The following is a 72,089-nucleotide window of genomic DNA, read 5'->3' on the forward strand; positions in this document are numbered from 1 at the left end:
ATAAAATGTTGTCTTGGCTCTTCATGATGAAGAGAAGCAGATGTGTCTCTGCCCTGGCAACAGGCTTCCTGCGGTGGTGCTGACAGCTTGTTTTCTTCCAGCTAAGGGAACTGCAGGGTGCAGAGGAGCTGTACAGCACTAGAGAAGTAAACTCAGGGTGAGAAAAAGATCTACACCTGCAGCAAAGGGCATCAGGGAAATAAGGAAGCGGATAAGCATACAGCCATTCAAAACATTCAGATCAAATGTGCTCCCATCCCCTAAAGCAGGGAAGTTACCACATGCCATGGGTATGAGAACAGCATCTTAACACAGCAATGCTCAACGGGGTTCCTTATCCAAAAGCCGGGGAGCTGCAACTCAATGTGTTCCGAGAGGGTTACTTTTATAAACATCTAGACCAGCAGCTGTGCATGGCAAACCATCAAAGGAATGTGTTACTTTCCTTTTACTCCTGCCATCATGATTTATGGAGAAGACCCTCTCCCTCAGGAGATCAAAGCAGTGTTTGCTACCAGACACCTTGCTCACATAGAAGGAGGCAATGGGACAACTTGGAAAATCACCAGTTTTCTTATGTGCTGCTTAGATGCTTTCATCTCTGGGTTTTTTTGTTGTTTCTTGTTGTTGTTGTTGTTGTTCTTCCAGGACTAAGAATTGGTAACTTTAAGACCTGAGAGATGAGTAGTCTGTTGAACACTGGAGACATTTCTACAGGACTTAAAGCTACCAAAATTTGAAAGGCTTACAATAAACTAAAAAGAATGGTTCTCGTGTCACCTGTTTCCTCTCTATGTATACATAGAACCCAAATATTTGTTAGACATAGTTACTTGAGAAGATAGCCAACAATCAAGGAAGAACTCAGAAGTTCTGAAATAAAGACAGAAGATCTGCCTGAAATAAGTATCTATCTTTACTGTACTATTTCTTCAGTGAGAAATACTCCAAATGTAAGTAAAAGTCCCAAATTCTTTTATAGATAAAGACTAGCAGAAAGCACTCTTAATAGCCTCTGAAGCCTGTATATGTAACAAGAAACTGCAGTACTTCATGCTCCATAAACTTTACTGCTTTCCTCCAATTTCAGACCAAATGAAGTCAGAGCTACATTTAAAAGACTCCAAATATGATTAGCAATCAGTGTTGCTCATACATTATTCATGGTGCTGTCATTACATGTGCCAGTTACGGGCATTGATACATGGTTTCGTATGTTCTTCTCAATTGGCAACTGATTTTAAATTATAACCCTTAATTTTGCATTCCAGGAGGTGAAATGGAAAAAAAAGAAATCTCTGTCACTATCTGTAACCTGAGTTTTTCCAACAGAGGTCATCCTAAAATCTACTTTAGCCTACTGAGAACAGCATCAATGGAGTTACCATAGCAAATACAAATTATGCCATATATCCCAGGACTTAATAGATAAATCCACCAACTGTCAGTTGAGATGCTCAATTTAACAGTCTGAAGATGCCTAGGTCATTCAAAATAACACCAGGATTTGATTTATCATGAAGACAGATGCGAGGTATTTTACTTAGCATTTTCATTAGCTGTGATAAAAACCTTTCATTAATAAAAATACATACAAGTCTATATATTTGAATATAGGAATTGCTTTATAATAACATTTAGTCCTACATTAGTACATTTTTGTGTATAATACTGCTGTGTAACTGAGAATTGCTTTTTGTTTGTCCTGATGGCAATGTAAGAGCCAGAGTTGACAGAGGAGAATGGATACTCAAAACTATCATTTGCAACCTCGGTTTTTAAAGATAAAAGTCCTCATGATGCCCCTTAAACTCTCCTCTCCCACAGACTGAGAGGAAATAACTCGGTAGGCTGCCAAAAGTTCCCTTCCCCACATCTTCATGGGCCAGGAAAAAATGAAGGCACTTTAAGCCAGCCTAATTGGAACACAGACCAGACTCAGTGTCAGTGAGAGCTACTGTTTTTTGTAAAACATGCCCCCAGAGTTGTTAATGGGTGTGTTTTACTTGGAAATAACCTCTCTATTTATCTATTTAAGGTGGGATTTGTGTCTGATTAACAACAGATCATCCCTATTGGTGTGACATGGGAGTTTCTTAATTGCTTTCCACTAACTGGCAAATACTGTTTATGTTTTCTGCTAATGTGACAGCTATTATTGTTGTTGTGCTGTTAGACTGGCAAAGCCATTTACAGATGATGTCCAAGAACAGCATTTAAATAACAGAAAGGTAGCTGTTTCCCCAACACACAAAAAGAAGGAAACATTTATAAAGGTGCGTTGATAGGAATTGTCTCATTACGTGCACGGAGAACTGATATATTTGACAGCTCCAAGTGAATATTTATTCCAGTGTCATGTGCTGTTTCTTCCTTAGCTTCTGAAGTGCCTGAGAGCCAGTAGAGAATTTCTGTATCATGCCTTTACTACTGTGTGAACAAGAAAAGTCTCCAGAAACTAAAGGAGAGAATCAGGCCAGCCAGAAGGCACCTTCTGGAGGTGTCTCATCCAACTGCTCTGCTCGAGCAAGAGTCAGGGTTTGCTCAGAGCCACGTCCAGTTGGCTTTTGAATATTTCTAGGGAATCCCACAGTCTCTTGAGACAACCTGTTCCAGTGTTTGACCACCTTCATAATAATAGCCTTTTTCTTTATAGCTATTCAGATTTTTTCTGTGTTCTAATCTGTGCTTCTTGCCTCTTGTTCTGTAACCGTGCACCTTCAAGAAAAGTCTGACTCCGCTTTCTCTATGCCTTCCCATCTGGTGTTATTCAGAGCAGTAAGATCAGCCCACCAACAGCCTTCTCTTCTCCAGGCTGAATAGGCCCAGACCTCGCTTGATCTCCTTGTACAACACGTTATCCAGCCCCAAACCTGCTTGGTGGCCTCTGCTGCACTTGTTCCAGTATGTCAGTGTCTGTCTTCTACTGTGGCACCCAAAACTGGACACAGCACTTCAGATGTGGTCTCACAAGTGCTGAATATAAACTATTCCCTTGACCTGCTGGCTTAACTTGTGCTAACATAGTCCAGGACACTTTGGTCTGCTGCGAAGGTACATTGGTGGCTCACGTTCAAACTCTCCACCAGAATCTCTGGGTCCTTTCCTGCAAAGCTGCTCTCTGGCCAGCTGGGCCCCAGCCTGCCCTGCTAGGTGGGATTATCCCATCCCACGTGCGGGACTCTGCATTCGCCTTTTTGCTGAACTTCAGGAGGTTCCTGTCAGCTCAAGCAATTGAGAAGTGTCATGTTAAATTTTAACAGATTCAGTGTTTTTAAGAAGAGACAATAGAATTAAGAAGGTGGCTCCAACAAATTTTGCTTAAGTCGTTGAAGATTCTTACTGGGTGTAAACAGCAGGCCTTGGGAAATTTCACAATGCTCAGCTTCCAAAAACTTCATTTGAAACCCCTATTCACTTTCGCTCAGAAATTTTAAAATATGTGCATGCAAATGCAACCATGTACTTATGAATGCATATACATGCATACTACCACAGATTTCTCTACTTTCCACTGAGATCCATTAAAGCACACAAGCAAACAAACAAAGACCCTTTCACATTATAAAGAATTATATCCATTCTGTAAAGGGCTGCAGAGAACATAAAAGTAAGCTAGTATAAGGTCTGTTAATCTTGACAATATCCTCTTGATTGCAGTGTCATGAGTGTGATGCTCAAATATTGCAAAATTCAACTGTGTTGTTGGCCCATTAGGTAGTCAGTTACTCTGCTGTGTATTTTAGGGAACAAAGAAAGTTTAACATTGCTTGTAATAGGGACTCGTGAGACTTTTTAAAAACTGGTGAATGATTCAGATGAAGAATTGAAGTATTAGTAGTACTATTTCTGAAACAATAGCTACCACAAGATGGAGATACATACTACATGCTGAAATGATCAGTTGAGCCTTTTTCTGAGAATATGATCAATATAGAGAAAGTTTCATGTCCCTTACTTTCCCTTGCAAAACTAATGGCACTATCTGTAGTCTGAGAGGCTGTACATGCAGAGAACATTGCAGGCTTAGGAATTTACGCACCAAGACCAAGATATCTGGTTGAAATCCTGAACTCATTGAAGTCAATAGCAAAAATGTTACTGATTCACACAAGCCTGGCTTTTATTTCTAGGAGGTTCTATGAGCACTTGTCTTCACATGTTAACGTAAATGCCAGCTAAATAAGAAAGAGAACCGTTATCTCCTCATCAGCACAGGTTCATTTAATTTACATGCTGCACTTAAACCGAATAAAATGTTCTGAGCTGTAATAAGTCATTAAATGATGTTAAAAGCCCAGGAAAACAGATGGAGAACCTTCAGGGCATGCCATCTGATGAATATAAAACTACAATCCTACTGCAAGAAAACAATGTGAGAGTTGTACACATGACATGAAGTTCCACAAAAATTAGACTTTGCCCATTAGTGTGGCTTCTATGGGGATTGCATGTGTGTGTGTATTTGTGTGATCGAAAGATTCATAACCTGAGAGTAAGCACTAAAGCATATTCATTTTTAAATAGTATTAATAGCAAAGCAATATGTGTGCAAAGCGGTGTGTTTTTAAATAGTTCTGGGGAGCAATAAGGCAGGTTCAGAAAACCCACTGGCTTTCAGAAACTTCATCAGCTGCCACTGGTGGGAATGGGATGCCCCCAGCCTGCCACGTGAGAGGATTTGTCGCGCTGTGTACAATGGCAAAGTCCTGTGATAAAATCTGCTTGCAAGTGACCTTTCATTACACAAAACGGCAGATGGCAGCCTACAGCCAGTATTTTTTACTGTGCTGTTTGCTACTGTAATTAATAAACAAAATCTCTCCAAGAGAGATTTTTGTAGGAAAGCTATGATATATTTAGGTGCATAGAAATACAAAGAATGAGTGTGTTCTTCCCTCCTGCCTTGCCTCTGTGGCACAACTGTGCTTATTTGTATTTTTGGTGCAGAAGGAATTCTCTGGTTTTTCCCCATCCAGCTGGTAAAAATTTATTGCTGCAATGTAGTCAGCGTCTCAAAGAAACTGGGCAGAAGCAGCTGATCTGGGAACAGCAGGTAAGAAAGCTTTAAGCTGCTGAATGCTCCTGACTACAGTCTTTGGCGAAGTCAAGAAAGCCTTTATAACATTTTTTTATTTTGCATTGAGTCTGCTTTAAAAGAAATAACTGTGATGTTACAGAAGCAGCATCTCCCCTCCCCTCCCCTAGCTGGCTGCTGCTGTGCTAGTACGTGGTGCTCCAAAAGACTAACAAATTGGGGTGTACTCTTACGATTTCAAGATCTCCATCCTGCCCTTTTGGCGTAAACGCAGCTACATCAGGGCACTTATATTCCAAATGACAGAGGCTCTGAAGGATTTATTTATGTGCCACAGAGCACTTTGCAGGCTGGTGTCTCCTTGGAGTATGTGGCAGGGTGAGCAGAAGGTTTCACGTGTATGCATGGCTTGTGTATCCATACACGTGAAGAAGTGGATTCAATATAAACATGGTTGCCAAATCTAGCAAATATGATCCCGGGTCTTAATTTGCTTTTTTAAGGTTTCAAACTGCTTCTGTTTCAAATGCCTAGTCCCTTCTCCTCCTTTCCTTGTCCCCTTTGCCTTCGCAGGCTCCGAGCAGCAGCGAGGAAGCGGGCTGCCTCAGAGAAATGTCCGTACTGGGCTGCCTCTGCCCGTAGAGACCTGTGCCATTTGTGCCCTGTACCACTTAGCCGTGCCTCCTTGCCTTGCAACCTTCAGTGCTTGGAAATAGTAATTGGGTTCTGCAGACTACAAATGTCTTTTGTGCAAAAAATTTTTACACAAGCAGCTGATACGGTAGCTGTTATTTTAATACTAAAATGACCAGAATTACTTACATGTTATCAGCTAAGGATATCACAGTAGGGTGACAGTCAATTTGCGAAGGATTTTCTCTGGATCAATAGAGAGAAAAGCCGAATGTTTTAAAACATGATCTTTCGGCACAATCTGATTTTATAGACATGAAGAGAAGTTTTATGTATATTCATTAGGTGAACTATGATCCTACTTCTTTCTTTAATTTGCTGAAGAAAAATCTGACCACAGAGAGTATTAAAAAAGCCATTAAGAACATTGCCAAAAGTATATTGCATCAATAATTCAGGATATGCTTTACAAAATATAGAAATATTTCTAGGACTTCTAAAATGGAAAATCACAAAGTTTCTAAATCCTGTTTCATAGGAGAAGACTAGTCTCATCTCAGTTTCTATACAGTCATAGTAAAATGTGGTGGAAGTCACCTTTGATGCTACTCACAGAACAGGGCCTGCTTTTAATGCGAGATGTCACCTGCCTTTTCCAGCCTTGGGATTTGCCTTCTTTCATCAGGAAACACAAAAATGTCATCTTGGAGCCTTGGTTTTGTCTCCCGTTTCTGTATTCTCATGGTGGGTTGATCCTGGCCCCCACCCGGTCACCTGCTCTCTCCCCCCCGCCCCAAACGGCATGGGGGAGAGAATCAGAAGAGCAAAAGCAAGAAGACACTCTGCTTGAGATAAAGACAATTTAATAGGTGAAGCAAAATAAGTCATTCATTCACTACTTCCCATCGGCAGGCAGACGTTTAACCACTGCCTGGAAAGTTGTGCCTCAACACGCATAATGGTTACTTGGAAGACAACTGCCATAACCACAAATGTCCCTGCATCCTTCTCCTTTTCCTGAGCTTTTAGCTCTGAGCATAACATTAAAAAGCATGGAATATCCCTGCAGTCAGCTGTCCTGGCTGTGCCCCCTCCCAGTTTCTTGTGCCCCCCAGCCTCCTCACTGGAGGGCAGAGTGGAAAAAAGAAAACCTCAATGCTCTATAAGCACTGCTCAGCAATAGCTAAAACACTGGTGTCTTATCAACGCTCTTTAGTCACAAATCCAAAATGGGCTGCTATGAAGAAAATTAACACCAACCCAGCTAGACTCAGTACAACTTGTCTTCTCCCTCTCTTTCTCCAGCAGACCAGCATAAGATAGACAAGAGAAGTTCAAGAAATTCAACCTTCTGGTCTCTCTAACCCTGTAGACTTTTCAGACTCATTCAATGTAAACAAAAGGAGGGATGGTAAGGTGTAAGATTTTCTCCATGAAAGTATTCTGCTAAGAGGACTTAACGGGGACTCCTTTGTAAGAGAACTAAAGCAATATCCCTTTGCATTGGTGCTGCATTTAAAGCAGTGCTTTATTTAGATGTTAAATGCCTTACGAGGTTGCAATTAGCCAGTCTGAACAGTAATGCAAAATTAAGAGCTTTTTGTTTCCTGACATGCCTGAGGGAAAGATACCTGCCGTGATGCTCGTTGTTGAAGTCTGGGAACCAGCTCCTGCAGGGGTGGCAAGTGCTGCAGGAACCTCCCCAGCTGCTTCCAGGGGAGAGGCACTGCCAGTACTCGTGCAGCATAACCCAGTTATAGACCAAAACCCAGTTACCAAAGAGACCTGGCAGCTGGTCTGAGGATTCCATCCTCTGTTGGGGATGTTCTGTTGAAGACTTATGGAAGGATTTATACAACCCTGCTGAAAACACCCAACAGTTTTCTCCACTCATCTTTGTGGGAGCAAGGTTAAGTATGATGAACACAAGGTACAAACTAGAAATTCACCTTTTCTTATTACATCACTGTTTCTCCTGCGGAGAGTGCCTCTTGCACCATTCCTTATTTCAGCTGTTTGCTGGTATCCCCTGTTCTGCAAAACTCTCAATGGAGAGAAAGGAATTAGGCTGCATTTTACAGATTTTTTGTTTCCTTTTTGCCTGCAAGGTGAGGACATGACACCAGTTGTCATATTTCAGGGGTAGGATGAAAGATGAGATTATAATTATCAGCTTTACTGGAAAGTAATTCTCCCTTAATTGCTTTTATAACATTGTAATAATAGACTCAGAAACAAGGAATATTAACACATTGCTGTTAACTTCTGTTAGTGGAAGGTGGCTGAAGTATGACTACAATGCAGAAACAAACGTTTGCTAAATTCTACCATAGATACTGGTTCTCTAGTTCTGCAAATGCAACAGCTCAAATCCAGATCCTCTTCTCAAGCGTCCTCATAAAGCTGTCAATCACCTTCAGAGACCAGTCATGTATGTAATAAATGCTCTGTGTCTCATAACCCTATCTTTGGATCTCACCTGTCCTCTAACATGTGTAACATTGGTCTTCGTATAACTGTTGTGCGATAGGTGTCAGATTGCTAAGGCTTAGGTAAATACCAAAGTTATTAGATTGCATTCTTCCTTATTCTTCATTCTCCTTCTCTAGTTACGATATTTATACTTCACATTGCTGTAAGAAACTTTAGCTAGTAGGACACAGTGTTCCCTAATTGGCAACATATGCGGTAATGAAGAACTTAATTCCAAGTAAATATGTTCAGAATTACTGGAGTGGAAATATTTACAAGAAAGTTTTACGTTCACACTGGCACACGTCCTCTGTATCAAAGTAGGGAAGTGTCTGTGTGAGGGATACTGGGAGGAAAAACAGGGAAGAGAAGGAAGAATGAGGGATGAGAAGGGTAAGCTGAGAATGGCAGATGTTATCAGAGAGAGTTGAAAGGGCCAGCTTTCTGCGTTTGCAGTTTGTTGCAGATTCAGACTTTTAAATTTGCTCCTGTGGGTGCTGATGCTAAACTTGCATGTGTGGGAAAGAGAAAACACAAGTGCACACACCCCTGCCTCACTGCACAGACCTTCATATAGGCTACCTATGGTTTTCACCCTTTGGATAGTGGCAGTAGAGGCTGAGCTTTTTCAGTGTGGTCAAGCAGAGACGAGACTTGTTTTCACAGCTGTTTGCAAAGCTGTTTGATGGAGAAGGCAATGGACTCCTTCTTACTTACCTTGGGGAAAAAACAGTAACAACAGGATGGTATTTAACCTTAAAACTCAGAAAATAGAAGTGCTAGAAAAACAGCTATTTCTAGCAGTTACAGATTCTGCCTAAGTGTTGTAGTAGCTGCTGTGGTTCTGCCCTCTTTGTTAAATGTTACCCTTTAGGCAGTACTATTTGCTTGTTTATTTGTTTAACATGGGTGAGCAGCAAATACGTAGCAGCAAGTTCTTAAAACTTCACACTAATTTTTATTTGAATGACATCTAGGCACAGTCTGTCTTTTAGTTTTGCACAACCAGTAAAGTTAGAGTTTACATGCTAGAGACAGTGGTGTGTCAGTGAGATTGGTCCTTTAGTGTAATACATGAGGCTATGTTTCTCATGTCTGTATTCATTTATTTCAGGTTTCATGATTTAGTGACAGTCCTTCATTCGTTACCTGTGTTTCTATGGTAACCAAATATCCCATAATGGCTCTGTTACAATGCCAAAAAATGTTTCAATTTAAGCTAATCTATGCAATTTTAGGTCATTATGCTGCAGTACTAGCAGGGATGACGTTACAGCTTTTTGGCTTTTTTTAGGCTTATTTTGTTGCCAAGAAAAGGAAAACATAGACAGTAAAGAGGCTGTTGTGAATAAGAAGCCCTGGGATGTCCATGCATTCAAAAAAAGCTTTTATGGCTGTCTGCCATCTAAACACAATATATTTTATGATTTTATGGTCCTCACAGCTGTATCCCACAATTGATTTTTACTTTGAAAAAAACAACAAAGTCCTGCTTTGATTCTTCTGTCCTTGTTTTTCCTGTTTGGATTTTGGTTATCTTAAGTTTTCTCTATAAGAAACAACCATTCAAGCTTTTCCTAGTATAAGGGCCCTACTGCTTCAAAAAGAATGCATTTTATACTTATTGATTAATAACAGTAAGATGATTGATTTGAGCACTTTGATCATAATAATCTCATAAATGGACTGACCCCCACTCCTAGTGGCATATTTTAAGAAGCTATTTTGCTTTTTGCACCTGTAGCCTTAACACTGCAACAACACACATCTAAGCTTGAGTCACCAGGGCTCTTGCAAACACCTGTAATTAAGCAGCACAAGAGTTTGAAGAATCAGGCACCGAATGTAATTTTTTGTGCTGTTTTTATCAAATCAGTGAGTGGAGCAATGGAGTCATAAAAGTATTTCTTAGCACAGTTCCCTCCAGCGCAAAAAGAAGTACCTACTATTTCAGCAAGGTGCCTTGGAATCAGTAAGTGATGTGGCTCTTTTTTCTCTGTCTATCTGCTCAGTATTCCTCCTGATTTCCCCTGGGATTGTCTCACACTGAAAAACTTCTGCCCTGATACAAAAAAATTGATGCAGGAGTTATTTCAGTGTTGTGTCGCTACAAATTCCTGTTATGATGGTACTACCAAGCCTCCTGGTTTGATGAAATTAAGCAAAGCAAGAAATCCATTTACAATTCTTGCAACTGCAGCTAGTAAATATGTTCTGTTACTTGGGCTTGACAAGATAAATACTAGCACCAGAAATGAAGCCGAAGAACTGAGAGAAATGGAGTGATTTTGCCTGTATTGAATTAAGACGATAGATATATTTTTGTAGGAACAGAAGATGCAATAAACTGGGTGAATACATGAAGCATACTCAATGCTGTAGCTGTACAATAACGGCATACATATACCTGGCAGATTGATTGTAAGTGGGTGTGCAATGAAGGCAGACTGACAAAGTCATACTTGGGGAGCGTGGCGGATGGACAGGCAGTATCAGTTGCTACCAAAAGGGGGACAGGCAGCATGCCTGGGGTTGCTCAGTCTCACTAATGCTGCAGGATATACAATGCCCAGCTGGAGTCGCTGGCCTGGCAGCTGAGCACAGACAAATGGAGGCAAATGGTGGCTGAGTTTTCCTAAAGAGGAAGGGGACAGAAGGAAGGAAGCTTTCTGCACATGCTCCTTGCAGCAGGAAGGAGGTAAGTAATTTCTATTTTTTCTGGTTTAGATCACCTGCCTAAAAACCCACAGTCTATTGCTCCCAACTTTCCCACTATTCCGTCCAAACTGCCCTTTCTGTCACCCACCCCTTGCTCTCCTGCCCCCAGGGATGACCGAGTTGGTTAAAAAGACACTATGTCCAGTGCCATTGCCCAGCTGTCACTCCGGGAGGTTGCAGAGCTGCCCCTCTCCAGCGACAGTGACACCATTAGCAGTGGTGAGATCTCAGCAGTGGAGGCATCAACTCACAGCAAGCGTGCCCAGAAACCAGGCAAAGCAATTCTGATTCCTGTCCCTAAGTTATTTACACATCAGAAAGAACTGAACTGATAAAACTATTTGCCTCGAATGCCCCCTGTTCATTAGATTATCCTACAAGTGTATTAATTTATAGAGAACTGATAAAAACCTAGAAAAAAATCAGTACTATTGAGCTTTATATCCCATTATTGTTTTTATATGTGCCAGAGACTGGTACCAAGCTTTTTTGTATGTTATAATCAGTAGTGAAATAACAACCTTAAGAGGTAGGGATGTTATATGTCACATGCTGTAGCTAGCTCTTCTTCAAAGTTCAACAGTGAAAGAAACCAAGAACTTAGAAGCAGTTGTGTTATGTTGACCTTGAAGCATGTCCTTTATCACTGTAGTATCTGTAAATCTCTGGAGTCAGGAATGCTCAGCTGCTTATTATTGGATGCCTAAAAATGAGGCTTAGTTTCATGATCAATAATTAAAGAATGTCATCACAGAACAGACTCTGAGTTCCTGTAAACCTTGTTCTGTGCAGCTCTGCTCAGTGCAACAGTCGCAATTTCTATCGGCTGAGAATATAAGCAAGAGCTTTCACATAGCTCATCAATATTGTGCTGTTTCCAACCTGTTATGAGAGTACTTTTCCAAAACCAGAAGATTGTTATGCTTGCTCTCAGCGTTTCTTGTGACTGAGTGGGATGTTTTGTTTTTACTGTAAACATCACCAGTAATGCAACATTACAAAAGAAAATTGCAGAAGATTCACCCATTCGCAATCCCTTGAATTCTGTCCAAATCCAAGTGCAACAATTAGCTAGGATGTGCAGAACAAGATAATAGAAGATTAAATTTATATTCTTCATGATCCTTGAAAATGATGTTCCTGTCTATTTATTGAATTAAGAATGCTGTTAGTAGAGCATAAGCTCATCCTTCAAAGACTGTGCTTCCTTTTGGCCAGCATCCCCTTGTTCATCAAGGCAGAACACTCCCTGTCTCTCCCTTTAGGCTGAACATTCATTTTCTGTTTGTGCCCCCAGCCTGCATTAAGCCATAAAATTTAATATTGTCAAAGTTCACTGCTTTGTTTACAAGACAGCATGATGCAACAAGTAAAAATACTTTCCATTTTAAAATCTGAAGATTTGTACACAGCCAAAGAACGTGTAAGCAACTCAGGCTGTGCCTACATAATGACTTGAACATGTTAAAAGTGGGTGTAAAGAAATATTCACCTCTCCTGTAGTTAGCAGCATGTAATCTGCTTTTTTTTCTAAGTATGGCTTTGCAACAGCTATGCCATTTCCCTCATGACTTTACACTTTCACACTCTTTGGATGTATTGTGGAAATTTGAAGTGCAGTAAATGGGTAATGTCAATTGTTAAACTACTATGCTGATTGCAAGTATAAGAGTGTAGAAATTACCCTTAGGATCACAACAGAGAACACAGTTTCCTTCTTCAACTAGCAGTCTTTTGCTGCTTTAATACAGAAACTAATAGGAGGAACTGAACCTAATAAAAACACACACAAAAATTGCTAAAGGTGCTTCTCACCACTCACTGCAGTATTTGTGCTGTTGTTTCTCTTTTTGCAATCCAGGATAGACAAAGAAAGTGACAAAGAAGCTGGTATGATACCTATTCTGCAAGTGAAGATCTGTGGTAAAAGTGGATATCCAGATAGGTACCAAAAGGCTGTGTATTTAACCATACTGTAGAGGTAAAAAATAGGCATAAGTGTGCTGCTGCCTGATCTGCATATTTTCTGCCTAGCTTGTGAGCTATGGCCACAGCTGCAGCTCAGGCTCAAAGCACCCAAAAAGCTTAGCAAGAGGAAAACTTAAGATGATGGTGGATTTAGCTGTAGCTTGATCAGTCCCACCACGCCTAATCATTTTGCACTGCATGAGCAAGAACTTTGGCTTTTCTCAAAAAAAATATCCCATACCATAACGCAAGTCTTTCGCTGCTCTTGCAACAAACATTCAGGAGGGCAAGTGATCCAAACCAAGAATGGGCTCAGACCACTGTGTAGCTGACATACTGCAAACACATACAAGATCACTCAGAAAGTTCTGGTTTAGAGGGGAAAGAGGCCACCAGAAAGAGCATGAGCTTTAATTTCGCTGCTCCCAGTTGCAGTATGATACAGGGATTGCAATGAGTCATGCAAGTTGACTCACAAAGCGAAGAAGTACCTGCAGCAGTAGCTGTACATTTCGCTCCTGCAACTTAATAAAGTTTCTACCATATACACAGCATTGCCTTATTACTGCAGAGGATAATGAGGAAACTGAATTATGTGTAAAAAAAACACTGAAAAAACATTGATTGCATCATTGCATTACTGGGAAGTGCCTGACCAGGTATCATAGTAGGTGTCAATTTGACTGAGATCAGCTCCATCAAAATATGCACAAAACCAGTCCTTCGCTATTTTTTGTATAAACAGCCTTCCTTAAGTCTTATCTTTGTGCTTCCCAGAGAAAATTGACAATAATTAGCTATTCTGACTCTTTTGAGATTCATCTTCTCTTATTTTAGACATCTGTAAGGTGGATGTCTGGTTCTCAAATCCCCTAATTCCTTTTATAGTCTAGAGAGAAAGGGGCACTTTGGAAGGCATCGCCTACTTCACTCTAAAGGTGATGTGTTTTTTTAGAGTGACTACTTTACTGTCCATCTTTCTCTCTGGCATAATCTATGCGTCACCCTGTATCTCTGTAATCTCTTGTTGAGATCATACACTTTTATGGGCAGAGACCATCTTTTGTCTTGCGTTGGTACAGGCATTAGCTGAATGGGATCAAAATTGAATCTCTGCGTGTTCCAGTCATGGGCATAAGAAAATAAAAGCACAAAGTACTGAATATACTTCCAGATAATTATATATCTCTTATCCGGTGTCATCTAGTAATTTAAGGATGTTTGAGTTTCCAGATGTAAGATGTACACATGGTTTGAAAAGACGCAAAATTCAAACAGCTGGTGCTCCAAGTCCTTCATTCCTGTGACATAGCCACCAGAATAGCAAATTTGTGAGCAGGGAGAGGATCCCCATTTATCACCTGCTCTGCTACAGTTGATGAAAATAGCTGTAAGGTAGAACAACCTGAAACTCAGAAGGCAAATAGTGGCATAAAAGAGTTTTTTTAATTTTTCTGGGTAGACTATAACCACTAATCATATGTCACTCTGGCTAAGTAATGAAAAAAGTTTCTTCTCCTCCAGGAAATTTGAATTTTTAGCCTGTCCAACAAAAGTTTTATGAGCACACTTTAAATACATTAAAATGCATTTCAGCAATCCCTATCCAATATTACATTCAGTCACTCATTTTATTTTTATAGCATTCTCCATGCAAGTGCCACAGAGAGTTCGACTGCAAAGCACACTTAATTAAAAACACAGCTAAGTAAATAGGATTGGGTTTTATAAACCACAAGACACCTATCATTTTAATCACACGTGGAAATGTAGTCCACACACAAGAGGCATAGGCGGCTATCTAGAGAAACTGCAAAAACAATCCTGCTTTTATTTTTACTGAATTTCAACAGAGACACTAAAAAAAAAATACATATTTCATATACAATATAGAGTGCTGAGCATCTGGTGCTTAATGTTCAAATAACTAAATACTGAAAAATAATTTCATGTGTGTTATAAAACAGGCTGTAAAAGCAGAGGGCTAAAGCCAAATGTCTATTCCTCTTTCAGAAAAAAAGAAAAAAAATGCCTTTCAAAAAAATACGTGCTTTTCAGCTTGGAATCTTCATCAGCACAGTAATACTGCCTTCAACTTTTTTTCTAGTCATATGGATTATGTTTGTGTTTTTATCATTCTGCTACATCTCTGGATATTACATTTATGTATTCAGTGTGATGTACAAGAAATGAGCCAGATAATTACGAGTAAGCTGAACCAGCTGCAAATACAGATAATGTACATTCATTATGCTATAAGAAGAAGACTCTGTGTGTATGTAAAGGTTTGTATGCTGTGGTTGTGCCTGGGTTTTTTTAGGTATCGCGCCTGCACTGTGGGATGCTTGCCAAGGTTTTCATGCCTGTAGATTGCCACTGCCACGTCTGTGACTTCGGAGAGCTCCATGCTAGTGGGCTTCATGGCAGGGCTTTGTGTCTTCTGCTGTAAATCTACTTGGAGTAGTAAGTATCTCACAGCAAGATCATGAGTGCTTAGCCACCATAGCCCCGATCCTAAGAAGAGCCAGCATGTGAGGAATAAATAATAAACAAAACTTACGTGATTGTGATACTTACTGAATGAATGTTTCATGATAAGAATTGAATTTCTGACTATAAATGACAAATCTTGTAAACAAGACATAGCCCCCTTGTCTATGAAAGGAAAAATATTAAAATTTCTCATTAAATTGCTATTTGAAAGGTGAATGGAAGGCTCAGTGCGTTTGCACTTGACAGCTATTGTTGTCATGAAATCATTTTGACATTTAAATGTCAAAAATATTTATATGGTTATGCTATTCTTACAAGATTTTCATTGTCTTTGATCATTCTGGTATTTCTGGTTTTGTCTTTCAGTGTTTTAATTTCACTGTGGATTTATGTCCGAGTGGTGCACTAAGTCCATTATTAACCCTATATACTTTGCAGCGTATTGGGAAAATGATGATCCTTGCAACTGCTTTCCTTGCATCCACTTTATAGTTGCTTCCTTCTTCCTCCCGTCTTCCTTTCCAACATACGTCTTGCCTTCTCCTCTATTCTTCTTCCATGAGCTTTGTCTTCTAACTAAAAGTGAAAATTATGGACCATCTCAGATGGTTGGTGTCATCACACCCTTCTGCTCTCATGTTGTATCATTTCCTCCAGCCTTTTTCTGCCTTGTCTATTTAGAGTGGAGTTTTTAGGCAAGGACTGCAGGTTACCCTGCCCTGCTCTGTTTACTCCTTAGACTTTATTCCAGTAACCATGATTATGAATGCTAATTAGTTTTCACAGATAAATGTAACATAACATTGTCTTGAGAGAGACCTTGGGCTTAGGCTTTCTTGTGTGTGGGGAAAAGATCTGACTTCGATTCATGGGCTATTTTGCAAGTTCCTTAGGTGAAGTTGGGCAAAATGTTCCTCCCACATAACTTGGGCATCTAGAGACCCAACAAAGATACGCTTACCTCCATAACTGCAGAAAATGCTGAAGGTGCATTTACCATGAGTGCCTGAAGAAAGGTGAGAGGGATGTGATCCAAGGTCCCCATCCAAAAAGTTTATTTGGGCTGGATTTTTTTCAGAAAGGACTCAAGAGCAACTAGCTCTATCATAAATTAACTATATTTCTTTGCATGTACATTTGTTACACATTCAAAGAAAGTAAATTTGTTTCAGAGGTAGACCCGAGGTCTCTTAGATGTTCAGGAGGATGCTCATTTTCTGTGTGTTTTTTCTTCCTGGACCTTTAAAAGCAAGACCCTTGATTCAAGTGCCTAAAGGGGAAATATGTCTCCTCCAATGCATTCTCTCATTAGTCCTATGTATGTAGCTTTTACCAGCATTTCATTCCACTTCATTTAAATAAAATATGGCCTTTGTAACCGAGAAGATAATTAGTAGCTGGTGGAAGCTCATTTGTAATTATGTTGAGTTGAAACTAGTAATTATTACATTACTTTATATGTACAATGTTTTTCCTCCCAAATCCCCTCTGATTCCCTCATAGATGCCCATGAATTTTGCAGCAATTTTGCTGTCACTGTTGTGGGAGATGAAGGAGATCCTTGTTACCTTTCTTTCACTATACAAAAAGGAGATAATTCCGCAGCTTGTGAGGAAAACCATCCTTCTCTAGATGATACTGTTTAATCAGAAGGAACTTATTGCCAGCTTTCATTCAAGAATATCTTGCTTTTACACTGCCAGAGCTGTCTTAAATGTTACAGGTTTGGTTTTAATTTTGTAGTCATGGAACGTTTCCTGAGGTTCCCTCTAGAAAATCTTCAATCTTATTAACAATTTCTTGTGATAAACACTGGGATATGCTACTAGTCGTACTTCGTATATGGCTATAGGGGGGGTTGGATATTCTGTGAAAGATGAAAGGAAAAGCACTGCCACTGAGATGCACCTCAGCGTATCTCTGTGCTAATTGGCACAGTCTGCCCTCTTCTAAAAGGCAGCCTTTGCCTCTTCTCTCCCCTCCCTCTTAGTGCGTTCCCCAAGGTCTGTGAGGTCTCATGCAGAGCCCAGGGACATTTCTGGGGGTTACACTTTGACGTGTTAGCACCACGAAGTAGTGTCGTAAGTATCACAGCTACAGGGGGCCTGTTTGTTCTTCTGCTCTGACCTCTTGCAGAACACTGCTTGTTCAGCACCAGAATGAATCATCCTAGGGCATCGCTGTGAAAAAGATCGGCAAACCTGAGTTAAAAATTCCCCATCTCTGTGTGCTAGCTTCTCTTTATTTAGGGAAAAAAGCCTTCAAATTTATCAGTCCTTAGTTTTCAAACATGGCGTCTCTCTGGATATTTTGCTGCTAGTTTGCAGAATTTTACTGACAGAAATTTCTTTCCACGTAAACAGGTGTGAATATTGACAATAATGCATGATAACACCTCCCATGCCTTTCATTAAGTGTGTTTTCTAGACCATGACCAGGTTTTGTAGCTCTCTCAAATCCTTCCCCAGCTTTCACCATCTTCTTCCTTAAAATGTTGACAACAGAGCTACAAAAGCTACTGCAGATGGCATGCAGGGAGGCAACACCACGCTCCTCCTCCTCCTGTTTGATACCATTTGCCCTACAAGCTATCACATTGCACTCATTCATTACCATGATGCCTAATGTTTTTTCAGTGCCTTTACGTTGAAGAAGAAAACTGGCATCGTGTAACTGTGGCATCTTTTTTTCCTTGAATGGTTCTGACAGATGGGATTCATTTCAAGATTAAGACAGATCTGTTTAGGCTGATAAATTTAGTGCCCAGTGGTGTCTGCAAAGGAGACTTCATAGTCGGTGGAGATGCAGGGAGCAATTCAGCTGGCCATCAGGAGGGATATGGTTTGTTCACACCACAGAGACATTGATGCCAATTCCCATGTCCTCAGTAATCTCATCTGGCTTCCAGCTGCTCCTCTAGACGGGCAAGAGTCTCCCAGAGGTCCATTTGACATCATGCATACCTTAAGATGTACCAAATGCCACGGGAAACCAGTGTGTAGGCAGCTGAGTCATCCTCTAGATGTCTGTTTTATCATGAGCCGAAATGCTTCCTGGGCTCTACTGCCTGTAACAGGATTTTAGACATCTATAGACACCTACGTGGAGACATTTAAGTTTCTTAGTCTGAAGTTGATTTGGGCCCAAAGGCTCAGTTTAGTTGCCTGAAAACAGGTATTTACCATTTCTTTAATCTCAGGTCAGCTTGCCCTACTTTTCCTCAAATTGCTGTCAGGACTGCATGATGGTAGACTGTGCAGGGAGAGAGACTCTATCGGCTTTGATACCCCTAGGTGAAAGATCTGCAGTTCTCCCAGTTTGAGAACATTTAGCTTTAATAGTTACAAAGTTTAAATGTTTCAGACTTGCCAAGGAGATAGAAAATTTAAGTACATCTTTCAGATTTCTCCCGAGATAAAGACCGCATATATCTGTTGAATGCATCTACCTTCAGATCTTCATTGGCAATTGTGTCAGTGCTGTCTAGCGTCAGGGCCAATGCTAAGATTTCACTTGCACACAGTATGCTGTATAAATAATGTGTCTTGGGTATTTTAACATTCCAGGCACGTGACTCTGAGCTTCAGTAATACCAGTATTATCATTTTCTTTCTTTAGAAATGAACAATGCCAGTTCCTTGCCTTTATACCCGAGTCCACTAGCATTGGTATATATATAATAGAAATCAAATCCTTGTCTCTCTACCAAATGTTGTCTTTGGCCTTCGTGGTCTTATTAAATAGTGCAAAATGACATTCTACTCCTCTCTTTCAAAATAATAGGAGTGAGATTGTTATGATTAATACTAGAAAACATGACAACCTTTACCTTTTTGCTTGGACTATGAAATATTTGTATTTGGGTTTAAATTTAGATTTAGAACTAGAATTAGGTCTAGATTTAGATTTATATTTAAATTTAGATTTAGATGCAGCAGAAGCACTCTGCATTTGAGAACTGGGGGTTTAGATTACAAGTCTGTTTTCTAGGTTTGGATATAATGTTCTGTAATGTTTTACAGACAATTTAGTATACTACTCACTTTCCTTTTTTCTTTTCTTTAGTGTATTCTTTGAGATTTATTTATGAATGTCTAAAATCAAGGTGCTTGAGTGCAGGGGAGATAAAAGCCATTGTCATCAACTGTGCCACACAATCTTTTCCACATTGTATCAAAGGCTCTTTATGCCTTAATAGCATGCTAAAAAGTACCGTAAAGATGTTGTATCTGATGCTTATGACATTTCACATAAAAGATTATGGGCTGTACAGCTCAGCTGGTGGTGCCAGGTGCATGTGCACTTCATTTCAGCAGATATCACTAAGAAATATTTATGATGGGTATTGAAATGATTGCAGGAGAAAAACACTGCTGTAATGGGAACCGCAGTATCATTTAACTTTTTTCAAATTCTTTTCATCCAAGTTGCTGTCTTAATAGTGCCTGTCATAGATGCCTTACATTAGCATACTCATGGTGGGATCCATCTGCCAAAATGTAAGAGTCTAAAAATTAGACATACAATTCTAAGTTAGTCATCCTAGTCTATACTGTCATTTGAGAGATATAGAACCTCCAGAGGAATATTCACATTAAACTCTTATTTTATGATGAGCTGAATTGCCTTTGAAATGTAGCTATCCCTCATTGACTACAAAGTGCATCTAGAGTTGCAAGCTTAGGTTCAGGTATGTAATTTTAAGTTACCTAGATTATTAAATTTAGACAACTGAAGTTCTGGTTATTTGGTTTCCTTAAGATGTTTCCCAAAATAAGCTATTTTTATTTATATAACATAATCATAATTAAACTTCTATTGTTTACTCAAGAAGAAGTGACAAACTGTGATAACACAGATCCAAAATAAGGGAGTTTTACAGTATGGCTGCACACTGGCAAATTACCTGATCCCAAGCACTTTTGTCTTGAGCAATGACAGAAGGAAACAGAAAGGAGCTAGACATCCCCTTTTCAAGGGCATGGAAATGGCTGTGGTCCTCCCTAGGGTGATGGTTTCATCAAGAAGCCCAACCCAAAGCTGCTCACTTGGCTTCATACTTCTGCTGCGGTGCATGGTGAATTTGCAAGAATAAATGCCATTTGCTGTCCCTGGAGCTGTTTTCACGTTTCTATTACATTTTTGATGAGACACACAGACTGTTTTCAAGAACACGAAGCCCAGGAGCATATGCTGCTGTGCCCAGGTGTACGGCATAACAAACAAAGGGAGTCATTTCCTTAGCCAAAGGTGGGAGAAGTGAAATTCTGGCACAATAAGTGATGAAAAACAGATTGTCTTAATCTATCTCCTCTGTGGTTTTACATATTTATTGAAACAACAGATCTTGGTTTAGACCTTTGCATTAGAGTCAGCAATCCTAGTTGATATTATATTAAGTTGTTTTCATGAAAAAAGACAAAAACATGTTCCTTCCTAATAAGCAGAAGTGATTATACTTTAGATGAACCATGAATGCTGTAAATTTTATTTGCCTGTGGTTTTTAGTTACAGATCACAAATAGGCTAGGGATGTTTGGCATTGGGTTTGAGACCAGCAGGTAGGAACAAAGAGTAAATACAGACACCCATGGGGTGTCTTAAGGCAGGGAGAGTTATTCCAAATTCTGTGAGCCAGCCTGGGCCCTGCTGAGTTGCAATGTCTACTACGAAAAGCCTAAATTCTGCCCTTGTTTGCTTTGAAGTATTTTGTAGGAATATTGGTTTATTTTCAGATGTTTTATGTGTGGTGTCATAGTTATGCAGTGAATCATGCTACCTAAAAATACATCCCCTGTATTAATGAAAGGTAGCTTCAATCTTATATAAGGTTATATAAGGCAGTTGTACCAACACATCTTTGTAGTCTTTAGCTCTTCAACTAGTTATAGGTGTTTGAAAAACGATCTTTCTTTTTAGTTTTTGGATTTTTTAAATTTTTTTCTTAACAAAAATATTAGGATGGGGTGCTGTTTTACTGATGCCTGAAGAGGCTTGTGCTCTGCTCTGCCTTTGGCAACACCATATCTTTTTGGTGGCAAAACTTAAATCAAATGCTCACTTGGCTCAGTAAACAGGAATCAGTTCCAAATGCCCGTTAGGTTGTGTGGCATTACATTTATGCGAAGTGTTTATGATGGCATGCAAGGTATTGCAACCTCTATTTTTGTCATCGTCATGCCCCCCTGGAAGACAGAATGGCTTTAATTACCACTTCAGTAGTAAAGATTCTTGATAGCGTACATTTGAAAGATTTGCTCCATGTTACCCAGGAACTGTGAGCGGAACATATAAATTAAGCCACATCTCCCATAGCCCAAGCTAGTACCTTCGAACTGAGCTAGCTTGCTATCCTTAAAGACAGTGATTTTTTGGTCCCCTCTGTAAAAGCCTTAGACACAATTGCAATCAAATACTGTAGTTATGTCTTTAAATAAATCTTATGCTGGTTTACAGCTATAAGAAGAATGAAGTAGAAGTTATGTTAGTGTGAGATGGTATATATTCCTTGAGAGAAAAAAATATTTTCATCAGAGTGAAAATGCACTAAAAATCAGGAGCTATCAGTTCTGGTACCCTACATTAGGGACATACCTCATAGCCAGTGACAAAAAAGTAGCTGTTTAAATGGATATCCCTCACTTCAGTGGTTTGCCAGTTGTTTGTTGGGAGAACTGTTATTTATTTGCCACCTTACCGACATCTTTTTTTTTCTTATTATTATTGAAATATGGGGATGGCCCTATCCATGCCAGCATATCCTTTTTGAAAGGACTACTTGTAAGTCCCAAATGCTTTGATCTCCCTGAAATGACCTCCCCTAGGCTTCAGGCCAGCTCTACAAGGAAGACAGTGATGCTTCCTAGATGCTATAATACTTCTGATTTATTCTTTCTGTTTTTTTCTGAAGGAGGGAGTAATTTGCTTTATGATAGAAATGGCTCATTGGGGTCAAAGTTTGGATGAAAAATCACTAGTTGCAGGAAAGAGTTAAAGGCATTTGTGTAACAGGCCACTATCTGTCCTTGCAAATTGACTTTCATAGATTTCCACTAAGCACTGGAAAATTGGATGCTAAAACACTTTAAAGTAGAATCAGGAATTTTTATAAAGTGGGAAGTAAAAGTGCTTGTAAAGTCATTTTCAGGACCAGCTATTCTAAACAAATTTGGCTCTCGTCTCCTTTTGTTCAGGTTCACAAAGCAGTTGTTCATTTTTTAGAACTCTACCCCATTTGTAAAATATTGACAACAATGTTGTTGGACACCATGTTCTCTCAAGAGCCCAATGTCTTGAGGTGAGGCCAGGCTCATTTGTCTAGAAAGCTCAGATCTGGTGCTAATAGCAATACTACTTCTCTGATGGGTTCTGCTTTTCCATTGCTCCCTGCTATTTTATGTTCCTTTAATCAAAATCTTTTGTAGTTCCCCTTTTTTCCAGTGGATTCTGACAAAGACCCTGTTTCTATTTAGAATGGGACTACTCATGTTTCGCTGTTGGCTGTCCTTTAGTTTCATTTTTCACTGAGATGTGACTTTTACTTCCCAGCACAAACTTCCCGCCCCTTGGAAGGAGGATGTCTGCCATCAGGGTCTTCCCTTTTGGCATTATGATTGCAGTCAGGTTGCCAGTAAGGACACCCACTGCCTCATATATGATGATGCAGAGAACTGCCAAACATGCGTAAACCGGAGGTACATACGTGTCATTCACAACAGGTGAAAGAAAATGTGCCTGGCTGTATGCAGGAATTGTAGGCGAGCAGGATTTGGTGCAGAGGGAAAGCTCTGCAATGCCAAATGAGAAACCTGCTCTAAGTTTTGGAGTCTGACTTAAGCGATAGCTACAAGCCCAGGCTGAAATCTTGTTACGACTTGGCATCTCTTATTCCCTGCCTGAATGTAATCATCACAGAAGCTAAGTTCTTAGCTAGCAGAAACCAATGATGTCATTTGTCCCAAAAGTTTCATTATATCTTGAGGCAGGCAGAGGCTATATGAATACAGGGTTGTCTTCTTCTTCAGAAGAAGTGATTTTAACATCTCACCCAGCGTGTCTCCTTGTAGTAGACCATGTGCTGGATACACATGTGCAGTGATCTGCCGCTTCCCCCAACCATTTGCAGGGATTCATTTGTTCAGTGAATATCTGGGCAAACTTATTACAGGTCCTACAAATTCCTCCTTGCTGCCAGCTGCGAGACACATTAAGGCGATCAGAGCAGCTTGCTAGAAATTTTTACTGCATAATAACGTTTTTTGCATCTTTTTTTTTTTTTTTTTTTAAAGGAAGACTTTGCCTTATTTAGCCAGACAAGAGCTAGTTTTGCTTCCCTTCGAGAAAAAGCCCAAATCATCCTTGTAGCTGCTACTAAAAGTACCATTTTCCTAGACAGCCAGGCAGGATGGATGTTAGATTTTTTCTAATCTGAATAGGACCACTGTGCCTTTTTAAACTGCAATGGCTTTGACTCAGTGGAAACAAGAAGAAAATAAAATACTAAAAGAAAGGAAAAAAGGCATCTTAATGACTTTTTTTTTTTTGGAATTGCCAACTCCTCTGCTTTTGGGTTCAAACAGAGATACTGTTGTTGCTTGCTAGTAGATCTCACTAAACACTTCCCAGATTTATAGTTCCTGATAATGTAAAACAAGCAAACCCAGCAACTTACAGTTACATGTAGCCCAGGAAGGATACTAGCAATTACTTTTCTTTTTGGCAATCAACATGAGATTAAAATGTAAGGAAATGCCAAAGGAATTAAATTATCCTATGTTTTATTTCAAAAAAGAGAGTCTGAAAACATGTTGCTAGTGGTATCGAGAAGACAATAAATATGTGTTGCAGCTACTTATTATGGTTACTTTGATAAATATCTTTGCTTAAGGACATAGGAAATCAAGAACGCAAACTACTCCTACTCATGCACTGAGCTCTGGTTATCTGTGTTTACTTGCCATACACTGGTATTTCTTCCTATACTGGCTCTTGTATTTGGGTCTACATTATATTAGATATATTCAGATATGTATAGATACATTTATAGATACAGACTTCTTGGGTTTCACAGCACCACACAGAGCTAAATCACCCCAAGAATTGTCATGGGATGCGCTGGGGACATCTTTCCTTTTCTTATGATGGCCAGGGCAGTTAGACTGCTGAAGTGATTTAAACTTTTACTGCTTATGTAAAAGAAAAAGCAACAAATGTCTTTTGAGGAACACCACGTGACTGCAACCTAATACTTCATGTTAGGAATTGCTGACATGAATAAGGTACAAAATTTGCAAAACTGTTGGATGGCCCTGAACAAGAGGGCATGAAGGAATATTCAGACAGCTCTGAGTAACCCTTTCCATCTTATACATCCTGCTGAGACTCCAAATGCACTTCACCTTTTCTGGACAAAAAAAAAGAAAAGATGAGATGAGGTCAGATTTTTTTATGGATACAGGCTGGCTAATAGCTGGCTCCAGAACTTGCAGAAGCTGTTTTGTTGATTTGCAAAAGAACCTTGCCATCAGAGGGAGACACACATTTTGTGTCAGGACACCCAATTGCTAAGATCAGTGCATGTACATGAGATATTGCTGTGGCTTCTGCAATCTAGTAGGGTTTTTTTGTTTGAGTTGTACAACTCTGCCACAGGCATTTGAAAGCTTGTTGTGCTTGTGTTTTAATATTTGGCAGGAATGTGAGGGAAGCTCTTAATCTACGTGGATTATTCTGCCCTTGCTGAATGTTTGGGATTGCAGTTGGTAAGGTTTGAATATTTTGTTATTACAGAATTAAGTATTAATTTAAATGAAGTATCAATTTAAGTGTAAATCTCTGCTTGCTAGTTGTGGGTCATATGGTGAAATTTTATTGGCTTGAATAGGTTGTATTTCAATAAATCTTTTTGACATTGCTATCACCTCCTGCCTCCTTACAAACAACTAAGAAGCTACAGATGATTAAACAAAATCCGAACAGTCTCAGATATACATAGAATTGGAGACTTCAGAGCAGACATCAGACCTGCTGGTGGCAAGGAAAGCCACTAATAACCAAACCAAAACTTGGGACCAAAGTACAAAAATTTAAACTACAATGCCAGGGGATCCTATCTGTCAATGATATCTGCTACTTGCCTTCCCCCTCTTGTTTTCCTTTTCCTTTTTGCCTGTGCCCAAATCATTGAGTTGCAACTGCAAAGCTTTGCTATAGATTCTGTCCAGACGGTCACAGCAATGCAATGCAACATAGCCACAGGGGTAAAAAGGGGTTATCCGTGCTTGGCAGTCGATCTGACAGGGGAAAGACAGGAGCAGGAGCAAGAGCTGAACTCCCTCTGATCCCCTCAACCCCTTCTTTATGGGCCAGCCCACCTGTCAGTAGAAAGCTATTAGATTAGGTCAGCCATCTCATGAGGTATCACACAGAAACCCTGAGATTTTAAAAGCCTGAGGACAAACACAAGTGAATAATATGTACAGAGTCAACCTGCAAAATTTGTTATACCAACAAACTTGACTAACTTAAATTCTGGTTCTCTGATAAAGGAGCAAGCATCAGCTCCCAATAGTGTGGAAAGATCAGGGCAATCCTTTGTAAGTTCCTGATGTGATCCTAATTCAATTGGTAACCACAAATTTGCTTAGCTTCCCTGTCCAAAGTTGCAGTTTTGGTTTTGTAAGATTATTTTTTTTTCCACAGCAAGAGTATATAGAATTTTTATGCATTTTACAACAATGTCACAGGGAAAAAAATGTTAAGTTTCTGAATATGTGAGTATCTAATTGTAGCAAGAACTGAAAGGTAAGGTGAAGAAACATTTACTTTCTGACTTACCTTCTTTTGAACATTTTTTCTCTATTTGATAGCCTCTTAATACTATTGTCTCCTAAAACTGCCCCTCCTACTGTATGAGGGGCAGTAAAGAGATCAAAATACCTTTTGTTCCTTTGTAAATCTCTTATATGGCTACCAGCATATGAAGAAGTCAAAATTCTCTGTCACTTTGCATTCTCTAGACTATCTACCAGGAAATTCCTCTACTTCAACCCATAATAATTTCTCTGAAACCTGTGAAAAAGAAAATAAGAAGCATTTGCTGTTACTCTACCAGGTCATGTTTCTGTTTGCAAAACTGAAGAGATCCTCAGATAATTTTCTTGAGCTGCCTAGTGGAACAATTTTCTGAGCAGTGTGCTTGAAGTCACTGTCAATTTTAATGACATAACCACAGTTGCGGGCTGAGACCTCTTCCTGAGATGTCTCACCCTGTTCGTCCTTGTGGCGTAGGTCCTATTGAGATATACAAGATGTGGTTCCCATCACACTTCAGTGAACTACTAATAGCAAGAAAGTGGAACTGGATCATTGCTAATGTGTATCCTTTGCTCTCGGTATCGCTATCTGGGGTATTTGCCATGGCCCTGCCATTGCAACTGATCCACAGCATGTCTGACTGAGCAAGCTGCCTTACAATTCACTTAAACTATTGCTTTCTCTCCAGAGAGATTATTTTCACATTATAAATAATTAAACTGCGTAATTCATTGTCACAGGATATTGTGGAGGCCAAAATGGGTTCACATCCTTCAGCATCTATTAAACAGGACTATCTGAATGCAATCTCTGGTGTAGGAAGTGCACTCTTAAAGCTGAATGGGAGGTATGCCAGAGTCCGTTTGAATCTTTCAAATTTACAGGACAATGTACTTTGTGATTTAAACCTTATTCCATGTGTTCATTAAGAAATACAATTAAAAAACCAAGACAAACAGGGGCTCAATTCCCTATTGCCCAGTGTAGTCTATCATGTTAATTCACTTATTCAAGTCATAAAATTTCATAACTTATAACACGTACCTCTTCATATCGTGCACATATGAGCAAAATAAAAGAATTCATTACCTACCCGATGGTGAGAACGCTCATCCTTCCTCTTCTGTCATGGTGCGGGTGTCCCCTGTATCACACCGGGAAGCACAAAAACCTCACACTGGGAAGCCCCAAAGCATCAGCAGTCCAGTTGCTGTTGGATCCGCTTCAAAAGCTTTTATACCCTCCAGTTTGGAGTTTTGCTCTATATCATTTCCATAAGTTAGTGCATTCTGAGGAAACTGCCAGACAAAAGATAATGGCTGCCAGAGGCAGCAATGTACGGGTGATCATGGCTGCATAATGGACCTTTAGCTCTTCCTGGCCACCTGTCCTGCCTACGTGGTGGTACTCTTGCTTTGGCCTAACGGTGCTGCCCCCAACATACACCAGGCCTTAGCATGAGCTGGCTTAGCCAAAATCCAAGCAGGAGTTGAGTGAACAGTCACAGAGGTATCAGGGGTATCTTTACCCTACGCGTGCCCATTTTCCCAAGCATCGGTTACAAGCCACTTTTCAAGACAGGCTGTTGAGTTGGATGGATCTCTGGTATTACTCGGTTTGGCTGATTTTAAGTTATTACAGAATCAAGCTTAACTGCATTTGACAGTCCTTATCCACCTAAATAGTCTTACTGGTATCAGGCAGAGTTTACATTTCCTAACAGTTACATTTTATGAGTTGCAAGGCCTACCTACAGTGAAATGGCTTAAGGCTTGGATGAGCTTCAGCAGAATTTCTTGGCATAAATCAATATATTTCAAACACAGCATTTCAGTACTTTTTTGTTTCTGACTTCCTAGTTTCCTCTGTTCTTTGACAACATCATGAAAGAAAATATTTTGGAGGTGATGTCCAGCCCCCATCAGAGGAATGAGGCTCTGTCATGATGCAAAGCAGCAGTCGGTCAGTCAGGTTTGAGCTGAAATCCTGCCTGTTTGCTCGGTTGCTGAAGGCAAAGGGAAAATTATTGATTTCTGTGAATTCATAATTTCATTATTAATTTCCAGTCCCGGCTATCCCACTACTTCACCATCTTTGATCTCGGCAATAAAGATAAGTGTTTCAATGATTAGGAATTGCTTAACTTCATCGTGTTCCAGCTTCCCATTTTGCTAAGGAGGAGAGATACAAGGACTGCCTTAGTAACACGTTTTTGGATCCTCAGATGAAAGTTGATGTAGGAAGTACAATATAATCCCATAGAGGGGTGCTTGGTCAGGTATTGTATATGCTTACCTGAGGCCTTGTGAGAAATTTGTCTATATTAGGTGGCCTGGGAGAACTTCCCAGTTCCCAAGTGTGGGTTTCTGCCCTGATCACAGCTCCTCACCCGTTTTCTCCCCCTCTTCTTCTCCTCCCTGTGCTCCATTTTCCACAGAAAGGAAACCTGGTCATGTGGGCCATGTGGGAGCTTCCGCTTCAGATGAAAATATTATTTTATGCTTACCCTAGCCACTAGTCCTAGACTGCCTACAATCATGATCTATCAGACCCTGGTACCCTGTTGTGAGCAGAAAGGGTCATGGTATATAATTTGGCCACACACAGTAGAAGACTATCACCATGAACTGATAAATCAGAGGATGAAATATAATGTGTTAATCACCTAAATTTAATAGCAATGCATGACAGCACATCTCATAGTATTCAGGTCTAAACTCAAACCCATTTTACTATGAATCAAGTCCTAAAGCACACAACTGTGAAAGTATAGATTAAAATATAAAGATGACCTTAAAATAGGCATTTATCTAATTCTGCAGACAAGAATAGAAGGGAAAATGCTAGTCAGTGTTTATTAATCTAAAGAACAAAGTTGCTGTTTATTATTTCACCTTGGCAAAATGTGCCTTAGAGGAAGCTGGAACAAACCTGGCTGTGTAAAGAAGAAAGAGGAAAAGTCAAGGAAAGAAATAATTTTGGAGGTCTGGTTTTCTACTTTGCTTTATGTGTGTATTTTTCTAAATCTTAAGATGTTACTACGTTTAACAGAACATTTAAAATTCCTGCTGCCTATTCGTTGAGTTTAGGACATATAATCTTCTCATCGATGAGCATGAAATGCTCTACAGGAGTCTCCTCCTATCTGATGTATAGGACAAAAGGACAAAGGTAACACTGGAATACAAGGAACTCTTCTATTAGGCAATGAACCAACAAATCTGAATAAAGTGAAGGGGTTTTTTCCTTTATTATTTTCATGGTGGGAACATAACTAAGTTAGCACTACTGCCTTTCCTTTTGTGATTCCTGCTCATGTTCTTCACAGCTAGCCTCTAATCCTCCTTTGATCTTCCTGCTATTTATTGCAAGTCATCCGCAGAGCTCTGTGATTTAGAGCCAAAGTTTCTGGGGATTATTTTCACTGAAGGGCCCTCTCCAAGACTATGGGTAGAAGACCTTTTTTGGAGAGGAGACAAAATGTAATCTTGATGCAGACAAATTTCTGAAAACTGAGAAAGAGAGCAGAAATATGTTTCCCCACATTTTAATAAAGTGAAGAAGATCTTCATTTTTTCCAGCCTATAATTTTTTTCTTAAACAAAAAGGTGGCAGATGAAGGACCTGAAGTGTCTGTATTGATGACATATACTATATGTATTTTCCGAGGAAGTAGGGAGTCAAAAGAGACCTTTTGGGCAACTTCCACCAAAAAGTCATCTTATTAATGAAAACATGCAGATAAACAAGCTTTTAAACTAACTTTGTTGCCCTTGACCATTCTGTGATGGGCACATCTGTCACGTTTTTATTTTTGCATCATTGCCTTCTAGGAAACCTTTGCTGCATTTGCAGACACCTGCTCCCAAAATCTTTAATCAGAGCAGGTGACATGTGACAGATTGACAGGTCCTGTTGCAGTGGAAGCTCATGCAGTTTCAATTCTGTATCTGTGCAGTACTGGCTGTGTGACTGTGCTTTCAGGCTGACAGCATTGGTCTTACCCGACAATCTCTCTGTTAGCTTCACTGCCAAATAACATTCCAAGTAATAACTTGAAGATAATATATTCTCAGAGCAAAATGGTCACCTCTGAAGGGGCCTAAGGAACCAGCGATTTGGCCAAGAATAGCACTTAGACGCTGGGCATTTTCATTGTAAGAGTAGGGGCTGAGAGTGGAGAATCTGACAATTGTACTTATTTAGAAGTGTGCTGCAATTTTATTGTTATAGTTCAGGTAGATACACTGCTGAGGTATCTGAAAAGGCACAATTTGCATGTTGAAAAGATCCAATTTGCATGTTTATGAGAAGGTTTTTTATTGTAATGACATGGATAATGGCTTAACTCTTTATATTATCAAAAAATAAAAAGGGAATGTGTCACGAGAGTATCTTGAGAAAGAAGAAAATAGCATAATGAATCACTCACCACCACATACACAATCCACTGATCAGTTTCTAATGCTCTAGTTCACCTGAATATAAAAAAAAAAAAAACCAAACACAAAATTGAGAGGAAAAATATGCCTGCCCCAACTAAAATAGAGGGGTTAGAAGGCTACTAGCATGTACAGCAACATTTATTTGAGCATGTAATTAACATAAGATATTGGTAGAATATGTAATCTAGTGCCTTGCTAAGTTCCACACTTTCCATCTTAGTAGCTTCTCTGGGCTAACTAATTAACACAAAGGTCATTGTTCTCATTTTTCCAGTATCAACAGAACATTAAAGCAGCACATCTCTGATTATGTTGGTAGATGAGGGATGCTGCAGTTGAGATGAAATTTCAGTTTCACAAAGGCTAAGACACAAGCCCATAAATTTAGCAAGGGGATAATCTACTGTGCGCTAGGCTTCTTTTCTGAAAGGAGAAAAAAGGAACTATCATGAAAGCGCACAACCAAGGAGAAATGAAAATGAGGATGGCCTTTATACTTTGATCAAAGGTGCATCTGCAAAGTTCTGTGTGAGATATAAGTTAACAGCGTGAGTAAAATGCCAAATGTAGAAACAATAAAATGTCTGTAGATGCAAATTGGCAGTACAGGTAAGTTGGTGTCTTGTAGTGGGGTCTATATGACCACAGTGCTGTAGCCACCTAGCTTAACTAGGAATGTGTCATGTTGGATAATGCTAGTAGGAGAACTACATTCCTTTATCTTTTGCTCCCTTTAAATCTATAACTGAGTTAGGGCAAGCACTTAACAATGCAGAGGATTGCGTGAGAACACCTGAGAGTCTTTTTCTCAGGTTTCTGGCTGTCTTCATTTGTACCAGAAATATGCGAGGCAAACTCAGTATTTTTCATAAACAATGGCTAGCTTTTCTTTAAATTTTGGCAAGAATAAAGCAGTGCTGATGTTAAAGAAAAGAAAGAATGTGTTTTGATTTCACTTGAATTTGGGCTTGAATACTGCTGGAAGGCCAAAAGGATTCTTATTTTAACTAAGTAATTTCTCTGTGTCCTCCAAGTAATTGACTTCTAAGGCTGCAAGGTATCAGTCTACTCACCTCATTTGATTACTCATTAACACCATGTAATGCAGACTTTCACTTCCAGGAATTACTGCATCAAATGTAAGTTTTGATTGAGCTGAGCCATACCTCCCAAACTGACATTACACATAAATATGCAAGTTAAAGAGTTCAGTGAGGAAATCTGATACTCTGTGTTAGATTCTTTTACATAAAAATGGCTAAAGGCAACTTCAGATGGTTTTGAATTAGAAAACACAGGTGAATGAAGTTTTGCAACCCTATTCCTCTGAGTTATCTATTGTTGGGAGGAGGGATGAGTGCTAGAAACAAGTTGCATTGGGTCTGGCTGAGATGGAGTTAATTTTTCCCACATCAGCCCTCATAGTGCTGAGCTTTGTATCGGTAGCTAGAAACATGTTGGTAACTCACTAGTGTTTGGCTACTGCTGAGCAGTATCAGTGCACAGCATCAAGGCTGTCTCTCCAATATTCCCCCCTCACCAGTAGGTTGGGGCTGGGCAAGATCTTGGGAGGGGACATAGCCAGGACAGCTGACCCAAACTGACCAAAGGGATATTCCATACCATACAACGTCAGCTCAGCAATAAAAGCTAAGAGGAAGGAGGAGGAGCTGGGGCGGGGGGCATTCATTATTACGACGTTTGTCTTCCGAAGCAACTGCTATGCATGCTGAAGCCCTACTTCCTGGGAAGTGGCTGGACATCATCTGCTGCTGGGAAGTAGAGAATAAATCTTTTGTTTTCCTCTCCTTCTGTGCACGGCCTTTGCTTTTGTTTTATTAAACTGCCTTTATCTTGACCCACAAGGTTTTTTCCATCTTATCTTCTCTCCCCCCGGCCCTGTCCTGCTGAGGAGGGGAGTGATAGAGCGGCTTGGTGGGCACCTGGCATCCAGCCAAGGTCAACCCACCACACAAGTCAAGAGAGCTCTACAGATCATTTTGTGACAGGGGTGCTGGATGAGCTGATAGAGAGGTGCTCTGCTGGGTCTGCTTGAGGGGATGCAACAGCCAGTGGTAGCCTTTGCTGCAGTGATTAAGAGATGATAGAGCTGAAGAACCTGAGGAAAGGAAGCAAAGCAGCTCTCGGATTAATGACCATGAACTTTGAGAATGCACTTCAAGAAAGCTTGTTCAGGGAACTGATAGTCATGGGAGGCTGCCATGAGACTTAAAGGGGCCAAAGATTGCTGGTTGACCTTCAGGAACAACCTCCTCAAACTGAAAGAGCAGTCCATCCTGATGTGCAGACAGTTGAGCAGAAAACCAGCTTGACTGAAAAGGTACCTCCTGACTAAACTGACCAGGCAGGCAAGGAAGACATGAGGAAAGTTAAATCTCTGCTGCAGCTGAAACTAGTGAGGAATGTGAAGCACAAATAGAAAGATCCTATTGGTACTTTGGCAGCAAAAGAAAACCATGGAAATTGAGGTCTGCTAATGAATGGGGTGTGCAGCTTGATGATGAATGACATGGAAAAGGTGGAGGTACTCAATATCTTCTTTGCCTTGTCCTGTTCTGGCAAGTAAGTCTTAGTCTTTATTGTCAATCTGATCTCTGTGCCTAGTAGCACAGTAAGGCAGAGAGAAGTGCTACGTGCAGCGGAGGAGGAATGAGCTAAAGTAAACTGAAAATAGACAAGCCAGTGGAACTGAACAGGATGAATCTCAGGTGTTGTCAGTATTACTGTGAAGCCAATCAGTAATGTTTTTTCAAATGGTTTGGCAATCAGGGGAACTTTCTGAAGACTGTCTACCTTCAGGAAGACAACAAGAAGGAGGATCTAGGTAGCTACAGGAGGGTCAGCCTCACCTCAGTTCCTGTGACAGCTATGGGGACTGTCTTCATGGAAGCTATTTCCCAGTAAATGAAGAACAAGAAGGTGTTTGGGAGCAACCAACATGGATTTTCCTAGTACAAATAATGTCTGATCAGCATGGCTGCTTTCTGTGATGAAATGACTGGCTATGTGGCCAGGGGGAGAATAGAGCACATCATTTACTTTGCTTTCTAAGACCTTTGAAATGGTGTCCCATAGCATCCTTGTAGCCAACTTAGACTGTGGGGTGAATGGGCTGGACTTCAAGCTGTTGAAAAACTAACTAGACCATTGGGCTCAAAGAGTTACTGGTCAATGGTTCAAAGTGTAACTGGTAGCCAGTGAAATACGGTATTTGCTGGGGTTGATATGGGGCCTAATACTCTTTAATGTCTTCATTACTAACCTGGACTGTGGGAGGGAATGTACCCTCAACAAATTAATGGATGACACAAAACTGGGGTGAATGGCTGGTGAGAACATCTGCAACTTGTAGGAACCTTGACAAGCTGGAGGAATGCTCTGACAAGAAACTTGAGAAGTTCATTAAAGACGGATGCAACGTCCTGGATCTGGAGAACAACCTCACTGAGCAGTGCAGGCTGGGAACTGGCTGGTTAAGTCACAGCTTTGCTGAGAAGGACCTGAGATCCTTGGGGACAGCAAAATGAACATGAGCCAGCACCATGCCTTTATGGCAATGAAGGCTAGCCATGCTGGACCATGCTAGCGAGAGCATAAACAGTAGGTCTAAGAAAGTGATTATGCTCTTCTGCTTGGCACTTGTCAGACCCCCTCTGGAGCTGTGTCCAATTTTGGACTAGATGGTCTTCAGGGGTTTCTTCTGACATAATTTCTTCTGTGACTGTACAAAAAAGGAAGTTGCAAAGTAATGGCTGTATGTATTATTTGGCACAACACCGTGAGGTATGGGTTTTTTTGAGAAAAATATCTCTGTACTTCATAAAGGGATTGATTTCTGCTTCATTATATTTAATAAGATCTTTAGCTGAGGACATGAGATGATTTTTTGGGGGTGGATAAGCAATCTGATAGCCTTAATGCAGTAACTTTTATATGAAGCTTTATGAAATTTTCTGAGATAATGAAGAGAAAGAAGAATCTGAAGAATTTATTGTTCTGTTTTGGAGTGTTCCAAGAAGAGCTACATGGCTTGAACCAAAGGATCATATTATTAACTATTTTGGAGTGAAAATGAGCCTAGTCTTAATGCCCAGAAATGTGCAAACTTTAGGAATTGGTGTCAGTGTGATTATGTTGTCAGATAGTGTAGCAAAGTAAAGCCTCTATGTTCAGCTACACGCTGGCTTGTTTTGTCTTATTTTTGGTTGATTCAGCATGTTCACTTTCTATCTGCATCTTTGCATCAGGAAAATCTTGATTTCTTTGGTTTTGCTACTAGTATGGAATAAATCATGGCTTTGCTACTAGTATGGAATAAATTATAGAAATCAGTGAAAGTGTCATTTTTATCTAGTTTCTGCTGAAACATGCAGTTGGTTTTGAAGGGATCTGATTATAACAATGTTGTGGGTTCATTATGATACTTGCATAGCAAGTATTACAGGGATAGGGAAGCATAGATTCTTTAACAACCATATAGAGAGTTTGAAGAAAATGTGCTCCACCACTTTAAAACCAAATTAGCTTTTTAAAAATCAAACAGTCACTAAAAAAAAAAAGAGGGAAAAAAAAAAGCACACAAGAAAAAGCACCCGTATCCAGTACTTCTCCAGCACTGCTCATGTCACAGAGTTTTTTCATTGCCATGATTTATTTTAGACCTGACTTGCACAAGTCATCCAAGATACATTGCTGTCTCATTCCGCAGGTGGTAAGTAGGATATTAATGCATCTCTTACTACTTGGAAACTATTCTTCCTGTTGAACTTCTATTGCTAAGACTCTGCAAGACTTTCTGAGTGGGTATCTAACGTAACTTTTTAAGACAAATGTTTAGACTGTATTGTCAGCCAGCTGTTTGAACAAAATGATTTTTTAAAATTGACTTTGAACATAGGGTATAAGATCAACGAGGCTTGACATACGCTGAGGTTCTTAGACATAGATCTGGTAACTCTGTTTTATACAAAGCACATTTAACTCTGTTAAATACAAATAGAGATGGAATGTGCTTAAAATCTGTTTTTGTAACTCCCTGCCTAACTGATTATGCCCCAAACATAGTGTATGTATGTCTGTCTTTTGAGTCATTCAAAATTCCAAATATCTGGATAAAGGGAGCAATGACTGACCCTCAGCAATCTAATTGCGCATCTCTGGGGGAATTCTTATGTATCAGAAAAAGAAATCAGCTTCTTCCAAATCATTCTGAAGTGCAACAGAAACATCATGGCAATGGTTCCTATGTGAAATGTATAGACAGACACAAGCAAGAAGCTCCATTTTCTAATGTTTCACAGAAGGGAAGAAAGTAAACAGAAATTATCTTTGATGACATAATCAATGGGTGAAGGAAAATATAATAATTGTGGCTCTTTCCCTCTTTCTACTCGATATTTATGCACCCCTTAATTACATTCTCATTTTTTAATTTCAGTTGCTTTTTATGAGAAATTCCTCAAAGTGCTACTTTCATTGGCAAATTTCAAATGCTAAAAAAAGCAAGTGGAGAAAATAGAGAATCATTGTCAAGCACTGTCCAAAAGGCTTGCTCATTGTTTGCTTGGAAGGACATCTTATTTCAAAATTTCATTTGATCTGATTTTTTTAAAATTTCAAAAGTAGTAAAAATAAAAGACTTGCTACTAACAGTCTGGTAACTCTCTAGAACTCTCTCTGCCTAATTCTTTCTTTTCTATTTAAGTTAGTATTCTGTTTAAACCCTTCATTTTCATGTAGCCTACACATGTTAAAATTGCATAATCCACTCAAAGATCCAAGTATATACTTGGTACCCTGTAGGTGTTTCTGTATGCATATGTATAGAGAGTATGCAGACATGTAGGAAGCTCAAAAATTCCATGCAAAAAAACCTAGATGGAGTTTAGCAGAACATATTCCACCTTTGAAACTGCAAAGGAAATAAGCCATGACATTAACCATAGGAATGGTTCACAGCTGCATCAGGGGAGGTTCAGACTTGACATTGGGAAGTATTTCTTTACCGAGAGCGTGGTCAAACATTGGAACAGGCTTCCTGGAGTGGTTGATGCCCCAAGCCTGTCAGTGTTTAAGAGTCATTTGGACAATGCCCTTAATAACATGCTTTAACTTTTGGTCAGCCCTGAAGTGGCCAAGCAGTTGGACTAGGTGATTGTTGTAGGTCCCTTCCAACTGAAATGATTCTATTCTATTCTATTCTATTCTATTCTATTCTATTCTATTCTTCAGGGCTGCATCAACAGACCACTGAGTTATTCCTATTCCCAGCCTCCATTATGCCACCATGTAACTTCCCACATGAATGTACCATCTTAATTCAGAGACAACTTAATGTTGTTCAATGTTCAGCTAACACTTTCTGCAATTCTCAGTCCAGGCTGAAAAGGGAAATGAGTAGCTGCTCAGCTTGCATATGTTCACTTATCATGTGAGAAGCAATACATGCCTAGGGAGAGCTGCAGAGCCACTGGTCCCCCTTCATAAATCAAGACCTTTTCCAAGGAATGCAGATCAGTGCAGCATATCATAAGCTGGACAGATCTTGAGGTGAAGCTGTGCATTTGGATGGGATTTTTGTATACGCTATTGTACTGTGTGTACTTACACAGAAGAAATGTGAAGTAGTTCACTGTGGACTGAGTAGTTGTTAGCATGATGTTTAGATCCTAAAAGGGGCTTAGCTGTTGACTTCCATAATTTTAATCCATTCCTCTGAATTGCACAAAATCAACCTTAGTTTGGCATTTACAATCCAGTTTATTGGTTGGGGAGGTCATCTAGTATTTACACTTGAAGCTGAGAGTAGGGCTGAGCAAAAATATCAGGCTTGATTGTTACCAATTTGAAAACTGTTAACAGTCTTTGTCTGAGGATGGAAGACAGAATTAGTCAATGAAAAAGTATATCAACAAAATTATCCTTAACTTGCATTTATAATTTGCCCAAAGTGCCCATTTCAATTTTTAAAGATTAAGTCCTACTGTTTTAATATAATGTAGTTCCCTCATTATTACTTCTCAGCACCTCACATACATTACATCCATATAACTGGGAAGTTGCCATAACACAACATAGCTTTTCCATCTGGGTGTATCCCTCATTGGCACTTCAGACATGTGCTGTTAATTCTGCTGAGACCCATCTTATAGTTGTTCCACAATAAGCAGGTGTCTTGCCACTTGGTTTTGAAGTCACATTTCATGAACACTACAACCAGACTGCCAAATAAAATAGAAAATATACTAAGTAATCTTCAGTAGGACTAAAAGACAAACTTAAAAAATAAAGAGGTATAGAAGGAATAGAGCTTGTCTATTCTTAATTTCCACTACTGTTCCTTCCCACACTTTGCTCTGTGATCCACTTACCTGTCTCCATGTTCTTTGGTTTTTAAAAGAAAAATATGAGAGGAGCAGGTTCTGCAATGGATCTAGTACAGGGAGTTCCAAATCGGACTGGTTGGAAGGCAGAGTTGACATTTTTTAAGAAAATTATGCAATGTGATTGCTTACAATAGCAGGGAGTTCAGAAAGTCCCTTCTTGCCACATAGTCAATATTCCTAAGCCTCTCCTTAAAATATAGCAGCATTCGCTACAAAAATGCCAGGCAAGAATCTGGTGTTCCTGTGCTAGGTGTCTCACATTGGGATGTTCCCTGATAGGCAAGGGAATCCTCCAGATGCCCCTGACCGTCTAGCTTAGGGGCTAAAATTTAGGGTTACAGGATCTCCCTTTGGAGTCCTTTCAGGTTATCTCCATGTCTTCGTTAACTTTATAGGAAACTTAGGCTCTTATTACGGAAGACTGTTTTACTAGAAACGGTATATGGGCATGCTATATTTGTAAGTCAGGCTGAATGGATTTCAGTCTAGATGTATCTGTATTTATGAGATGGTTTGGTATTGCTGTATTCGTTCCTGAATTTCATACTTTTCTCGTTCACCTTTTCAGCCTTATCACATTCAAATCTTATTTTCTCAGGAGATGAAATGCATTCTGAAATTCCCTGGATAGGATCTCTTTGTTCCCTTAGTGGCTCAGATGCTTTAACGTTTCAATGAAAGACCAACCTTACAGCTGCTGGTAGCAAACTCAAAGGTTTCAAGCAGATCAAGGCCTGAGTAGTCTTGTGATGAGTGCTATGGGATTCAGCTGTTACATAAAAGATTTAGTTAATCTCTAGCTGCAGAAACAAATACTGCTGCACCAGTGTTTCAGGGGCTGGATTCCTCCCCAGATTTGTGACTAAGCTTCCTATATTGGGTGAAGGGATGTGTAACATGGAGCAGGATCTGAGCAGGTGCCCCTTGAACCAACTAATATAAAAAAGTAAGCACAAGGGCATCTCGTTGCCATCTCAAGGGCCATAAGCTTGGCCTCTGCCTATCTGGAGTCCATGACTGGAGATTTTCTCCTTAGGGTAGGTGCCCATATTGAGTCACGCAAACACTTCAGCAGCAGACACGGCTTGCTTTCAAAGAATAACCTTTATATGCAAGGACCTAGTGTCTGGAATTCCATTCTGCAGTAATTTAAAGTGATTTATTGCTGTTGTTACACGCAGAGCGCTGTGATAGGCTGCAGGCTACCCTGAGTTTGCCTATCCTCTTGTGAAAGTTGTGTTACTGAGGAGGACCCAGGATCCCAGAAGCCAGGTTGCTCAAGCTGGACCTTGGCCATTTTGCTTCCAGTACTTAATGCGGACAGGGACAGTCCTGGCTTGTGCTTACTGCGGCAAGTTTGTGTCTATGCTTTATACTAAGGATGTAGAGATGAATTAGGCAAAAAGGTGCTCAGACTACGGCAAACAGAGAAGGAAATAACCAAGGCCAGGACTAGAAGTGTCTAGGGAAATTCAAAGCAAAAAATCACTTTGTCTTTTGAAGAAAGTGAAAACTGAGCATTGGATTTTGGCTCTAAGGTTTGCATTATTTTGATACCTAAATGAGACATATTTATATGTTTTCAGTTTAGTAAATACATTTCTTTGACCTAAAAGAATTAAGTACCTTACTTCTGCTTCACTTTAGCTGCGTGTGCTTAATTCCTTTTAGGTTCTTTGAAAATTTTACTGAAAGTCTCAAAAGTCTTTGTCCGATAACAAACTTCTATCACAACTGTAACCCTCAAATCCAGACTGCGATACAGTTGTGGACCAGGAAAAGTCTAATTTAAATGAAAGCAGTTCAAAGAAGAGCTTCTCCTCTTTTCTTCTCTCTTCCTACCCCATCTTTTCCATGCTTGTTGAGTCCAGTGCAGAAATGATAGCAATTACCAATTTAGCAGTGCATGCAGCATGAATTTTTTTTTCCCCTGACAGTCAGATATTCCTTGGTGGTTTGCTAGCAGCTGAAACAGAGAATGTTTTGGTAGACTTATCTCCTTGGTCATTTGGAAATACTGTGTAACCAGTGGCTGCTTTGTAACTGATAGGAATGTGCTGCTGACACAACAGCAGCTGCTGCTTTCATCAGTCAAAATTGGCAGTGTCATTCAAACTAAGGCCACTTAGCATCAATTCCTGTCTAAATATTGTACTTTTATATGTTAAGCTCACCACTAGGTTCTGAAACGTGGAGAAAATGTGGAGAACTGGAAAATTGTAATGAGGATGAATGTGTAAAATTTCAGAGAACTTTTAATTGCTAGAACTGAAATAGCAGTGAAATATCTTTTTATTGTTAAAGACTTAAAAATTTATCAAGAAATAAAATGTGTCACATCTATCTCCTTAATTCTCTTAGTCTTGATATAATTATTCACTAACAGAACTGAGTTCTGAATTTTTAATATGACACTCAATGTATAATATAAAATTTCTACCCTTGTCAAATCAGCAGAGAAAAGAACAAGGTCTATCCCAGTTACTGAAAATTAAAAATGTATACCAGATGAGAGCCCCAGTCATCTGGGAAAATTCACTCAGAACAGAGAGTCGGCATAGTGCCTTTGTACACATTATGCTACACTTAAGTCTCGAAAACTTCCAGTGACATCAATAAGACCCGGTCAGGTGCAAAATTTGGAATTAAAATTACCTCTTTTATCTCTTCCTGAAAGACCCCAAATTCTTAAAGTCTGTTGTGGTTTCTAACACAAGCTACCAAGTTTAAGATCCAGACTTTAAAAGAATAAGCAATAGAAGAGGTTCTTATTCAGTCTCCTTGCTTTGATACTTTCATGAGAGCTGCAGGAAGTTTGCTGCTAATAAAAAGACATTTTGAGTTACCATTAAGAACTCAGTTTCATCTGATGTCTGAATTCAGATGGGACACTGAAACACTAAATGCAAATGCTGTCCACTAGCTAAAAGATTGCAGACTACTCTCACTCTGATTTTGGCTCCAACTTCTACTACCTTAAATTTGCAGTTGGGCTTAGTTTGGTAGTAACAGGCATTCAGGTCGGAGGGCTTACAGCATGTGCAGAGGCTAGCAACTCAGAATTGCTGAATCCAGTTCTAAATGCATGCAGATACCTCTCTGCTGTATAAAATGACTTTCAGCAAAAGCCTTTCACTAAATTTATTCACTAAATCTGGGATTAACAACATCTTTAGAAGCTACATTTTCATGAGGCAGTATCGGTTCACATGTACAGCATAGCTTACACCTCTGCCTACACAACCATTTTTTTTTAAAAGGAGTTATGCCCTGAGCTATCAAGCGACGTATTATTTCTACAAAGCTACATGTGTGGTTCTTAGAGAAACACTGGGCTCTGAGGTTGGTTTTAGTTCTGGAGTGAAAAGATACTTCTCAAAAATCAACTTCAGTGTTAAATATCCCTTTCAACAATCTTTTAATTTGGAGACAAAACCAATTGGCCAGAAAATTATCAGTTTCCTATTATAAATGCGCTACTTCAATGTTCTTTGTGCTCTGGGGCTCTGGTTTTAATTTCATGTGACATGTGAGAACACTACATTTTCAAATTTACATAGAAATAACATAGGGTATTTTGTTGCTATGGCGATACAGATCCCTATTTCTTCATTTATGAATAATAATAAAAATCTAATTGATTTAAGTTATATTTTTGTTCCACAATTTCCTGAAGCTAGCCTTTCATGAAGACTTTGTATACACTTAATTTAAACTACTTTATTGTCCTCTCTAACATGATTTTATGTTTTACTTGGGTTTCTCTGTTAAAGCTCTAAGCATTGATTTTAGCTTATGCTATGCCACTGGCAAAAATTAATGCATAAATACAAAATGTGTCTTTTTAGGACAGTCAAGCAGCAGAACATGTTGCCCAGACAGGTTGTGTGGTCTCCACCCTTGGAGTTTATCCCAGCAGATGCTGCTTGGGGCAGGAGGCTGGACTAGAAACCGGTATTATTCTGTGATTCTTTTATTGGGGTCCATCTTATTTGCGGATTCCAAGAGCCCAGTTTATGTCAGTTGCTGCAGCTTGAAAATGTAAAATGAGAGTACGTGAAGAATTTTTCCAAAGTCTCCTGTATCTAGTTTAGGAATGTACCAGGTGCTGCTGAGCAAGTCTGTTCTCAAAGGCTTCATCTCAGTGCCTCATTTTACCTAATGTTGTTATTAGATTTAATTTTATCTTCTGTATCATTTGAGGTCACACCTTGCACTGAATGACATTTTCCTTGCATTATTAGAGAAAATTCTTGGACCTGAAAGACATCACATTTTGGTTGTTATTGGCCTGTCTTTATTTCAAACTCTAATTAGCAATCAGGTGTTGTAGTCTGATAATGCCATATGAAGTTAGCCCTTCCTTATTAAAGGAGTCAAGCTCCAGGGTTTAGACTGTCTGAAAGACTATCTAGGAACACACCCTCAGACAGAAAGACACAGTGATATCGGTCCTTTGGCTTCTCAGAGTACAAGCTGTAAATATTATCTGTGGAGGAGTGGGCACTTCTAAATGGATTATTTAGCAACTGAGGTTTTCTATTTTTACATATATATGATGTTTATATATGTGATATTCATATATATAAAATCATATTTAAAAATACATAAAACAGAAAAACCTCTGTTGTTTTTTATATAGATACGCTGGAGATTAAAGGCCTCACAAGATTTTTTTATAAAGGCAATGTAGTGTGAATTATTATTATATGGTGAAACTCCCATTGCACCTTAAAATAAGTTATAACACATATCATTCACATTCCTAAATGTGCACCTCAGGTCAGTTAACAATAAAAAGAAATTTTCCTAAACTGTGCTCTATTTTCCGGGATGGATATTCCAGATTAAAAAATAATATTCTTAGTGATCTTTCTTGCCGTCCTTCTGCGATACATACATACATAAATATATATATATCATATGCAAAAATGATAAAAAGAAAAATAGTATACTTTTGTAGACATGTATGTATAAGTGTGTAAATATATATATGTATGTGTATGCACACGACCATACAGAGAGAAAACTTAAGGGGCTTTTTTGTACTATTTTCTGTATTTCCAGGATTCCAGGCAATTATTTGAGACTTTCAAATTAGAATGATCTGTTAAAGGGGAGTTTGCCTTTATTATTCTGATCTGTCATTTCTTTTATGTAACAAGCCAGCTGTTAGTTGAACAGCGTCATTCATTTCCTCAATGGAATGATGACACTACAATCAGCCTTCATTATCTTCCCATGCTCTTATATGAGAACTAAGTGCAGAGGAAATACTTTGTAATTACTCTAGGCAGATTTCCCACATGTTAGAGATGCCATAGATGGGATTAATGAATATCACTTGAAAAGGTTGAAGTAGACAAAAACAAAATTAGGCTTCAGTAATCACAACATGCAGATGGGTTGAAATGCTAGTGGGAAAAAATCCCATCAGCAATTAAACTTGCTTCTTGGAACAGCAGATGTGCATAGTCTCTTATTGAATACTGAGTACACTTGAAAGGAATTTGTAGAGGAAGAATGCTGAAATATATATACAGCTCTGCTTAGGCAGGGTTGGGACGAGTGGCAGGGTTGTGTTTATTTTACTTAGCAGGCGTCAGGACCCCTCCCTCTCTGCTCAAAAGAATCCCAAACTTCTGCTGGCCGATGAGTGCTCCTCTTACCACTTCTGCTGCTTTCTGCCATGAAAAGCTCTTCTGCCATCAGAGACCTGTTAAAGGCCTGATCTAGGACAGCAACCATACGGTACAGGTTGACACTTTAATCTCTGAAGGGCACCGTTAGTTCTCCAAAGGAGACATATCTCAAGCCCTGGTTTGCAGCTGGCAATAGCACAAGAGCATCTCTGCTAGCTTCCTCTCCTGATAATCTTCAAACATCTCACTGACAAGAAAAACTGTACAACTAAAAACCACCAACAAAACCAATTTAGCCACCTAGAGGACTTGCTATGAGTCACTGAGCAGGGAGGTGCAATCTAGTGAGGCAAATGCATCAGTGAACAACACAAGCACTAAATCAGTTGTTTCAGTTTGTAGTGCTGGGCTTTTCAAACAAGCCCTAGGCCAAATCTGACTTGCAAGGTCCAAACAAAAGGTCCACAGTCACCATGGCAGGATACCTCTCGGTATGACACCTGGGGAAAGTGGGAAGGGTAAATGAGCAAGGAGGCAGGTTCACAGGGTTTCTTCTTGTGCTGATTTTTCATTGATGGCTTTTGTTCTTATAAATTCTGTTGGTCAGCATGTAGAGCAACATCAGAGCGTTTTGGAGTAAGTATTCTAACTCTTTCATTACTGAAAAGTGGACTCCAGTCCCTTTTGGTTGTAGCAGGCGGAATGGATTTGGCCATTAGAGAGAAATTGTCATCTTCCACCTTGCACAAAAGAAGTGCCATGATCTGAACCAGTGGTTAAAAATACAACTTTTACTGTCCAAAGCAGCTTCTTTCTTCTCTAAGGGCAAACTTGAGTTGCCTTCTCCCTCTCCTGTGCTGGGAAGAGATTGGATTCCTCTCCCTCTCCACTTTCCTGCCAGGCTGTACGACAGATGAGGAACCCTTCAACCTTTTCTCACCCGTTTCTGCTGTTCCCCAGCCACAGCGAGACTTCAGGCTGGATCCAGAATCTGGCACTGTGGACATGATAGGCAGAGACGTATACAGGCATAGATGTATATGCATATAGAGAGGTGCAGCATTAAAGAAACAGACAGACTAAATCTTACCTGTGATTTGATCCCAGTCTCTACAATAACTTCAGCTCACACCTTATACCTAACACAGTTACCAATGAAGAGAAATCTTTTGGGATAGCTTAGGTACAGGCCAGAAGCATTGATCTGTATCCATACAAAGCCAACTGTGTTCTTGATCACGGTTATAATATATAAAATACTATGCTTGCCACTAAAAGGTCTGTATCTATCTATCACTATTATTTCCTCTATGAAGAATGTGGAAAAGCATGTTCTATCCCAACTACTGTTATGCTTGAAATCTTGCTAGGGACAATAGGGAACACTACATATATATATATATGGAGCAAAGAATTTATTGTTAGACTAATCAAAATCATAACAATCTAACCAAAATACAGCAAACAGTTACTCTTAGTCAATTGCAATACTATTAACACTCATAGTCCAAGGTAATATAGAAAAACCTCATCAATAATACTCTTAAAATCATTTTAAAAATAGTTAGTAACATCTACCTCTTTTTCCTGGAGCTATGCACACTCTTCCAGTGTCCCTATGGACCCTAGAGCCAATAGCTCCAGTCTTCTTCACGCAGAGGGGTGTGCATGAAGAGGGAAAGGTCCATGATGAGTCCTGGGCATCCTGCAGTCTTCAGGAGGAGAATGACATGCTGGTAGGGGTCCCTTCATCCTTGATCTTGCGGTCCACCTGGGGCTATTTGTACACGTTTTCTTAACAAGACCTGCTTTTACTCACTGAGCATCTCCCAAAAGCCCCTCCAGCTCCTGTGAACATAAAGGGCTGTTGTACTGCACGCAGTGACAACCTAGGTCTGTTGGACCTTTACCACACAGTATCCCCAGAAGCTATAACAGGTCAGGCAGTAGTCCCTTGACTATTGCTAAAATTAGCTCAGGCCCAGAGAAGTCCTGAGTCCCTCCACTGTCAGGTCCATGCCAAGCCTGTGGTCTTGTGTGACTAATGGCAAAAATTGTATTTACTGACGCACACTACCACTATGTGATTATTGGTGGTGAACAGAAGCTGCTAACCAGTGATTATTCAACATGTGAATATCTATGTGGGATCAGTGTAAAGGTTACCTCTGCCACTCTTATAAAATCATCTTCAGTTTTTGTTTCCCTTTGATTTGTGCAACACCCTTCTGTCCGTTCTGCCTGTAAGGTCAAGTCTCTTTGCATGCGAACGCAAATGGACCATTCCTAAATATACTGTATACTATAACTTTGTGAAAAAATATTTAGGAATCACAACTGCTGTGAGCATGCAGCAGCCTGATTTGCATTGAGGCAGTGCATACAATAAGAAACCTGCCAGCTGACATCAGGGATTTATGGCATTTTCCACAGGAGGAAAAACATAATCCAGTATATCCTCTATCAATTTTCTGTTTATTCATCAATTTATATTTAGGTCAGTATATCTTAAATTATTATGGCAATGTCCTTTTCGAACCCTTAGTCATTTCAGAATCTCACTTTTAGTTTTGGCTAATGGTTGATAAATTAAACGGCAAGATTTAGAAATGCGTTGTTAGCTCTGATGACAGTATCTCGACAAGAAGGTGATCTCCAGTCTCTGGAGAGGTCTTAGCAACGTGGCAGTTGGATTCCTGTGAGTGGAGCCCTCCGAACATCTGCCACACGCACCTTATTTTGTCTACAACCTCACACACAGCTTCCCATCTCTGCACAAGTCTTTTAAGCATAGATAAAGAATTCATTGCAGAGATCAGCAGATGGTTTTCATTGTTATTATTCCTATTGGCACCAAAAATGCTTAAATCAATGAGCAGGCTTTGGAACAGTATTTCCTCCTCTATTTCTCATTTTGTTTTGACAGTCATTTGAGCATCTCCAGATTCTCAGATTAGACTCAGTATATGGTTTATCTATTTATTTCATCAATACTCTTACAAAGAAAAGCTTATCTTCTGCTTCAGCCAGTCCCCCCCAGTCATTTCTGAAAGCCTAGCAGTTATGATATTAAGTGTGCCTCTCACACCCTCTTGTTATCATCTCAGATTGTTGTCTGCATTTAGTATCAGATAATAATTAAAAAAAAATCAGAAAAGTAGTAGATTCGGGGTTGTTAGCATCAGTTAGCAATCAGTATGCCTTATGCTTCCTATTAGAAGACTTTTTTCAGCTGCTTACAAGCCTTCCTTGAGTTAGCTGTTTTCAACTCAAATTTTCCATGCTGAATGCCTGTTTCTGCCCAATAGATTTATTTATTTTTAAATCAACTCGTAAATGGTTTGGTAACAGTAATGGAATGGAAAAATACATTTGTTTTGCTCATGTTCAAAGATTCAGCCTTTTTTTTTAGAAGACCCATCACGTACATGTGCATTTGTGTTTTGGCAGGCATGTGTCTTTTCTCTCTCTGGAAAAAACTGCTCAGCTTTGGCATTTGAAAAGCCACAGTTAGCTTATGTCCTACAGATATCCTCTTACTACAGCTTTCCAGGATAAAGTATCCCAAAATCCCAGCTGTGGCAGGTCTAGCATGCAGCTGAACGAAACTATGCTTAAAATTGTAGTTGCGATCTATTCTAATTGTGCCAAGTCCAGGTTTCAGATCTGAAGGGTCTTTTCTTTCCTGTGTGCTTGGTAGCGACTTTCTGGCCGGGCCCAAGAAACCTGGAGGAAGACACTAATTTATGCATATGCCAATGGGCTAAAATAGCACGAGATAGTAGGGGTGACCACAGAAGAGCACATGGGAACACGGCCTGGGGCATGGGGTGGGATGTGGCGTTGTAGATGGTGGAAGCTTGTATGGCAGGCTGTGGGGAAAGTGGGACTGCAACTGGGGAGAGCAATAGTGTGTTTGCCAGGGCAAGAGATTGAGGGTGAAGTGGAGGAGGAAATATGGAAGAAGGAAACTAAAGTCTACTGTGTAAATGTGAAAAAAAAAAAAAAAAAAGAAGGAACTGTAAGCATATTGGGCATCTGGATGAGAAGAGTCAAGTTGGGAATGAGTGAGTCAAAGGACAAAATGTAACGGGGTGGGCAGATATGACGTGACACAGAGGCAGAGTTGAGGGGCAGGGAAAAGGGATGTGGGTGTAGAAGATCCATGGATGAGGAGCTAGATGAAGACAAAATCTGGCAAAAAATCTGGGCACTTAAGATTCAATATTGCTAAGAGGGAAGCTGTCAAAAAGTTACAGCATGGCTGGGGGCTCAGGAGGTGGTCCTGGCTGTTTAAATGGAGAGAAAAGAGTTGTTCAGACAAGGAGGCTTTTACTTTTATTAAAAATTGGAGAAATGGGACTGACTGCATGGGACTACAATGAGGCTGCATTGACAGAGTAGGGAAAGGCCTCCAAATGGCGACACTCTCCTGCAACGGGCCAGATGAAGTTAAGTTTGAAGGGAATGGGCAGAACAGCCTGTATGCAAGCAGAGAACTCCTACCAGAACTTGAATCTGATACAAGGGTCAACCTCAACTGCACAATTCATGGCCACGTATATGTTCTGTACCTGAAATAATATAACTGTGCAAGCACAAAGCACTCTCTGGGCAAATTTACCCTGTTTCATTTGCACTTGTCATCAGGAGGAATTAGGCCAGGAAAAGTACCACATTAACAGAATCATGATTCAGTTTCCAAGTGCCTTTGCTAGCTCAGATATTTCTATTTAGCATTGCACAGTGCTTGGTACAATCCGTGTTTCCTGAGTTCCGCTTATTTTCTTTTCTGTTGTCAAACCTACGTGAATCGTTGCTATTGTGAAGTGCTTGTTACCTCAAATGAAAGAGCTGGTAAAGTTCTGATTGTTACAGTTTACTTTCTTAAAAACCTAGAGACTTCTACACAAAAAACATACCCTGCAACCAAATACATTAAAAGAACATTTTTCAAGATTGAAAAATCACTGTGCAGGAACACGTTGTTAAGTACCAGAGAAAAGCCTGCTCATGCTGAAGTGCGCAAACAATCTGCTTTTATCTTATATGTCTTTTCTGAAGTGGCTGAGACATTTTGCTGAAACATGCCAATATAAATTTTATCTGTGGAAGAATAGGGTCTCAGCCTAACTAGAAACACAAGCATAGAACAAGAAACAATAATGTACGTTAAGAAGTTTCCCATAGCAAAAAATGTTTTGCAGATTAATTATGATCTCTTTGCACCTCTGTAGTTCAGGGGTTGATCAGATCTGGCCTTTAAATAGTGCTATCATTTTTAAATCGAAAGACTGGGGAGGAATAAACTAGTGAAGCATTTACTTTTCTATCTCCTTGTTCTCCTTCTACCATGCCTCCACAAGCACAAGGTTTTGTAAAAGCTCAGTAAACCAGTTGCGGTCCAAACTGTGATAATTTGATTTTGAATAAAGTGTGTGGTTGTTGGGGTTTTTTTTGAAGAGTAATGAAAAGTAGTTGGCAAGATGACAGCAGATGTAAAACCCAGACTGAAGCTGTCAGCATGGATGCAGCAGCGCAGCTGTTTCCTGCCTTTGAGAAAGGTCAGGAGAATATGCAGACAGCTCACACAGCATGTAGATGTGGCTGAGGATTACGGGCTGCGTAGGCAGGAGTGCAAGTACAACACGAAAGCAAACAGAACATGCAAGCACAAAATTCATAGAAAAACACATTTTACCCATGACAAGTGATGTCAGCCGTAACAGACAACATCTGTGGGTCAGACAGGCAGCTACACCTCACTTCTTCCGACAAGCGAAAGCTGCTGGCTCACCTCTGCGGACGCCTCGCAGGGAAGCAGAGGCTAAAGCCACCAGAATCAATCAAAGCTCATTTACTTCAACGGGCTTTGAATTAGGTCTTAAGACAACATGCCCCTCTGGGTCTTCCTGTTGTGCGAGCCAGCATTGCCCAGAAGGCTGGGCTATAAAATCCCTGAGGGGCATTGCTTATTTGACGCGTCTTTGCCCAGCACCATGTTTATTTCAGGTCCTCCTTCATTCCTAATTTATCCTAATTTTAAGCACTTAGGAACAATAATTGGGAATAGAGCTCCCCTGTTGTTTCTCACAGAGACATCCTAAGAGACATTTAGCCTATTTAAGATCTGGGTCCCCTTTGTTACTTGTCTGTATTTCTCCCAGGCTATAATGGAAAGCGAGGACAGCCTGGTTCCTCGTTCAGGTGCCTTGGTTGGGTGTCTGGAGTCTGGTAGAACAGGGGGCTCGAGAAAGTTTAACGAATCCATGCACATCTCATACTGAAGCTTGAGAGATTAAGGCAGCAATGAAATTCTCTAGTTATGATCTGGATTAAATAGCTCAAGAAAGGAGAGTGGTGATTTGAAAGCTCATTGACTGCTAAGGGAAGAGATGGGTGAAATTAGAGTCCCTGAGTGCTTTCTGTCCTTTGACAGCCACAGACAAAGTACGAAATGATGCCCTAGGGACATATCATCTTTTTTTCATATTAATGAAGGCTCGCCCTCTATAAAGATCTTTTTATTTTACATTTTCAGCAAGCATTGCATTATTTTATTGTTCTCTGCTGCTGATGTGGCAATCTTACCCTGTTAGCCCTCCGGGTATATTAGTAATCCTAAAATGCCATTTTTCTCCTGTGAGAAAATTGCCAAGAAGAAAGATGTCCTTTTAACTCTTGCTGAACCAACCAAAATATATATTTCTTCTTGTCACTCATGTTAACTTCCTGTATGTTTTGGGTGACTTCGCTTTACAGCCTGGATCAAAGTCATCAGCTCACTTCATGGAGGTAACCAAAAGTCATCCAGCGATACAACAGTACATCCAGTAGTACCATGAAAAGGGTACTAGAGCTTTTATAAGGTCAGTATCCCACTCTGATCTAATACAGTTTTAATTTGATTCCTCTTGATTTTAATTTTTATTTTTTAACCATTTTTTCTGGGTGTAACTTTCATCCCTGGACAGGGAAGATGATTGATTTGTCTGATTATGAGTATATGCAAACTGAGAGTTTCTCCTCTGCTTTTATTTATTTTCTTTCCTTTTCATTATTAGTCTCCTTATTTTTTAATTCCAAATGGCTACATTTTTATATTGCCAGCCTGAGCTCTCTCAAATAATTACTACATTCTTACACATTTTTCCTCAGGTACTTACCCAATTACAATATATTTAAATTCATTGTTACATTCCATTATTTACCTCCCATTTACTCATTCAGAAGAAATTGAAAGTGCTAAACTACTAGCACCATTTACAGCTTTGAAGTCAAAGCAAAGCTATCCACACAGCAATTATTTCCATAAACATGAGCATCTTATTCAAAACAGGAGCCAGCACGCTAGCCCGTCACCCTGCTCTGCCCCTGCTCCTCAGAAAAGGAGTGCTGATGAGCAGTCTGCAGGGCTCAGCGCATGGGAAGAGACCAGCAAGGAGTCGGGGAGCGGGTTGCAGGAAAGCCAGAGCAGAGAGACTCATCAAAAAGCAGGGAAGGCAAGAGAAGGGGAGAGAAATAACCAAGAGATAAGTAGTGAAGAACAAAGCCAGAAAGGAGAAAATCAAGGAGAATGATAAACAGAGACGGAAGGGAGAAGAGAGAAAGAAGGGAAGATAAGGTGGCTGATGTAAGCACCAAGGAGAATCAGCATGTTCATCACAATATCCCTTACTTACTGAATCCTAAGGAGCATTCTGTCATATGTACCTAGAGCCTACATGAATTGTAAAGGGAGTAAAATAGCATATCAGTCAAAACCGCAACACCAGAGTTTCTGAGGCCATGATTTTATGATACAGGAAAGTCTGTCTTCAGGTTCCCAGTACCAGATCAAACTGTTGTAGCTGCAAGGAACAAAGTGCTGATCCCGCATAAGCTTGCTCTACTGGTTCAAATTAGTGCAGAACTTCTGGTGTGTTAACTTTGTACTATTAACAGGCTTTTTCACGTGTCATCTGTCCTCCCACAGCTGACATAAAGCCAGCATAAGAGCATAAATCTAACATAAAGTTTGTGTTGTGTGCTCTGGCTAATTCAGCACAAATGTGTTCATAATCAGATTTATAGTGCTGGTCCAGGAGGGCATAGATTTGGTAGTAAATGGTGTTGATACACTGCAAATGTTGTTATGAGTGGAAGGGAACATACCATATACCTGAAACTAAGTATTTACTCTTAGTCAAATTAATATTTTAACGGTCAAAATTATTAACCCTGTTACAAAAATATGCATGCATTGCTCAAATTGATACAGACATGTCTTATCAGTAATAGTCTTAAAATTGTTTGGGTCTGCTTGGTGCTATTTCACGCGTTTTGCCAGCAAGATCTGCCTGCTTCTCCTTGGTTCCCAGGTGAAGTGTGAAAGCTGCACAGCAGCCTCCACCTGCCCCCCCTGCCCCGAAGGGCTGTTGCTTGTCCCATGATGACTACCGAGGTTTGTCAGGCCTTTGCCACGTGCAATATTCCCAGAGGTGAAGTTGCAACAGGACAGGCATTCATTAGTCAGTTGACCACTACACAATTATTAAAGCGAGCTAAGGTCAGCTCAGGCCAAGGCAAGGCCAAAAAAAATCCTTAGACCCTAAGCTGTCAGGTCAGCAGAAAGCCTGCAGACTTTTACTAAGAATGGCAAAAATCACGTTTACTGGGGTACAGCCTCAGTGTTGTGTGTTCTTTTGAAACCCTTTGTAAAACTGTCTGATGCTCTGTAAATCTGCTTTATATTACTGGTAATTGGAAAGATGATCAATAGGAGCTTGCTTTCGCTTTTCAGCTGACAAATCAGCTGTACTACGTACCTGTGAACTGAGCTATCAGGGTTCCAGTGACTAATCCTTAAAATGATGGAGATCTGAGCTTATATGGTTCTATATGAGGAAATATCCCTGATGCACCTTCTCTTCTCCGTAAAGCATTTAGTTTAGCCTACCTTGCAGAAATCACAAAAGGCATTAGTTCCATCTCAATTATTGCAGTTGGGTTCTGTTAGGATCTAAATTTATTTCACAGCAGCCTGTATTTATGTGTTGTTAACACCTGATTGCTGAAAGTACCAGGCTTAGGAAAGCATCACTGGCAATTTTGGTGGGTCCCTTGAATGATGGCTTCTAGTCTCTACAGAAAAATAGCGGATGGGCAAACAAAACCCCATGAGGGAAGTGCTGACAACATCTGCTGTGCTTACCTTTATCTAGCTGAAAATTTTGGCTACAAACTCCCCACACCCCTTCCTTCCCCCTTCTTTTTTTGCAGGTCTGCCAAGCACGAATAAAGAGCTCATTTCAGAGCTCAGCAGATGGCGTTCCTCATTGTTATTCCTATTGGTACCCAGGGATGTCTGAGTCCATGGGCACGAGAATGTTATTGCCCACTGCTGTTGTAGTTCCACTTTGACTTTAATTTCTAAGTGTCCATACTGCCAACATAATCTGTGATGCCTCTTAATTAATAATACTTGGCATCCAGTATTGCTCTTAACAGTTTTGAAGTTGTAATATGTATCTATATATTAACAGATTGCTCATGCTGCATTCCGAGTCTGTCAGTAGAAAGCAGAGCATCCCGATGATCCTTATAACCTGGTGAAGAAGGCTGAATCACAAGAGACAACATACTCACCTCTACATATAAGGGGAAAATTGTTATTGGAGCCCTGCCTCCTTCGGTGCCCACGCTGGAATGTGATCATGTTACTGCTAGAAGAAGTATTTTGCAAAAGATGCTGTTTTCTCTGTTTTAAAGATAGACAAACCGGTGGGTTTTTTTCCTATGTGACTTGCCCAAGAAAATTTAAGCAAATCTGAAAGCAAAGTACCTCTTTTTTCTATGACCTAATCTGTGTCTTTTACTAGCCTTGAAAAAGCAGGTTTAATTTTGGAATTTCCTAATTTATTAGTGGCTTGATTTTGCAGTCTTCATCACTGCGGTTGTAATATTTCTACCCAAGATATCCTTATAGAAAGATGTCTTTCTATTCCTGGATAGAAATAAGTGTGGGTATGCCAGGATGCTGCAAAGGTTTTATAGACGCTCAGAACAAGTATTAAAAGCAATTGCTACTTCTAGAAAGTGGTGCAGTTATTTCAAATGAATCTTCAGAAAGGGTCTTCAAAACCAGAGAGAGACCACAAAACCTCTCCCTTTTTGCCAGAAGGCTTTGCTGTCTTTCTGCCCAGGCTTCAGATGATATTAGAGTGCCAAGTCTGTCTAGTTACCCTTGGATAAATAAGAGATTTGGTCACTGGCTCGAGGCAGCAGTACATATCTTCAACAGGTTTCAGATTATTTATGTGACGGTGTCTGTAAGTACATGTCTGTATGTGTGCTGAATGTCTAAATTCCCACTATAGTCACTGGAGATCTAAAAGAGGATTCGGTTGCATAGAAAAGTATCTCAGTACCATATGCAATACTCCTAAAAGCATCCATAATTTCAACTGTATTTCTCTGCTTCAGTTCTCTGTAAAACAGAGACAATAATAGGTGTGAAAATCAATCTGCTGATATTTTGAAGACCTCCAGTAAGTGGCATACCAGGGAGAAAAATAATTCTGTCTTTTCAGCAGCGTATGATGCATGGGAAATGACAGGGACACATGTTAATCAAGAAGAAGAGAAATTACTGAATAGATGTGCTGACCACTTCATCCACTGCATGAGGGAGAGTGTGTTTCTTAAAAATAGTAAGAAATTCAGTGCTGCATCATAATGCATATGTTGCAGTGATGGCACAAAAAGTGATGTTGCACTATATGGCACAAAATCTTCATCCTGCATTTTGTCTCTATTGTAATCTTAATATTTCTTCAGTTAAATTCATGGGGTTTACGCTGAGAAGTTGGCTTTACAACTGTGCACTTAATGCTTTGTAAATAATGCAACAGGCCTAAACTTTAAATGTTTGGCCACAGGCACATTTTGCCTCTGGGTAAGATGCAACAGCAAATGAGATATATTTTGGACCTGGTTTCCTTATTATATTTTTTCTCTTAATGAAACTTTAAACACACTTTATTCTCTGAGGAATAGCTGTTGTGGTGAGGAAACAGCAATTAGAAAAAATTGGTGATGATATCTTGGATATCTTGTGAAAGAAAATTTTGTCACTGAGTTTAGTTGGGTTAGGATTTCACACATGGAATGTTAACCATAATAAAAGTAACAGGCAGAGTTTGGGTACTCTGCTGTACTTCATTAAAACGGCAAAATTGAATTTTCCCTATCTCTTAAAATTTTCAATTTTTTTAGAAATAATTTTTCAGCAGGTATTGATTGTTGAACTCCCTAATAATTTTTCTGTCAGCAGATTTCTATTTACTTTTTTGTATTCAATGAAAAAAGGGAGTCCTAAGAGTCAAGAATGAAAGTACCAGGTTGCCTACACTAATTATATATCAAGAAAGTACCAAAGGAAGAGGAGATGATAATTCCTGGGATTCTTTCCTTTAGGAAATGAGATATCAGAAGAGATTTTGGAATTCTAATCATCCTAACTCATGCAAATGAACTTCAATACTCCTCTATTGTAATTTTTTATTGAGAACATGATATCTTCTTGTTTCTAAAGGTGGGATTTTAATAACTTAAGAACCATGGCATTATTAAATATATATATTTGGTAATCAGTTTCCTTCACTGCCTTCATTCAGATGTTATACAGTGTTGTATCTAGCCATATGCAGTTGTGAAAGGGAATTTGATTATCACATACAGTCTATATAATGTGTCATTGCTGACTGAATCAAATGCAATAGCAATGGCGGTCTTCAGGACCTGACCCTGCAATCCATTATTCTAAATCCAAATGACTGTCCATGGGGCTAAAACATCTAATTCCTAGAGTTCATTTCTACTCTCTAATACTACATTTTTAGGAATAAACTAAAAAGCTAAGAGCTCAGACCTTTATCGCAGGTCTTCGCTTATTGAAGAAGCAACAATTATTCCCTACTTTCATGCAAATCATCCTGGCAGGTAAGTGAAGAATTATTTTCAAACCTTTGCATTTGGAAATGACACCTACATTTCAACACCATTATCTGCATTCAAGCTATGTTTCTCTGCCTACCCAAACCTCTGTTCCAGGTTCTCTCACATTTTCACTAATTCAGAGTGCTCATTTTAAAAAATGCCAGACTGGGCACAGGCAGTAATAATTCATGATACTGGATAGGGTGAAGGCAAGACAATTTTGTGTTAATGCTTTTTTCAATTCAAAATTGGAACAGACAAATAGAAGCCAAGTCTTAGCAAACCAAGACCAGATGAAATATCTCACTGTAACATATGTATTTACGCATACATATGTATGTATGCATGTGTGTTTTGTACGCATTTCATTGCAGAACGTGATTGCTCGTCTTAAGACTATGTTACTTTTTAAAACTCCTGAAGGTGTTTAATTTACATACTTGGGAATGTTTTGGTATTTATACCCAGTATTTGCATTGTGTGCAACAGAGCTCCCTACAGGCTCTGAATTACTGGGTGTTAAACGGAACAATCCTTTATTTCCTCCTGCATGCAGAGAGTCATTTGTGAGCAAGGAATTAAAAGCCTGGATTCTAATATAACAGCTGGCAAATCAACATTGTGTTTCATTCATTCAATTAAACTACACAGTACGATTTTGGATCTGGTCCAAGTCCTATCCTGGAAGATCATGAGTCTTTCACGGAGAGTTTGATGTAGTCCTCAGCAACTTGCAGCTATCAAATAAACTGCAGCTACCACAGCCCTGGAAGATTTATGACCTTCACTCTAAACCTGACTACAGCTCTCAAGTCCAGAGTTTGAGAGGACCGAGTCTCTGACACTCATTGAGTAGATGGACTGTATCTGTCAAGCTGACTAATCTCATATAGGATTGATGCGAAGCATTCTTCAAAGTACTGTTAGAAAGATGCTGGATGTCAGACATGAAAGAGGTCTGTCATCACTGGGGATAACTGCTCCAGTGACAGGCACACAGAAGCAAAATGCTCTGCAATACAATAAGAACTTAAAATATCGGCAGGTACATGAACAACAAAATTTGTTTTTTCTTTCCCCACGCAAACTGAAATGATACGTATCAGCATAGTATGGCAAGTCTCTCTCCTTCACTTATGGGTCAATAAATGAATTTATGCTAAATGATCATGTCGCTTTCTCTTCCAGTTGGTCTTTCTGACTTTGTCCAAGGTCATCGCCCTGTATAGACTCCATATTAATTGCTTCAAGGAATCACTTTCCACCTGTTCGCCTAAACAAACCCCACTCCCAAACCCCGAGCTTCATTGTTGCACAACATTTTTTCTAGATGCTACTTTTACTTTTTGTTTTACTTGCCTCATTTCTCTTTGGGTTGAATTCAGACAATTCAAAAGCAGGAGTCTAAACTGACTGCGTGCATATGTGCTTTTCTTTTTTCCAACACGTTTCTGAAGGCATATCAAGGTAAGATCTAGAAACCATATTGCAAAATAATCTTACTTTTTTTTTTTTCAAATCCCTGACAGGTTTCAAATATAAACTCTTCTCTAAAAAAATCTTGCTTTCTGTCCCCTAACTTTAAATAGCTTTGTAGATCCCTTCCATGCTTCATTATCTATTCCCTGTCATTACCTGCTTTATTTAAATCTGTTGTTTTTCAATTACAGGTGAACTTTTTCTTTACATACTGGAGAGTTAGAAAAGACAGATTCTTTCAATGTTAATATTACTGCTAACATTTTTGTTTACTAAGATATAAAATCGAACCTACAATCAAACATAAGTTACTAAAAGCACAGCCAGAAAACTTAGAATACATTAGTCTGTGCTATACAGAAGTCCATCTTTGGGCCATGACCACATTTAAATGATGCTATAAGAAATTCCATTAATGTATGCATTTTGACTCTATTATATATTGTCAGACTACCCACAGACATTGTGGTTTCCACAAGAATACAGAAGGACAAATAAGGATATTACCATTCCTATCAGCCAAACTTAGTGCACCTTCAGCTTACATCATCTCCTCTTTCAGTTTCATAAACTTGTTTTTCACACGTTATTCCTCGTGGAGAATGAAGATACAGCCAGGATGTGGATGGAATATGATGAGAGCTTTCCTTCTGACAATAAGCAAAAAAGTTACATTCTTTCACGATTTTACATGGTAGTGTACCGGCTCTCTGGAAAAAGTATGACTTTGGTACCTTCTGTTTTATCTCCTGTTTTATCTGCACGTCTTCATTGACAGTAAGAACCTGGAAGCAGAGACAGCTTTAACAAGAAAAGATTTTAAAAATATACTGGGAAACATGTTAGTTGAAAAGTAATGATTAAGACATTTATTTTAAAGAAAAGAGAAGTTGTCAGACCTGCCTAATTTAGCTTTGGTTTATCTGTTTTTGTGGTATTGTGTAACACAAGTTTAGTGCAGATTTGCACAATAGTCTCCAAACGCCTTCAATTTTCAGAACGATAAGGAATTGGACTTTAAACTAATCAAATTTGATTGTGTAGTAAACTCCAAAGTTAAAGTAGATTCGCTTTGTTATTATCCCTTCAATACTTGGAAGTTCTTACAGTGGCTGTTTGATACATAAAAGAAGCCTGGCTTCCTTTCACAATAATTTGTATTGGTGTGAGTCATTGGAAACATTAAGGCAAAAATTTGGGAATGGAGAGAAAGACACCTTTTATTGCTGACTTAGTGAAAAGTGAACCAACACTTCCCACAGACAGGAGAGACATTGCCTTCACAGCAGATACAGCACAAGGCATAGGACAGCAAACACCTCTCCTGGTGAATCACCTCTCTGAGAAAAACGACTAAGAGAAGTGCCTCTGATTATAACTTCCTTTATTCACTGTGGTTTTTAACAGGAATTAAGGGCTTTTCCAACATCCAAACACATATGAAAGGAAGCACATGGAGGAAGGCTGGTGACGCTAGCAAAATGGGAACATGTTCCCTTTTGGTGGTCAGAAAGCAGTGAAGAAAAGAGAAAAGACTGTGCTTGTTCACTCTCTGTTCCTAGTGCTTGGTACCATCATCTTTTCTACTCTTCTCCCCTTAGGCTGACCTATATGAACTATATAGCCTCGAACTGTACAGTGTGTATAGCCTCAAGCTGTATAGCCTTGGCAGGAGGGACAGTTATTTGACACCTGACTGAAAGGCATCAAATGGAGTTGCATGGAAATTAGGAAGCCAGGTTAGTGAGGTCCAGGACTTGAGAAGCTGGGACTGTGGTCCTCTACCATAGGAAAGTGCATCCTTTACTACTTAGTTAATCCCTGCAGGAATCCTTCTCATTTTGTACTGGGAATAATTTTGAGTTAACAAGAAAGAAACCACATGATGCCTTCCCCCATACCCTACACATGTTTGATATTGTAATCCTAACACTTCACCCCAGAGTGAAGTGTGCTCCTGAGAGACAGCAGCTGAGATTAAAGCTGATGACTGGGACCTAACAAGTCACTTTTAATGGAGAAATTTAGGAATATTTGTCTTCCTCTGTGTCTCTTCAAAAAAAAAAGATATTATCTCAGCTGTGAGCAAGGGAGTTCAAACCTGCTAGCTAGATTCAACCTAAAATGTCATTGTGTGAGAGTCTGCTTAGCTTTGGCCTTTCTAGCTGCCTACACAGTGTTTTCTCTGCAGATGGCTCAGTCACTGAAAAAACGCACTGAATGTCACAGCACCTATCGTATTGGCTATGAGAAGTGGATATGGCAGCTCAAATTCGTTGATAGTGTAACTCCACGGAAGGGAAAGTAAGCTGTAACATCTGTAAACTTTAGCAGATTTGAGGCACCAAATCTCTTTAATTCAGCTCCAATGTTATGTGGCTAAGCAAATTCTAGTTTTCTAGTTTCCAGACAATTTTGACTCTATCAGCTTTCTGAGTTAGGTATTTGTCATATATGTCTTCTATATTAAAATGTGTGTTACGGCTCTGAGTGGACTGTGCTAATGCATGAGAGCTCAAGTGTGAGAATTTGTATGGCTTTTTATTTTGGCTGTACAAAATACTGAGCTCAGGGACGTTTTCTGAGTTCATAATAGTTGTGATCTTACCATTTCATTTTTTGTGCACACAGCTCATGGTATTCCTTACACTCCAACAACAAACTTATTTATAGATTAATTCCAAAAATATTGTCATCAAAATAATTTTCAAAGTCATGTTCATGTTTTGTTCATACTAAAAAAAGAAGGAATGATTACTCACACACAAAACAATGATGTACCAGTAACAATTTTTTGTAGGACTAACCATCGCTGGAGAGGTAAAAAGAAACTGCTCTGAAAACCATAAATATAAAGCCATATACATGAAAAACTGTTATTTGTCAGGGATGATCTTCTAATTAAATTAGAAGTGGTTGAATTTCCAAATTATATGTGAGTAGCAGGAAAGAATAGAAATATTTTTGATTGTCCAGCACTTGCCATGAGAAGTCTGCATGAGACCTGAGCACAGAATCACAGAATCATAGAACAGTTTGGGTTGGAAGGGACCTTTAAAGGCCATCTAGTCCAACCCTCCTGCAACGAGCAGGGTCATCTTCAACTAGATCAGGTTGCTCAGAGCCCCGTCCAACCTGACCTTGAATGTTTCCAGGGATGGGGCATCTCCCACCTCTCTGGGCAACCTGTGCCAGTGGCTCACCACCCTCATTGTAAAAAAATTCTGCCTTATATCTAGTCTGAATCTACCCTCTTTTACTTTAAAACCATGACCTGTTGTCCTGTTGCTACAGATGCTGCTAAAAAGTTTGTCCCCATCTTTCTCATAAACTCAAAATCTACCGTCTAACTGAATTTGTGAAAAATAAGACTCAGTTTTGGTTTGATTTATGAGTCTTGAGCTTTCAGCAATGCAAAATTCGTATTTACAGATGCTTGTTAACTTTACACAGCACCTACAGATTGTGGAAACATCACAATGCATTTCATTTACATGCTTCCTGGCTAATCATATGTGGAACACTATTTGTGTGAATTTAACTTTATTTTCAAAAGGACTATAGGGCTGAGGAGGCAATCCCCTAAAACAACATTGCGAGGAGCAATTTTGTGTTCTCTGTTGCTTCATTACACCCATAGGCTTAGCAATAACATCAGCCTGATTAGTTCGATTCAGCATGATGCCAGGATTTTAGTCCACTCCATACAGACACAGTCCCACTGTTAGTACTTGTTACAGCCACATAGGGAAACTTGATTTAATAGTTTGTGGCCATATTCAGAGAAGATGTAAACAAACAGAATTTCATTAGTTTCACTGGGCCCAAGACAACTTACTCAGGACCTGAGCAATGCACTCTAAGCTCACAATCTCCAAATTTTCACTCTAAGGTAACAGCAGACTGAAGGGAACCCAAATGATAGGATAAGACTGCGTTTTTGAGCTCAGGTATGGGTTACCTGTAGCTTTCATACCATGTATGATCATTAGCAGGGATTGTAGCCCTACTCTTTTGGGGCTAGTGGGCAGAGGAATAAACTGGATCTCTGTTGTGGGAGGAAAAAAACCATCAGGAGCTACTTAGACTGATACTGCCAGATTATCCTGCAACGCGTGGCAATGCTGAGAGAGAACAGTGGGACTCCTTGGGAGCCTGATATCTCCCATATGTGCAATGCCTCCTGTAACCTTCCTCTTGGATCTCTGTGAGGTGTGCTATGTGTCCTGCTGATTTTGCCCACATGGACATGAAGACATGTGGGCTGGAGAATTATGAGGACTATCTGCTCTTCTTCTAGCTCAGATGGGCAAATGTAATACTCGCTTGTGTCACTGGAAATGTTCTCACTGACTTCAGTGTTTGCTTTGCTGGGGCTGTGAGTCAGAATGACACACAGGTGGCGGGGACATGCTTATCCCTTGAATGTTTCCTATCTATTTTAAGCAATTATACTTATCTGGTTCAAATGAGTTTAGGAAACTCAGCATGGAGTTTCCAACTAATTCAGGAGGAAACATGCAAGAGAAACTCCTTGATGATCTGCTCATATATAAATACAGCCTTAATAAACCACAGTTTTCTTGCTGTTAATAACAAGCTGCTGATGAAAGGAAAGGTATAAATTCATTATCCCCTCCCTTTGTTTTGTGCTTTTCTTACTGAAGGCTGCTGGAATGAGACAATCCTACCTAAAAAGATATGCCTCTCTAATGCAACCTGTTATGGAGAGCAAGTTTTAAGGCATTGAGGCAGTATAAGGAGGTGAAGAAAGGCATGCCTAGTGAGGTCTCTGATGTTAATAGAAGGGATGTGTATTCTGTTGAAGGATGAAAAAAAGGAAAATAATCAAGTTCACACTTATTTTGCTCTCCTGACTGATGAGTCTGGGAGCCAAAAAAGGCAATACTTTTATGGAGGGTTAATAGTCTTTCTTAGATCAAGTAATTTAGGTGGAGAAAATGAACAAATTACTATCCTGAAATTAAGACAGAAAGCCCCAGAAGTATACTGAGCAGTCAAGGCTACTAAGAAGCCATGGAGTCTCACTGCATTCTTCATTATTTGTATGAAGTGCTGAGCTCAGTAAGGAGTGAATTTTGAGCCTCTACAAATTTTGTAAATTCTGTTTTAGAGACTTGAAAGAGATTCCCCCCCGCCCCCCAAAAAGGGCAACAACAGAGGACCTTTTTTCCTATTCTCTTCCCTAATTTATGACAAATACGAACATGTCCTTTCATCTTAACAATACCTTCCTGATTACATGACTTTAGCAACAGTTTTGTTTCCTGTAAATCTCCAGGTACTTTGTGCTGCTCTCTGATTTCCTGAACAAAGACACTCCTGCAGTTCTTTCTGTTTGTGCTGCCTCCACTAATGAGTTCTCAGAGGTACATTAACCTAAATAGCTTTATAAACGAGAGATGTTAAAGGAAGTCTCTTGGTTAGTGCAGGGAGATTGGGAGTATGCGTAAGAAGCCTTCTTCTCTTCTATTCTCTCTCGTCTTGCATGGAATTTGCTATACTAGCACTTCTCCAGGGAAAAGGGAGCTACCATTTCCATTAGGTGCTGAGCCTAAACTTGATTGGACTGTGTCATCTTTCCTTGCTGAGAAACACAGTACTCCAAAGTATCATATATGCCCATAAGAATAAAAGTCTTTTAGCTCTATGCCTATTTTCCTTCACCAGTTCATTGGTGCTGGGGAACACCAGCTACTCAAAGAGCGAAAATGAACAGAACTGAGCATTATAAGGCATACAAGCAGGCACCTCAGCATGAATAAGAAATCAGATATCTCTGAGACTTTCATGTTAATTTTCATTAGTACTTGTTTAGTCCCAAAACAAAAAAAAATAATTAAAAATTCATGTGCAAGTTGCCATGCTAAAGGCACAGAAACCATTCAACCAGGAGCTGAGGTGCAGTAAGTAGGCTGAGATTAGTACTCCTCATTAACATCTGACTACTGCGAAGCAAGGAAGTGAGAGAGAGTTCCTCAGGCAAGACAGGGGTGGAGCTAGGTGGCAAAAGATGGCAGCTTTCTCCCCATGGAAGGAAGCTACTGTATTATTTTGCCTCCTTTAAGTGGTGGCAGATAATATGAGGGAGAGAATGAAGCTGTTTGCCACATGCCTAGCAATCAACTATCATTTTTCTATGGCGGTAATTCAGAGGGGAAACAAAAATAGTTAAAATACTTCAAACAGCATCACTGGATAAGGCTTGATATGAAAGCTACTGCAGGTGTGGGACTTATTTGTTCAGTCCTTTTCTCCATGAAGCAAATCATTGGCCAACTGCTGGAAAACCATTAGTGCTGTGGGATGACATTTTGTCTTCATTTTGTTCAGTAGCAATGATTTATAAATTACTGTGACTCTACAGTAGGCCCCCTATTACAAAATACCACCCCAATCCTTCTTCCATTGTGGCTGATAGAAAAGCTCTTATTGGTTTTAATAGGAACTGTATAAAGCCCTGTGATTGTAGTGGGGAGTCGGGAATAATTTATGCCACCTACTGATCAACCAATAGTCTCTGGTGTTTTTCCTTTGTGTTTGGAATAAGGGAACACAGAAGACTTTTTATTTAAGATAATTTGACTGTAAGACTGCTGACTGGGATTAAACTGTGTAAAGTGTTTTGTGGTGTTCTTATTTGATACTGGATAATAGTAATAATAGGACTTACTTGTAATTTCTGCACTCATTAAGGTCTTTGAAGAAGGATGGAAAATGAGCTACATATTTATGACTTCCTTGAGCAAGCTTATTAAAAATGTTTATTAATCATGTTGAAATTTGAGGAAGAATTCTGTCAGGTTATTTACCAGAACATTTAACGTTTTCATTAAAATTATTTTATTTCAATTTTCTAAAGTTCTGTAGTAATTCCATGAAGACTTTGAATTGAGCTCATAGCCTACCTTCTTTTAAAAAAAACCAAACAACAAAACAAAACAGAAAAAAATGAACACCCTAATCCAATAGATCCCCATGTGGCCCTCTTCAATCCAAAAATATATTATTGACTCACAAAAACTCATTGTATGGCCAAAAAAAACCATTATAAAAGTTAGCCTGTCTCAGTGCATAACAGTTGAGCAAGGATGAGAAATGGTAGGGAAGCACATAAGCCACTGGCCAAGAGTATTGGGAGGGGAGGCAGAGCTGTATGAACGACCAGAGGGCTGGAGCACCTCTCCTGCGAAAACAGGCTGAGTGAGTTGAGGTTGTTCAGCCTGGAGAAGAGAAAGCTTCAGGGAGACCTTATAGGAGCCTTCCAGTACCTAAAGGGGGCCTAACAAGAAAGCCAGCGAGACTTTTTACAAGGGCATGTAGTGATAGGACAAGGGGTAATGGTTTTAAACTAAAAGGGAGTAGACTTAGACTAGATATTAGGCAGAAATTTTTTACAATGAGAGTGGTTAACCACTGGCACAGGTTGCCCAGAGCGGTGGCAGATGCCCCATCCCTGGAAACATTCAACATTCATTTGAACTGATCTTTCTACTTTTAGTAATTGCCCCTTACTTCCAGTATTGCAAGATTTGGTAAATAAGGTTCTGCACTCAACTTATCCTTTCATGATTTTTCAAACATCTCAGTCACACTTCCTTAGGCTTCTCCCCTTCGAATTGAAGTCTCAGCCTTTTTAGCCTGTCCTCACAAGGCATCTAGTCTGCCATCCTACCAATTTTAGCTGTCCTCACCATTACCCTTTTTAAACTCTGCTATGTCTTTCTAAAACATGGAGATTTCCACAGTTTTCTATTTATCGAGCCTGAACTTTGAAGACAGCGATCCTTCAACAGAACTTACACTATTCTTTTCTGAAAGAATTTTTCAGTCCCTTGCAGAACCACGCTTCCACTGATAAATTTGCACCAAGGATGGTCCAAATAACAAGGACGACAGAAAAGAGGGCTAAAGAATAAAAAGAAGAATCTGAGAAGAAATGTAAATGTGTGCTATGCTTTTCATGCTTAGTTTTCAAGTTGGACTCAGAAGATGGTTCAAAGCATCCTGCCCATGTGTTACTTAGTAGGGAAAAAAAGTGGCAAAACATTTTGAAACATTTTTTGATCTTTCAGGAATTGCAAGAGAGTCAAAAGTCAGAACGTCTTAATTTTTGCATTTTGCAGGGAGGTTTTTGTCACCTAGACTTGCACACGGTCCATGGCTGCAAATATCTATGTTTATCATTAGCAGTAATTGATCTTACATAGTACTGTAATCAAATGAGATGGAGCTATGAGATTGAGTAGTATCTAGGAAAGTTTGCATGTATGCATATACAGGCCCATTTCCTAGACAGCCTTCTTGGAACATTCATCTTCCCTTTTCCAGAAACCTCATGTTATATATCTCAGTAGCCCTTAGGTCACTTCTAGCTGTACAGTTTTGCATTAGTAATTGGCAAACAGAGGACTGGAATCCAAATAAAATTAAAACCTCACAAGTGAGTGAGTTAGGAGCATGAGGCTGCCCAGTTGTGGGAAATGAAAAGGGAGTGATTCCTTTAAAAACATCTGCAGAAGAGGAAGCAGTTTCTCCCTATTGCCAATTGAACAATATTGAGCTCAATTACTTGTGGATAAACCGGTCTGTAACACTCAGGAACATTTTAAATCTTGTTTTAAAACCATTAAGTGGGAAATAATTTAACATACAACTTGGCAGTAGTTAATCCAGTGATTAATTACTCAGTTACATTTATTTCATGTTGACATTTTTTTTCTGTCTTCAGTTTCCAACTATTTCCTATCATCTTCCAGAGATGGGTAAGCCAGTTTGGACAAAATAGAAATTGCTGTCAAGTTCAACTTCAACTTTACAATTTTCCAAGGAGAACCAGAGTCCTTTGAGACTGTGAAAATGTTTAGGAAATGATGTTATAATACTTATTTTTTACTCCATGTACACTTTGTGGTTCTAATATTTGGACATTGGTTTGCAAAATAATAGTGCTGAAATATGTTTTCGCCAAAAACGCTCATCAGTTCTACTTATTCCATAGTGGACTGTGATCAGCAAAACTGATTACATGTTTTATAAAAATGGTATTCAGATTAAAAAGTCTTTTTTTATTTGTGTGAAGATATCTTTTTAAAAATTCTCTACTAATTTGAAGAATTATTTTGAATTTTTATATATATGATACATTGGTGATGAAAGCCACTGTGATACAGTTGTGGCCATCCGATCTTATACTTGGCTTGCAGAAATCTACTTATTGATTAAAATCAAATCGAATTCTGAAACACATTTTTCTCTTCACATAGCTCTTTTCTTTTGGCTACTATGTAAGTGACTGTTGTGGTTTAACCATTATCAAATCATGATATTATTACTATGTATCATTACTTTGCCCTCCAAAATAATTCATAGGATTGGTATAGGTGTGCCTAAGTAACTGTGCATGTGTCTTGGAAAGCAGGCATTCCCAGAAAAAGGAATACATCAGACAATATGCAAAGCGTATTTGCAGCTAGTTATAAGCTTTTTAAGAAGGCCAGTGAAAAGTTTTTTGGAAAAGTGACTGAGAATCTGCTCACTTTCTTTACCGTCACTAGTGAATTATTCTGCCTGAACGTAGTGTGCTGCACTGGAAAAAAATATTCCTGTGATTCAGTGTCTTTAGCTAACCGATCCTTCTGATCTCCCCTCTACCTGAACGTCAAGCTTCCTATGCCACAGTCCTGTTTAGTGTCATATTGCCGTGACTGCATTAGTTACTGATCAGTTATTCAGGTTTTCCAGCGCAGGAAAGGAAAGCCAAAGCTGGCCCCAGTTGTGAAAGATGCATTTCAACCACCACCGTGACAGTCAGTCGGAGCGGCATGGCTCCCGCTGGGCCTTCGCCGGGGGAAGGAAATGGCCGCCACACCACGCTTGGTGTGTCCACACGGGTCGGTGCCATGCCAGGTAGCCCTCTAAATCAAGACAAAAAATAAATCCCCAAATCTCTTTTCAATAAAATGCTTTAACTGAAAGGGTGCCTCATAGCTAGTATTAGCAAGCGAGCTTCTGTAGCATTCTTATCAGCACCTCATCAGAGAGGTCGGCTCAGGAATACCCGGGGGGACGGCCCAGAGGCCTTCGCTCTTGCTGTCTGTTGTCTTCAGGACTGATAAAGACAAAACTCCTGAGTATGCCAAGTCAGCCTCTGGATCCGTCCGTGATTTCTTGTGGAATTAACAATGATACTGTTAATTAAAGAGGGTTGAAATTCCATTCTCCAGTGAGTTGTCTTTTAGAGAAATACCCTTCAAGATCTTTGTGCTGAATAAGCTAGTTACACAGTAAGGGCCTGTTTCTATGAATTAAATAGTGAAGGTGTTATGTTTCGACTCAGAAGGAGGAAGCGCAAAAAACATGTCATCAGCTAAATGACATGCATTTTAGAAAAAACTGATGGATCATGTAATGTCAGTCAAAGCAGCTCTCGAACTCCAGCTACCCTCTCGGAGCAAAAATTAACTAGATCCAGATTTCTAAGATAGAGCTGTCTGTAACCTCTTTTGTAACCAAATTAAAATTTCACGATGTGTGTGAAATTACCTCATGACACCAGAACACCTATAAAATAAAAATAATATAAAGCAAACCTCCTAATGGATCTCATTTGGCAAAGTAGTTACTGGGTTTTGCATCACTGTCAGTGAAACTACCTTTTACAAGTGATGGAAAACCCTAAAGTCTTGCGGCTTAGAAAAGCAAATATAAACCTACAAGGATCATCAAGGAACATAATCATTATATGTTTTATATTGCAAGTTGATTTCTGAGAATTTTTGAGATTTTAGGGAAGGGAAGGGAAGGGAAGGGAAGGGAAGGGAAGGGAAGGGAAAATGTTCAGGTATTTGACAAGTTCTTACTCCCTTTTCATCTCACATCTTCCTTTTCCTATGTTCTTGGCTCTTCCTTTTGTAAACAAATACATAAATGAGACAGGGAAACTGAAGCCCCATTCCTACCTCCAGACTAGGCACCAAAATCATATTTTGCTCATCGTCTCAGAGGCTGTTGGATTATTTTAAACACAATGGAACAGATTAGAAAAGGCCCTAGTGACTAGTGCAATGTCAGCCAGCTAGGATGTTGAAAAGCTGTGTCCTACTATGTGTTTCAATCAAAGTTTATTTATGTTAAATAAACAGCATCCAATAGAGTCCAATTCAGCTCAGGATAGTGGGTCAGTGTCTCTCAGAAAGATACATGGGTTTAAATCTTCTGTTGTAAAAGGTGGAAGTGAACTTGATTCCTCTGAGTCCTGTGCAAGCACGTTATTCACATTCACCTCCCGAAAGAAAGGAGACTAGTACATTATCTGGTTTTAGTAAAATCACGGTTCTAAATAGAAATACATCTGTATTTTTCCAGCCAGGAATGATTTGTAAAATACATATTTTCAGGAATGACACATGTTTTTTGGCAGATTTAATATTTGTGCTTCAGAACACGTGCAGCTGCAATTAGAATTATGGTGGAAGTGTAACGCATTACTCTAGCCACAACTGTTGAAATGATTGTAAATTATGAAACCACGTACAGTGTTACTGCGAACATTCCAGGCATACATTTAAGTCTTGTGCTTTACTGAGTATGGACATAACAGCAGAATTTTATGCACCAAATTTAAAAATTCGATCATAAATGTCCAAAATTAATCAAAAAATCTCCTTACTTATAGATTCAATATGAAAGGAATGTAAAAGGGAGTAATAAACATTATGAGTGATTAAATATAGTTATAGTTCTCTGTAATTAGTAAAGAATAAGGGAAGATTTATGTAAATGCTTATGCTTTTATAAATCTAAGAATTATTATTTTGCTGCTGATTTCTTACATGTTTCTTCTAGCTTGATCACTGCATTCAAAACGTGATTTAAGCACTCTTGAAAATACTGACATATTGACTACAGGTAAGCCATGTTTTCCTTTTCTTAGTCTGAAAGGTTAACATCTGAAGTGTATAATATATTTGCAAAACTCCAGTCAGATTGTTGAGATTTGATACTGTGTTTATTTTTGGTGAAGAATCTTTATTAACTTTAGTAGAATAAAAGCATGAATTTATGCATTATGAATATGTGTGTGAGTTTAATCAGGAGTTGTCTTGAAACATTAAGCTAATGAACAGAGTTTACTTCAACATGGCTCAGGTAAAATTCCCTTTCTTCTCAAAATTAAGGTCATGAATCTACAAACATGAAGACTTTGTAAAAAGATAATCACCACATTGTTTTGCAGCTAAACAAATTATGTTTGTCAGGTGGCAGTAGGTGGCATTATTACACATAGCCTGCAAGTAAATCCTCAGAGTTGCAAGAAGACATTATCCCATCAGTTTTACGTTAAGTCACTCTCTGGCTGAGACCATGGCCTTTGGAGCGGTGCTTTCCTAGAAGGAGGACAGTTTCCTCCCTTCTTTAAAATTTGAGTAAATACTCAAAAACTAAGAGTTTCTCTGCATACCAGCTGTTGTGTAATGACACTATTCCTGGGAGGGAGACTGGCTTCCTGTTGTTCGCAGTTGTCTTCATTTTACGGCTGCTATGGTATGTGCATGCGCACACTGACAAAATAAGCCAAGTTTAAAGTCTGTTCACACTATGTCCTTGATTTCTCCTCCACTGGAAAATTCATGTACAAGTCCCTGGAACTTTACTGCTGAGCAATGAGGCAGAACCACCATAAGAAGGGACTACTGATGTTGAGAGAAGAGTGTGCAGTATACACGAAAGCTAATCCAATTACACTTGTACCATCGAAGTCAGTTGTAACAGATTAAGTATGTGATTGATTATACCTTTCTAGGGGAAATCTTCAGATTTATCTGGAAGCATATGTTTAACACCACTTAAGTTTTCCAGCTAGCTAAATTAAAAGGTATCTGCCACAGTTTGTCCTTTGGTGATGTTTCCATAAGTATTAAAACGTCTTTGCAGAAAGCATGCTTAAAGAATTTGTAGGCTGCTTTGGAAAAATATTTCAATAAGCTATTGTCAGAGTTGCAAATTCTGTCAGTGTGAAACTTATAAACTGCAACCCATTGCAACCTAATGTATATCTGCATCCTACACAGTCATAGTTATTCAGTGGCTTGCACTCAAAGCAGGGAAAGAAATGATGGTGGAGACTAAGAATGCATAGAATGTGTAGAAACTGATTAAACAATTACTCATGAGAATGGACTAAATATGTAGCTATCTATTCCCTACAAAGCCAAAGAGAAAGATATATCTAGTGTAAAAATAATTAACCTCCAAACACATGCTCTAGGAAAGAGATTTCAATAACAGTAATTTTAATAAACCTCTTATTAGTTTTCCAAAACATAATGAGCTAAATGAGTTCAGGATTAATTGCTACGAATACCTGGGAAGGTGGAAGTATTTTCGGTGACCTGCATTTCCAGTATTAACTAGGAACTGAGTAAGAAACATAGGTGAGACCACCACCACTGTTAATTGCCAGATGCTGCCATTTACCTTGAGCTCTATAGAGCATCACTAACAGTGTGCCAATCACGAGTATGAGTTCTGGACTTTCTGCCAATATTGTCCCATTTGGTACTCAATAAAGGCAGATTTCTGACTCTGAGGACAAATGGCATAGCACAACTACCATATAAACTTTCTCTACTCCCAAAAAGGAGCTTTCTCCATACTTTTATTGGGATCATTCCTGGGCTTATTCTATACCTCAGACCATTCCCAGACATTCTCCAGCTGACACAGGCCAAACCATTTTGAATTTGCTGAAAATTTAACAATATAGATAAATGTGTGCCAGGATTCCAATCTATCCTGGTCCTGTTTAGTTTACTGGTATAGACGTATACATTGAGCTGGCTGGGGTAAGGACTGATAGACATTCCAGATTCTGACCTTGTTCACATAATTCTCATTAAATCCCTTGAAACTGTAAAGAAATCTTTAGAGTCACACAAACACTAGTGAGATCAGAACCCGGCTTACAGTGCTGGTTTCAAAGGCCTAGTCTGAAAGTCCTAATGGGCCCTTAGATATAAGCTAGAGATCCAAGCAGCTCCACAGTGACAGCCAAGGAAGGAGGAGGACTTTATTAAGGTCCAATTCATCTCATGTTAAGGTAGCTAGCAGAAAAGGGCCACATGAATAGCCCACTTCTCCCCACTTTATGTACAGCAAGTCAAGGCAAATAACTTAAACATAATCTCCATGAAATTAATTCTTCCATACAAATTTCTTTGTGGATTTAGTCTAAAGTCATCAAAGTAACAGAATTTTGTTCTTATGACTTAGTATCAGCTCTAAGGTAGACAACTGTTCTGTACTTTATCTGCTGACTCATAATTAGCAGCTATTATTACTGACTGTTATGTTGTACACAAGCCTTTTTTGTTTATTTGGTTTTGTGAGCAATTTTTAGCACATTTAATTTTCACTCTCTAAATACTTCCAACTTTCTAGGAAAGTGACACTCCAAATCTCTCTAAAATCAGCAGGGGCCTTCCATTGACCATGAAAAACTATAACTCAAACAAATGTAAGGGCAAAGCACTTTCACAATATCAGCATGGTAATAGAAATGTCATTAGATCAAAAATCTTACCAAACAACAAAGAATAATAATCTTGAAATAAATGAGACATGTAATCTTACAGAACCATATGGCCTGCCTGCACTTATAGCTCACTTTTCTCTTATGATCTGTGGGGAAAAAAGAAAGAAATTCTTCAACACTATTGTTCTGAAATCCTGATATAGCTGCATTATGCACAGACAAAAGAAAAGTCCTATTCTCGGTGAATGGACTTTGGTGTCTGTCCAAGGCAATGCTTTAAGCTATATTGGCAAAAGAGGTCTTTGGTCACTATAAGCTGTCTTCGTGAGAAATGAGGGGTGAAAAGGTCAAAAGAAAGATTATTGGTATAAATATCTACCAGAAAGCTTTTTGAACGTGCATAACAACTAAAGATAGGCAGCACAGACTGCATAACAGCTAGAT

Source organism: Haliaeetus leucocephalus, unplaced genomic scaffold (genome assembly GCF_000737465.1).
Source record: "Haliaeetus leucocephalus isolate CR32 unplaced genomic scaffold, Haliaeetus_leucocephalus-4.0 Scaffold462, whole genome shotgun sequence".
Taxonomy (NCBI): domain Eukaryota; kingdom Metazoa; phylum Chordata; class Aves; order Accipitriformes; family Accipitridae; genus Haliaeetus; species Haliaeetus leucocephalus.